We start from the raw sequence: 72089 nt of genomic DNA, 5'->3' as shown, positions 1-72089 counted from the left end.
AGAAACACAACCCCACCCATTAGCAGAGAGGCTGCCTAAAATCATACTAAGTTCACAGACAGCCCAAAACACACAACTGGACATGGTCCTGCCCACCAGAAAGACAAGATCCAGCCTCATCCACCATAACACAGGCAGCAGTCCCCTCCACCAGGAAGCCTACACAACCCACTGAAGCAAACTTACCGGCTGGGGGCAGACACCAAAAACAACAGGAACTATGAACATTCAGCCTGTGAAAAGGAGACACCAAACACAGTAAGTTAAGCAAAGTGAGAAGACAGAGAAATATGCAGCAGATGAATGAGCAAAGTAAAAACCCACCAACCAAACAAATGAAGAGGAAGTACGCAGCCTACCTGAAAAAAGTATTCAGAGTAATGATAGTAAAGATGATCCAAAATCCTGGAAACAGAATGGAGAAAATACAAGAAACATTTGACAAGGACCTAGAAGAAGTAAAGAGCAAACAAACAATGATAAACAACACAATAAATGAAATTTAAAATTCTCTAGAAGGAATCAAGAGTAGAATAAAAGAACGGATAAGTGACCTGGGAGACAAAATTGTGGAAATAACTACTGCAGAGCACAAAAAAGAAAAAAGAATGAAAAGAATTGAGGACAGGCTCAGAGACCTCTGGGACAACATTAAACACACCAACATTCGAATTATACGGGTCCCAGAAGAAAAAGAGAAAAAGAAAGGAAGTGAGAAAGCATTTGAAGGGATTATAATTGAAAAATTCCTTAATATGGGAAAGAAAATAGTCAATCAAGTCCAGGAAACACAGAGAGTCCCATAAAGGATAAATCCAAGGAGAAACATGCCAAGACACATATTAATCAAACTATCAAAAATTAAATACAAAAAAACTATTAAAAGCAGCAAGGAAAAAGCAACAAATATCATACAAGGGAATCCCCATAAGGTTAACAGCTAATCTTTCAGCAGAAACTCTGCAAGCCAGAACGGAGTGGCAGGACATATTGAGAGTGATGAAAGGGAAAAACCTACAACCAAAATTACTTTACTCAGCGGGGATCTCATTCATATTTGATGGAGAAATTAAAACCTTTACAGACAAGCAAAAGCTAAGAGAATTCAGCACCACCAAACCAGCTTAACAACAAATGCTAAAGGAACTTCTCTAGGCAGGACACACAAGAGAAGGAAAAGACCTACAATAACAAATCCAAAACAGTTAAGAAAATGGGAATAGGAACATATATATCGATAATTAACTTAAATGTAAATGGATTAAATACTCCAACCAAAAGACATAGACTGGCCGAATGGATACAAAAAGAAGACCCATATATATGTTGTCTAAAAGAGACCCACTTCAGACCTAGGGACACATACAGACTGAAAGTGAGGGGATGGAAAAAGATATTCCATGTAAATGGATATCAAAAGAAAGCTGGAGTAACAATACTCATATCACATAAAATAGACTTTAAAATAAAGAATGTTACAAGACACAAGGAAGGACACTACATAATGATCAAGGGATCAATCCAAGAAGATATAACAATTGTAAATATTTATGCACCCAATATAGGAGCACCTCAATATATAAGACAAATGCTAAGAGCCATAAAAGGGGAAATTGACAGTAACACAATCATAATAGGGGACTTTAACACCCCACTTTCACCAACGGACAGATCAACCCAAAAGAAAATAAATAAGGAAACACAAGCTTTAAATGATACATTAAACAAGATGGAGTTAATTGATATTTATAGGACATTCCATGCAAAAACAACAGAATACACTTTCTTCTCAGGTGCTCATGGACCATTCTCCAAGATAGATCGTAACTTGGGTCACACAAATCAAGCCTTAGTAAATTTAAGAAAATTGAAATCGTATCAAGTACCTTTGGGACCACAATGCTAGGAGACTAGATATCAATTACAGGAAAAAAAACTGTAAAAAATACAAACACATGGAGGTTAAACAATACACTACTAAACAACCAAGAGATCACTGAAGAAATCAAAGAGGAAATCAAAAAATACCTAGACGGCTTCCCTGGTGGCGCAGTGGTTGAGAGTCCACCTGCCGATGCAGGGGACACGGGTTCGTACGCCAGTCCAGGAAGATCCCGCGTGCCGTGGAGCGGCTGGGCCCGTGAGCCATGGCTGCTGAGCCTGCGTGTCCGGAGCCTGTGCTCCGCAACGGGAGAGGCCACAACAGTGAGAGGCCCACATACTGCAAAAAAAAAAAAAAAACATACCTAGAAACAAATGGCAATGAAAACACGATGACCCAAAACCTATGGGATGCAGCAAAAGCAGTTCTAAGAGGGAAGTTTATAGCAATACAAGCCTACCTCAAGAAACAAGAAACATCTCAAATAAACAACCTAACTTTACACCTCAAGAAATTAGAGAATGAAGAACAAAAAAACCACAACGTTAGCAGGAGGAAAGAAATCATAAAGATCAAATCAGAAATAAATGAAAAAGAAATGAAGGAAACAATAGCAAAGATCAAGAAAACTAAAAGCTGGTTCTTTGAGAAGATAAGCAAAGTTGATAAACCATTAGCCAAACTCATCAAGAAAAAAAGGGAGAAGGCTGAAATCAACAGAATTAGAAATGGAAAAGGAGAAGTAACAACTGACACTGCAGAAATACAAAGGATCATGAGACATTACTACAAGCAACTCTATGCCAATAAAATGGACAACCTGGAAGAAATGGACAAATTCTTAGGAAAGAACACAACCTTCCGAGGCTGAACCAGGAAGAAACAGAAAATATAAACAGACCAATCACAAGCACTGAAATTGAGACTGTGATTAAAAATCTTCCAACAAACAAAAGTTCAGGACCAGATGGCTTCACAGGCAAATTCTATCAAACATTTAGAGAAGAGCTAACACCTGTTCTTCTCAAACTCTTCCAAAATATAGCAGAGGGAGGAACACTCCTAAACTCATTCTACGAGTCCACCATCACCCTGCTACCAAAACCAGACAAAGATGTTATAAAAAAGGAAAACTACAGGCCAATATCACTGATGAACATAGATGCAAAAATCCTCTACAAAAACTAGCAAAGAGAATACAGCAGCACATTAAAAGGATCTTACACCTTGATTAACTGAGGTTTATCCCAGGAATGCAAGGATTCTTCAAAATATGCAAGTCAATCAATGTGATACACCATATTAACAAACTGAAGGATAAAGATCATGTGATAATCTCAAAAGAAACAGAAAAAGCTTTTGACAAAATTTGACACCCATTTATGACAAAAACTCTCCAGAAAGCAGGCATAGAGGAAACTTACCTCAATATAATAAAGGCCATATATGACAAACCCACAGCCAACAGCATTCTCAATGTTGAAAAACTGAAAGCATTTCCACTAAGATCAGAAACAAGACAAAGTTGCCCACTCTCACCACTATTATTCAACATAGCTTTGGAAGTTTTCAGCAAAGCAATCAGAGACAAAAAAGAAATAAAAGGAATCCAAATCGAAAAAGAAGAAGTAAAACTGTCAGTCTTTGCAGATGACATGATACTATACATAGAGAATCCTAAAGATGCTACCAGAAAACTACTAGAGCTAATCAATGAATTTGGTAAAGTAGCAGGATACAAAATTAATGCACAGAAATCTCTTGCATTCCTATACATTCATGATGAAAAATCTGAAAGAAAAATAAAGGAAACACTCTCATTTACCATTGCAACAAAAAGAATAAAATACCTAGGAATAAACCTACCTAAGGAGACAAAAGACCTGTAGGCAGAAAACTATAAGACACTGTTGAAAGAAATTAATGATGATACAAAGAGATGGAGAGATATACCATGATCTTGGATTGGAAGAATCAACCCTGTGAAAACGACTATACTACCCAAAGCAATCTACAGTTTCAGTGCAATTCTTATCAAACTACCAATGGCATTTTTCACAGAATTAGAACAAAAAATTGCACAATTTGTATGGAAACACAAAAGACCCTGAATAGCCAAAGCAATCTTGAGAAAGAAAACGGAGCTGGAGGAATCAGGCTTCCAGACTTCAGACTATACTACAAAGCTACAGTAATCAAGACAGTATGGTACTGGCACAAAAACAGAAACATAGATCAATGAAACAGGATAGAAAGACCAGAGATAAACCCACACACATATGGTCACCTTATCTTTGATAAAGGAGGCAAGAATATACAATGGAGAAAAGACAGTCTGTTCAATAAGTGGTGCTGGGAAAACTGGACAGCTACATGTAAAAGAATGAAATTAGAACACTCCATAACACTATACACAAAAATAAACTCAAAATGGATTAAAGACCTAAATGTAAGGCCAGACACTATAAAACTCTTAGAGGAAAACATAGGCAGAACACTCTATGACATAAATCACAGCAAGATCCTTTTTGACCCACCTCCTAGAGAAATGGAAATAAAAACAAAAATAAGCAAATAGGACCTCTGAAACTTAAAAGTTTTGCACAGCAAAGGAAACCACAGACAAGACAAAAAGACAACCCTCAGAATGGGAGAAAATATTTGCAAACAGAGCAACTGACAAAAGGATTAATCTCCAAAATTTACAAGCAGCTCATGCAGCTCAATATCAAAAAAACAAAAAACCCAATCCAAAGATGGGCAAAAGACCTAAATAGACATTTCTCCAAAGTAGATGTACAGATAGACAACAAACACATGAAAGGATGCTCAACATCAGTAATCATTAGAGAAATGCAGATCAAAACTACAATGAGGTATCACCTCATACCCATCAGAATGGTCATCATCAAAAAAATCTACAAACAATGAAAGCTGGAGAGGGTGTGGAACAAAGGGAACCCTCTTGCACTGCTGGTGGGAATGTAAATTGATACAGCCACTATGCAGAACAGTATGGAGGTTCCTTAAAAAACTAAAAATAGGGCTTCCCTGGTGGTGCAGTGGTTGAGAATCTGCCTGCTAATGCAGGGGACACAGGTTCGAGCCCTGGTCTGGGAGGATCCCACATGGCACGGAGCAACTGGGCCCGTGAGCCACAACTACTGAGCCTGCACATCTGGAGCCTGTGCTCCGCAACAAGAGAGGCCGCCATAGTGAGAGGCCCGTGCACCACGATGAAGAGTGGCCCCCTCTTGACACAACTAGAGAAAGCCCTCACACAGAAACAAAGACGCAACACAGCAAAAATATATTAATTAATAAACTCCTACCTGCAACATCTTCTTAAAACAAACAAACAAACAAACTGAAAATAGAACTACCATATGACCCAGCAATCCCACTACTGGGCATATACCCTGAGAAAACCATAATTCAAAAAGAGTCATGCACCTCAATGTTCACTGCAGCACTATTTACAATAGCCAGGACATGGAAGCAACCTAAGTGTCCATGGACAGATGAATGGATAAAGAAGATGTGGCACATACATACAGTAGAATATTACTCAGCCATAAAAAGAAACGAAATTGAGTTATTTGTAGTGAGGTGGATGGACCTAGAGTCTGTCATACAGAGTGAAGTAAGTCAGAAAGAGAAAAACAAATACCGTATGCTAACACATATATGTGGAACCAAAAAGAAGAAAGAAAAAAAGGTTCTGAAGAACCTAGGGACAGGACAGGAATAAAGATGCTGACGTAGAGAATGGACTTTAGGACACAGGAAGGGGGAAGGGTAAGCTGGGACGAAGTGACAGAGTGGCACGGACATATATACGGACATATATACACTACCAAACGTAAAATAGATAGCTAGTGGGAAGTAGTCACGTAGCACAGGGAGATCAGCTCGGTGCTCTGTGACCACCTAAAGGGGTGGAATAAGGAGGGTGGGAGGGAGATGCAAAAGGGAGGAGACATGGGGGTATATGTATATGTATAGCTAATTCACTTTGTTCTACAGCTGCAACTAACACAACAATGCAAAGCAGTTATACTCCAATAAAGATGTTAAAGAAAAGAAAAAAAAAAAGAAAAAAGAAAACTCTATGGTATAAAAAGAAATGAATGGCCAGGGACCTCACTGGTGGCACAGTAGTTAAGAATCTGCCTACCAGTACTGGGGACAGGGGTTCGATCCCTGATCCAGGAAGATCCCACACGTTGCAGAGCAGCTAGGCCAAGCACCACAAATACTGAGCCCACATGCCACAACTACTGAAGCTCGCGCACCTAGAGCCCATGCTCTACCATAAGAGAAGCCACCGCAATGAGAAGCCCGCGCACCACAACGAAGAGTAGCCCCTGCTCGCTGCAACTAGAGAAAGCCCGCGCACAACAACAAAGACCCAGTGCAGCCAAAAAACAAATAATTAAATAAACCTTTGCAAAGAAATTGGTAAACGTGTATCCAATGAAACACAAAAAATCTAAATAATAAGAAACAACAGTGGTAATGCCTAATTCGAGAGGTTTAAAAAATAGCGGATGAATCTCAAAGACTGGGCAGCAATAGCAGAGGGGATGTAAGGGGTTATAAGTCATAGTATTTTTCCAGAGGAGGAAGAAAATTACTGATATACTTTACATATTACATTTTCTTTACGTAACTTCAAAAGAAACCAAGAGAAATAAATAAGAGAAATAAAATTTAACTTCCACACAGTAGGAGATGAAATGAAATGGAGTAGGGGGTGGGGAATATAAGACAGCAAGAAGCAAGGGGGTGGGTGAAGCATAATAAAAGCAAGACAGGGGCTTCCCTGGTGGCACAGTGGTTGAGAATCTGCCTGCTACTGCAGGGGACATGGGTTCGAGCCCTGGTCTGGGAAGATCCCACATGCCGCGGAGCAACTAGGCCTGTGAGCCACAAGTACTGAGCCTGCGCGTCTGGAGCCTGTGCTCCGCAACAAGAGAGGCCACGACAGTGAGAGGCCCGCGCACCGCAATGAGGAGTGGCCCCCGCTTGCCACAACTAGAGAAAGACCTTGCACAGAAACGAAGACCCAATGCAGCCAAAAATTAAAAATAAATTAATTGAAAGAAGGCTCAACATTTAAAAAAAAAAAAAAAGCAAGACAAGCAAGTACCAATAAAACGGTAGAAAAAAAAAATCCAAAGATGAATAGATACAAATTCACTAGTTAAGAGACACGGGACAATCACAGTCTCTTTGGACAAATGTGATCTAGTCACAGGAAACAAAGAAAGCAAGGTCCAGAGAGCAGATGGCCTATTACTAAAAATTAGAATATGTATCACTAATATAGATGCTAAAAGCACACAGAGAAAATGGGGACGGGGGCAGAGCAGTGCAGTAGCAGCAGCCCTAACACGGTTGGACCTCTATCGTCTGCTCAATATCTGTATGATCCTGGGCAAATATTTAACCCTGCGTTTATTTTCTAAAGCAGTAGAGTTGAGATAGGAACAGTACCTACTTCATAGAGTTACTGTAGGAGTATATGAGATAAAATATGAAAACTGCTCACGACAATGCCTGGCACGTAGGATGGACACAGAGGAATTGTTAGCTTGGACTGGAGGGTGCTATGGAAGGTTTTATACTGTGAAAAACCCTTGAATTTGAGGAACGGGTGAATGGAATTAGGGAAGGTGAACAGTAAGAAGGACAGAAAACAGAAAAATTGAACAAAGCCAGAGACCAAACTAGGAAGATGAGATGCACCTGGCCTGGGTGGGACTCAGGCGGCCTAGCTGGGGAATCCAGGCCCCTCAGCATCCCACTTCCTCCTGCCTCTCCAGTCCCTCCAGGATGTCTTGCTGGAAGTCAATGGTTACCAGGAGAAAACATCTGTATCTGAAAGCAGCTCTATGTGCATTCGTCTCATTAAACATTTTTTTTCAGAGTTTGGTTCTTAATGTTGTGTGTCACCAGCAATGTCATGAGAAATCCAGAGAGAAAAATGTGGTCTGTGCAATTAGTAGCCCTCAGGCAATAAAGCTTCTGTTTCAGACAGTGTCGAAACACTGCAAGATCCAGGAAGGCAGAGCCAGCAGACAGAGCAGATGCCTAAACTCACATTGTTTCCGGCTGCACAAGGCACACGCACTCTTACACACACACACACACGCGCACACGTGCCTGCATGTGCACAATGCATTCACGCACTGACACAGTGCACGCACGCACACACAAACCACAAGGTCTCACGTGTGCACACGTGGCATGCATGCACACACACCACACGTTCCACACACACCTACAAACACGTGCACGTACGTGTTTGCACATCATATGACTGCCTGCATGTGTGCACATGCCATGCATGCACGCACATGTATGGTCACACGTGTGCGTGTCCGTCATGTGCCATACACGAGCACATATATACACGCATGTATGGTCACACAATACAAACACACGTACCACACACAGGTACACATACATACCAATACACATATGTGCGTGCACATGCATACCACACACACACCCCACACATGCACGAACATACCTACTAGCAAAATAATTATTTGAACATAGCAATTAACAACAACCAAATGTCCTTATATGTAGCTTTATTTTAATTCTATATTTATACTCCTTGCACTCTTCCCAATTTTTGAATCATGAAAACAAGCCCGACCTATGTTAAATTTATTTTCAGAATAATTAAGTGTATTCTTAAGGGCGTACGTTATTCAAATAGTATTCCACGCTTGAATCTGTCCTGAGTAATGAATTCATTTATGTACCTTGAGAATACAATGATTATAATTTTATAACTATAAGATTCTCTCTCTCTAAACAGACAGTGAAATGTTTTATTACATTATTATATTCTACTTATGGTCAAATTACAGCTATATAATAAGAAACATATTTCTGTGTAAGCCCTTGAATACTATTAAATTGGAATAGGAAATCTTTGGCACAAGGAATCCAACACTTGTAGAACAGACCACAACAGCTTTCTGAATTATCTGCTTGTCTTTATGCCAATATATAGCAATTCCCTGTCTTTTCTAGTATTTTCCCAACTCAGTCATGAGTCTAAAATAGTTGGCCTTTTCACCACTTCCCTTGGTAGCAGAGCAGAAAACAAAGCTGCATATAGATTTTGCTATAATTTAGCCTGGACTGGGGAAAACTTTCTCCAATGTATGCGTGTGTCTGTCTGTCTGCCTGTCTGTGTGTGCCTGTGTGTGTGTGTGTTCCAACAGATCAGCTACCTCAAGGAAGTGTACCATCTTGGCATTTTGTGTTTAGGCTTCTACACTAAATGACATAATTTATAAAGTGTATTTGGGATTGCATCTTTTGTCAAAAGCCTTTCTTTCAGTAAAAAGAGGTTTTATATTATCAAAATATTTAAAATGTTATTCAAAGAGGAATGACTCATTGACTCACCAAAAACAGAATGAAGTCCAAGAGTTTAGTGTAAATCATCCTATTTTGAGGTTAAAAACATCCTTCAAGAAGGCCAGGCTAACATGACAGGCAGGCCCCGTCCACGACAGTGCTCACCCCCTGATGGCGAGCATGGAGGCTTCTGGAAAGCAGGCAGGGTCCCGGACATGATAAGAGGGGAATGACGGGCAAGTGGCGAAGACCGGTCCAGGGCTCCAATTAGCTGAGGTGGACTGACTTATCAAAGGCGTTTTGTCCAGTTTTTGTCTCCGCATCTCAAGAGGGATGGGAAGACACAGGTGGGATCTAAAGGTGACTCAAGATTAACCAAAGTGTAGAAGGCAGGTCTGGGGGAACAGGAAGGTATGGTGGGGACAGCATGGGGAGACAGAGGGTTCCTCTCCGCAGACCTCTGTGCACTGTGTTCAAGGCGGTGGATGGATTTGCTCACTAAAGGTAGGAGGGAGGGGGGACACACCCTGACAGGAGCTCTAAGCCAGGTCAGGATCCCCTCGGAAAGATTTAACCGCGGATGTTAGTTTTCCGGTAATAACAGCCTTAGGGAGGCACTCGCGACAGAAGTCTACGCCACGTGGACCCCCGGCTGAAAGCACGAGGACCCCCGACGTAAGAACACAGGTTCTAGACCCCAGGTCACATCCCAACCCCGCCACTTTGTGACTGAGGAAACTTGGGCCAGTGACTTCTCCTTTCTGTGCCTCGGTTTCCTCATCTGTAACATGAGGATGATGATTGCAGGCACCTCCCTGGGTTGTTGCCAGAACAGACAAGTCCACGCGCAGAAAACACTCTCCCAGAACGTGGCGCATGGCTGTCCTCAGTCAGCAAAGATGGTTTCACTACACAGTCAGGGGGATGGGTGACTAAAAGGAAAATAGACGCAGGGGCTTTCCAGGAACCTCCTGCATGCTCATTTAATAAACTCTTTCAACTACGAATGACAACTCATCAGTAGTGGCATGAAAGGAGCCCCGCACTGGAGGTTCTGGCCCCATCACACCCCTCAGAGGCCATGGCCACGCAGCCCTCTCTCGGGGTCCAGGTTTCTTCATCTCTGCCCCATTTATCTCAGCCTCGTTGTGAGGATCAAATGAAAATGTACATTCACGGCCGACCTGGTACTATGACTGCTCCACGCCTGGGGTTGCTCTGAAAGGGGCCAGTCAAGGGGGAGGGGGATGGTTAGGGCACAGCTGTAGGGGTCCAGACTGCCAAGTGCCAAGCTGATGCTGGTGGCTGATGGGCATGGTACCATCCTGGAACGCGACTGTAAAGCTAGAGCTAAAGAAAAGACTTTGCAAAGGGATTTAAAGTTCACATTGGCATCAGTATAATGTAAGCAGGCCGAGTGTTTGCTCAGTGAGCTCAAAACGCAGTTGGGAAACCAAGGAGACTCCCTTAGGGCTACACAGACGTGAGATAATGGAAACGCTGAAGGGTCTGGTGAATTTAAGGCTTGGTGCTGTTGCTATAGACTTCTCCAACGTCCAAACTAATATGTTTCCTCTAAATTGGTTTTGGTGCGGCTTCAGCTATTCCTTCCAGTTTTGTCCTCACCCTTCTCGTAACTAGCCAGTCAGGTCACACGAGCATCCTCAGACCAAGCCTCGCGCTTGACCTGCGTGAAGACAGAGGCGGCCCAGACGGGTCCCAAACACACATAAGATATAGTTGTTGCCCTTGAGACACCAAAATGCTTCTCCTCAGAAGAGGATTAACACAGCGATGAGAAAGGGACTTTACTGTTTATTGGAAAAGGTATCAATTAAACAGTGAGGCTCACCCGTAAGAGCAGATCATTCCCTGGAGACTTTCAGAAGGAAAGGAAGGGCCACTGTCTAGAATCAGCCTTGTCACTATTACGATATTTATTTCAACCTGGTTCAAAAATTATCTAGGTCATTTACTGCAATTGATAAAATTGCCCATTAATATGACAATATTTGTAGTCAAAAGTCAAGGAGGTTTGACCTATCCCTTTGGGATATTAAGAAATTTCACAAAGGTCTACTCCTGGAAACTGATTTATTGGGACAGTACCTAAATACCCATCAATCTCTAGAAAGCGTCAACAAGGGAAGTCACCACTGCTGGGTCTCACCAGTGTCCACTGGAGACAGTGTATATGGGAGAGGAGTGGAAAGGGGAAAAATCCGAGCGCACCAGCTCAAGAGAAGGCCTCTCTGTTTCCAGTGACGGGCTGCCCTCCCAATTATTAATGAAGAAAGGCTCCTTTTTTCCATTTCCTAATGACATCCACAGTTGAAGTGCAGACTGACTATGGCAGAGTATTTAAGTGGAATATTTCAAGGACATTCATCATAAGTGGATACAGAGAGACCAGACTCCTGTTTCAGTGTCAAGGTTTAAATGTCAAACACCTGGAGACATAATTACTCAACCTTAGAATCATTCTATGAGTTCACTGCTCTGGTTCAGGGAAAGTCAAACTCGTAAGTTAAGTTCAAGACACTGTTTGGGCTGGGGAAGGGAGGGGCCCCTGACTACGTCCGTAACCCAAGAGCACGTTTTCCCCATCACACTAGGAGTTCACTTACTAGAAAACTACATTCATACAGAACTTAAATGGGAAGAATGAGCATTTCCTATGTGCTAGAGGAATCAGGTACAAACAACTGAAGATACTCTCACTGAGAGTAAACTCACCGAAAATTTTGCCATGAAGAACTTTCTAATAGGACGGGCATTCTAATATTACAACAGCAGCTTCTTTGACTCAAATTCAAGTCAGCTGCTATTTCTAACTTCTTAGAACTAAAGGACCACTAACCTGCTTCCATGAATTTCCAGAACAGAACAGATGTGGGTCCTTTATTTCAAATGCATCAAAGAGTAAAGATATCCTCCTCCTGATTTCTTCACCTTCAACACCTCATTTCCCTCTACCACTCATTCACTGTGTTCTTTTAGTCGAAGTCTGAACATAAGTGAAAAAACAAAATAGCATGCAGATTAAGGGTGGTCTGGTTAATCCACATACTTCCAGGAACTCCTGACTGAAAGATGTTTCAGTTCTGAAGGGCAGGACTCACACATCCCTGAATATACTGTTCTCCTCTGACTGAATGGCCATAGTGTCTTGTTACCCGTAACATGGACTTTTCCATTTCTACTGAGAATGTGGAAAGGATTCCTGCTGTCCTTGTGCAAAAATCCAAGCTAGAAAACAGTCCCCGCACTGTCCCAGAAGCTCAGAGCAGCCCGAAACAGTCCCTTACCCAAGACAGCTACTAACACTCCCTGTCTCGTGTCTTGGCACACAACAGGGAAATAACAAGAGAGGATAGTTAAGGAAGAAGGAAAAAAATCCATACCCCAAGCTAGGTCACACAGAAATGGTATCGTAAGTCACACTGGAAGCATTTCTCAACTTAGCATTTTACCTAAGACCCTGGAAAGGCTGAGTGCTGGTACATTATCACATGTATTCAAAATACTTATAATTCTTAGTGCTTATACCAAAACACTCTAAGCAAAAATTTATTTTCTTTTCCTGAACACCCAGTGGAAGCCCAACTGGAGATTATTCCCAAGGGAAAGAATGCTTTCTTGAGTCCCTCATCCTTACTGAACACTGAAAGTCAAATAATTGAAAGTAATGTTTTAGCCTAATAAAATGTGCGTATTGACTTGAAGAATTTAGTCAATGCCACATTCTCAGTTCATCAGGATTACAAACAAGATGGTGAGGAGACAGGAAATGCCAAATCCAGCTGTGTTAGGAAACCAGTAGTCACTTCCAGTCTGGAAGGTAAAGACCCCAGCTGGAAGCTGAAACCGGTTTTGTCGACAATATGAAGTAGATCTTGAGTGAATATTTCTTTCCACGTGTTAAATTTCTGGCTTATGCCACTTTCTCCCTTGTGGAGTACTCTTCCTCCTCCTGAGTGACGGCTGAAGAACAGAAAACTCATTGTGATCTATTTTCACCAAAAACGGTGACACTTCAACTTTTGATTGAAATTTCAACTTTTCAACCAAAAGTTGAAATGTGATCATTGCAACTCGATGAATGGGAATCCTGAGGATAAATGTGACATCCATGTAAGGCGTGGTCAAGATGAGACCTAACTGCAAAATCCCAAGGGTGCTTTCACATAAGAGAAAAGCCTAAAGGCCAGAAGATTAGCTGTAACTTATTCTGTATAAAGTTAGTGGTCAATTTACCAAAGCAGGACATTTCCACAAAATTTTTGCTTCACCTCCCAAACGTAAGAGCTCAAAAAACAGTTCCTATAAGGAGAGTCAAAGGAAAATAATTGTCCTTTTACCTCCACACTCAATCACTTGGGAATGATTGGCCCTAACCCTTTCTGCATGATCATTCATTCAAAACAACAAAAGAACAAAAAAAACCTGGTACACAGGCACTTTGCTGGAAATACAAGGATGACTGGATGTGGCCTCTTCCATCAAGGCTTTTCCTAACTGAGAAGAAAGATAAAAACAGAATTAATTTTAGGACAATGTGATATAAGTTGTAATATAGGTATGAACCATGCATTATATGAGCACCATTATATGAGAATCCCCTAGTCAATATTACTTACTGTAGGAACTCAGTGAATGCTCGAAGAATGAATGGATTTTGCAGGTGAGAAAACAAGGCTCAGAGAGGCAAAGCAGTTTTCTCAGAATCACACAGCCAGTCAGCAGCAGGGAAGGACTAGAACCTATAACCCCTACCTGTAGTCACTTTTCCACTTTCCAGTGGCGTGACCCGTGAAATCTTCCAGCCAATGAGAGAGCCTCTGTTCATTCCCTAACAAACCACCCCTGCCTTGATGGAAGCAGAGGACACACAACTTTGGATGAGTGTTCTTTCCCCTGCAGGAGTTAAAATCCCTGCTCAAGAGCTCCCAACATCTGGAAAAGCAAAAGACGAAGCAAGACCCAGAGGCCAAGACAGAACCCAAAAGAAGGGAAAGATTATCTTAAAGGACAATTTTTATGATAAAGTTAGCTTTGAAATCAAAGTAAAACATGATTAGAGATAATCATACTAAGTGAAGTAAGTCAGACAGAGAAAGACAAATGTATCACTTATACGTGGAATCTAAAAAAATGATACAAATGAACGTGTTACAAAACAGACTCACTCACAGACATAGAACACAAATTTGTGGTTACCAAAGGGGAAAGGTGGGGCGGGGAGGGATAAATTAGGAATTTCAGATTAATAGATACACACTACTATATATAAAATAGAAATGTAAACCACAAGGACCTACTGTATAGCACAGGGAACTATATTCAATATCTTCTAATAACATATAATGGAAAATTTTATATGTGTGTGTGTGTGTGTATATATATATATATATATATATATATATATGACTGAATCACTATGCTGTACACCTGAAACTAACACAATATTGTATATCAACTATACTTCAATAAAAATAAGTAAATAAAAAATTAAAAAAATTTTTAAACATGATTCATACAAAACTGAATTATCAACAACTTTAAAATATGACACACTCCTTGGCAAAGTTTGTCAAGTCCTAACTGAGTGATCAGACGAAGGTGGTGAAGAGAATAGATATTTTACTAGGGCTTCCCGAGGTCAGGGAAGTTTCTTCAAGGAAGGGAAAGTAGGCCGGGCTTTGGGGGATGGATAGATTTGGAAGAGAGAAGAAGGAAGGCAGGGCACAGCTAACCAGGAGGCTTCATGGAGTGAGAAGGTGCAGAACGTGTCTGAAAGCAGCATGTGACTGGAGCACATTTATACCCAGGAACCATTAGGATTAAACTGTGGCGAATTCTGAACATCAGGGAAGGAGTTCGAGTTTTGAACTTTAAGGGGGCCCACGTTTTTGAGCCAGGAAAAGGCATGATACAAAGTAGCTCATTAGGAAGTTAGTGTGAACAAAGGAAGCAACGGGGAATAGAATTCCCGAGATAGAAAAATCACTGAGAAGGCTTGTAGAATTGTCCCAAAGAGGGCATAAACAGGGCCATGGCAGATAGAATGAAGAAGAACAAAGAGACATTATCCAGAAGAGACTGGGTCTGGCTTAGAAACTGGCTGGAATTGAAGGAAACCAAGATGGTAGATTCGTGAACAGAAACGTTAAGGAGGAGAATCAAGTGTGCTGCAGGCAAACGTGTTGGTGTTGGGAGGAAAGCGATGCATCTGGATCCAAGAGGCCAACAAAGAGTTGGACATGGAGACCAAAATGGAAATCGAGTTATAACACAATGTGTTATAACTTTGTGCCCTAAAGGTGGTAGCCTGGGGCCTGGGAGTGGGGCAGCGCTGGCAGGTGTCTGGCAGGAGGGCAGAAGCCGCAAACGGCCGAAGGCGATGGGAGGGGAGCCCCGGGGAAACAGTCACAGGAATGGAAAGCAGACAGTTTCCAGAAGGAGAAGTCAGATCCAAGTGAGACTCACATGCCCTCCTCCCACCCAAAAGCGAGGTCAGAACTTCCCACATTCCGTTTCCTCTCTGTTCCTGTAATTGCTTTCTGAGCGCCCATGGGACGCAGTTCTGTTGGAGGGTCCTCTCTAAAGTGTGTCTCAGCTGCTGTGAGCATCCTAAGATTCACTAGAATGTTCATGGTCATTAAAATTATGTTCCCGAACCGCAAGCTTTAGAAGTTTAAAAAAAAACATGTTTCAACGTGCGGGAGGAAGAAGCCTACTGTGTGTATAAATTTTCCATGTTGTTTTAAATGGTTTAAAGGACTGTAAAATGCATCCTGCATCCCGCCTTTCACAGAGCCCTTCCCCACAGACAGGAGCAGGTTTCCGCCCGCAGACCCCACCCTCCAGATGGTAGAGATCATCTCAGGAAAACTTGAAGCTTTCTCCCCACTCTCATTTCTACTTCAATATTTTTGTATATTCCTTTTCCAGGGAAAGTTGAAAAAAAAAAACAAAAAAAAGTTCCCAGAGTTTAAAATGTCAACATTTGATTGATTAGAGTAGCTTTCCCGGCTTAACCAGTCAGTGGATGCGAACGGTTCATCCGTTAATGCAGTGAAACACATGTCAAAGATTACAAATTGTTTAACAAGTTTTGACAAACAAGTCCCCTGGTGGTCCCGAAATTTCTGAGAAGCTGATGGAAGAGGTACAATTTTATAGATTCCCCTTCCTATCTGCACAAAGCCACAGAGGTCTAAAGTAGGTATTGGTGCAAATAAGGGCCATTGTCAGACAATAAAGCGACACAATTGCCTGTTAGCACAACAATTAATTTTGTTTGCAGGATACCAGTCCGTCTATTTGTTACCAGGAATGTGCTAATTATTCTTGCTAATTACATGCAAAACATTCATTATCACCTATAAGTGGAGCCGGACCCCTCAGGTTTCAGTGACAAATTAATTACTGTGTTTTCCTTCTGAATGTATTTCTAGCTGGTTCCTGGTATTATTTGAAAAATAAATGGTCTAGCAGCCTGCTCGGCTCTCAGAGCCACTCATTAAAATGAAAAGTAGGCCTGCAGAGCTAGATCGGTTTTCCTTCCTCGTTCTTTTCGGGTGGTGGTTCCTGAAAGGCTCCAACTCCAATCACGGATTTATAAACCCCGACGCCTGGTATGATGCATGCATCTGGGTTTGATTAGGTACCAGAGTGTATTCGTTGCAGTAACCACTCGCTGAACCTCGGGGAGAGGACAAACTCCAGTTCCCGAGGAGAAGGAAAGGGCCCTACACCCCGTGCACACCACGCCGCACCCCTTGGCCTTGCCTTTCCAAAGGTAGGGGCGACTTTTGTAATCTGGTCCAAATTTGGAATCCACCCCCTTTTAAGAATCCAATTGACCACCAAGCTGATCTTGAACTGCCAGATTACTTTTGTGGTCCTTCCACTTTGGGAACAAACAATATAGCTGTGTACATTTTTTTTTTTTTTTTGCAGTACGCGGGCCTCTCACTGTTGTGGCCTCTCCCGTTACAGAGCACAGGCTCCGGAGGCGCAGGCTCAGCGGCCATGGCTCACGGGCCCAGCCGCTACGCGGCACGTGGGATCTTCCCGAACCGGGGCACAAACCCGTGTCCCCTGCATCGGCAGGCGGACTCTCAACCACTGCGCCACCAGGGAAGCCCGCTGCATACATTTTTATTCTAAATAGGGGGACATTGGAAAGACCAATATCCACACATATGTAATTCTGCCTTGGCCCTGTGTTGCCTCGAGTGACTGTCCAACGGTCTTGCCTGTTTCCAACAGGCAGGGAGCCATCCTTCCGCTTCCCGGCTCTCCTGACCTTACACTTGCCCCCTACAGCGGCAGCCGACTGAGGCTTGTGAAATGAAGATAAATTTCTAGGGTTTGGGGCTGTTCTGATGAACATCCTGAATCAGTGATTCAGCGTTAACCATACTCACTCCACCTCCCACCACTGAAGCTCAATTTCTGGAAAGTCTTTAAATAGCATTTCCGGTGAAAAGTTTGCACCTGAGAGGGGAATGGGAGGAGGCTGTGGACCACCACCTCCACACACACTCCCCCCACCCCCCACCGAAGCCCACCTAAGACTCTAGCCCTCTAGCTGGGCGAACAGCTCCCGGGACAGTGGGGTCTCCTTTAGCTCCTGATGGGTCCAGATTGGGCCAGAGACTGCATCATGCCCAGGAGAACCTTTATGCATTTACCAATCTCAGTCATGTTCATTAACTACTACGTGCTCAGCCCTGTAGGGGCACGTTTTGCAAAGATCCAGGTTCACAAGTCTGTATCTCTTGTTCTTCCTAAAGCTTCCTCTTATCGGTTTCTTCATATTTGCTCTGGGTCTCTTCCGGGGCATAAGCCTGAAGTCCGCCAATGTTTGGTCTATTGCTCTAGTCGCTCCGTGACACAGATGCAAACAGTACTTCTTGATCATAAATAAAAGAGGAAGGAAGTGTTATCACATAATTTATTCTTTCCACTGTTTTTCAATTTAAAAAAAGTACTTGGAAACGGGAAGTACAGGAAGCTAAATAATCCTCTGCGTGAGGTGCCCATAAATTTCACACTGTCTGAATAAGCCATTGTAGTTGATTTCACCAGAACTGGGGTTTGTAGGCTTATGGCTTCCATATTTCACAGCGGAAGAAGTTCAGAATTTTTATTCTTTGCTTTTAGTATCTCATCTATTTCTTTCTTTAGTTTCCTTAAGCTTGTGATCATTGTGTCCGAAATGTGTAAGTTTAAACAAGGAAAGTAAAACTGTGTTCCAAGATCATGGAAGAATGCCTGTAAGCATCAGCTCATGAGCATATTTCTGCCTGATTTCTGATGTGATAACAGAGAGGGCACCAGTTGAATTTGGCCCCTGTGACTGATTGAATCTGTCCCACTCTCCCCTTTTCCTTCCCCACCCCTTTCTAACGTCCTGTTCCCAGCAGGGTCACCACCCCATCTACACCTTGCTTCTGCTTCCCCACCTTACCAAAATTCCATCCCTTGTTTTCACTCATTTAACAGTGTTTGGCTGTTTTTTCCTAGATACTAGACACTGTTAAATACTTTTAAATTAAATACATTATCATGTACCTGTCTTTTTCCTATTATTTCAAAGTTTTGCTAATACCATCAAATCATTCAGGCTAAAGCTTGAATGTGTCATTTCAGGCAGTCTGCTACCACCTGTAGATTATCAAGGGAGTTCTGGAGACAATTTTTAACCCAAAGAGATGAATGTCTAGTGGTGGGAATGGCTAATCATGTGGCAGCATGGGGATGGAATTATTCTGGAAGTGGCAGGAGGTCCCTGGCAACCCAACAAATCATACACAGAATGTGACCACCTGTCAACCAAAGCAGTAAGTCCCACCCTATGTGCTTTCTATTCTTAGAGGATTCAGGGAAGATACCTCCTTCCAGAATAGGCATAAGAAATTCTCTACACGGGGCTTCCCTGGTGGCGCAGTGGTTGGGAGTCCGCCTGCCGATGCAGGGGACACGGGTTCGTGCCCTGGTCCAGGAGGATCCCGTGTGCTGCGAAGCGGCTAGGCCCGTGGGCCATGGCCACTGGGCCTGTGCGTCCAGAGCCTGTGCTCCGCGACAGGAGAGGCCGCAGCGGTGAGAGGCCCGCGCACCGCAAAAAAACAAAAAAACAAACAAAAAAAGAAATTCTCTACACCACGTGCTCTGCAATCATTCAACCAAGTATTTAACAAAATTTCAATTTCTTAAAATTATAGTTCTTCTAAACTAGGAAGGGACTGTGCTATCCTGAGGGTGATCATCCAGTATAGAATCCTGGAAGGTCAACCTGGAGGATCTTTGAGTTCATGGACCAGACTTCTTTGCAGGGAAGGTTAAGCCCACACTGTGCCCTGGAGTCAAGGAGACCTTGAGCTTGGACCCAGCTCTTACTAATTCCGCAACAAGTCCTGGTTTCTACACAAGTAAACTGCAAGAATATCACAAGGTGTTGTGAGAGTTAAAGGCCAAAAAAGATAAATAAATAGAAATATGATATTTAATTGCCCTATTGGCCTAGTAAATCCTGGTATAATTAAATAACATTTTCACCCTTTTGCAGGTTACATGGGCAATGCATTATAGTTCGCCCAACTCTTCGGAGTTAAAGAAATAAGCAAACCAATTCGACTAATCAAAAAACTGAAGATCTTTTTCTCCTTTAGCTTTCAAAAATAAAAAACTCCTTGCACAAGAACCAGAAAAAAACGTTTTATGAATTTCTGGTATCAATCAGTACCATTGTGGTTTGGGTGGGAGACCCACAAAGGATTTTAAAACAAGCAGGAAGAGTGGAGGAGAGGCATGGCGGGGAAGGAGAGGGGAGGGCTGCACTCCAGGTCGACTGTGAGGATGGTGGGGACCAACTGTAGCAAACTCCTCCTAACACCAAAGTGTCAGAGCCAGCCCTTGCCCTCCCCACACGGTACACGGATACGTAACCCTCCACCACCGACATTCCAACCTCAGATGCACACGTGCTACTGGCCGCTCGACAGAGGAAATGTCAGGGGAAAGCTGAGGTATATTGGCCCTAGGACCAAATTTCACCTGGCAGGACCGTGCTTCCAAAACCCCTCAGTTCCCCACTTTTCCTGGAGCTAAATTCACCCTGAAATTCTATTCCTCGTGGCCCTTTCCAGAGCTCCAGATTTCACATGTTTGCTTCCCACACAAATTAAAACCACACAGTGTATCCTTCAGCAGGACTCCCCTTTTTTATTAAATCTTGCAGATAACATTGGGCTCCACCCCAATGTGAGGGGGCATCAGGCATATCACTGCTATGAACCACCAGCCCTGAAGGAGGCTCTAATCTGAAACTCTGTCCCTCTACAGACGCCTCTGGTGTAACTTAACCCACCCTCCTTGGCGATCTGGCAACGTCCCGACTATTACATTGGTCACAACGGTATCTTCTCTGAGACACATAATCCATTTCCACTTGGTGACTTTCAAATCAGTTCACTGAGAACATTATAGAAAGAGTAAACCTAATAAACAACCTTCCTGAGAAATAGTGTCAGAGGTGGATTTCTGCCTCCTCTCCCCACCCAAAATCTCACAGCAGAAAGATCTTAATATAATCAGCCTTCCTTTCAGTTTTATTACCAGAAATAGGTAGTCATGAATGACATCTCATGCACTATTTTCTCTAGGACTTGCAAAATGGAAGATTTTGATCCTTGCACCTATATCCAAATAACAGACTGCTGAAAGGAAAAATGCTACTGAAATTCATTTTAAAAGAGTGTTAAGGCAGCAAGATCCTTTTTGACCCACCTCCTAGAGAAATGGAAATAAAAACAAAAGTAAACAAATGGGACCTAATGAAATTTAAAAGCTTTTGCACAGCAAAGGAAACCATAAACAAGACCAAAAGACAACCCTCAGAATGGGAGAAAATATTTGCAAATGAAGCAACTGACAAAAGGATTAATCTGCAAAACATACAAGCAGCTCATGCAGCTCAATATCAAAACAACCCAATCCAAAATTGGGCAGAAGACCTAAATAGACGTTTCTCCAAAGAAGACATACAGATTGCCAACAAACCCATGAAAGGATGCTCAACATCACTAATCATTAGAGAAATGCAAATCAAAACTACAATGAGGTGTCACCTAACACCAGTCAGAATGGCCATCATCAAAAATTCTACAAACAATAGATGCTGGAGAGGGTGTGGAGAAAAGGGAACCCTCTTGCACTGTTGGTGGGAATGGAAATTGATACAGCCACTATGGAGAACAGTATGGAGGTTCCTTAAAAAACTAAAAAAAGAACTATCATATGACCCAGCAAGCCCACTGCTGGGCATACACCCTGAGAAAACCATAATTCAAAAAGAGTCATGTACCACAATGCTCAATGCAGCTCTATTTACAATAGCCAGGACATGGAAGCAACCTAAGTGTCCATGGACAGATGAATGGATAAAGAAGATGTGGCACATATATACAGTAGAATATTACTCAGCCATAGAAAGAAACGAAATTGAGTTATTTGTAGTGAGGTGGATGGACCTAGAGTCTGTCATACAGAGTGAAGTAAGTCAGAAAGAGAAAAACAAATACCTATGTATGCTAACACATATATATGGAATCTAAAAAAAAAAAAAAAAAAGGTTCTGAAAAACCTAGGGGCAGGACAGGAACAAAGACGCAGATGTAGAGAATAGATGTGAGGACACGGGGACGGGGAAGGGTAAGCTGGGACGAAGTGAGAGAGTAGCATTGACATACACACTACCAAATGTAAAATAGACAGCTAGTGGGAAGCAGCTGCATCACACAGGGAGATAAGCTCGGTGCTGTGTGACCACCTAGAGGGGTGGGATAGGGAGGGTGGGAGGGAAATGCAAGAGGGAGGGGATATAGAGATACATGTATACATATAGTTGATTCACTTTGTTATACAGCAGAAACTAATGCAAGCATGTAAAGCAATTATACTCCAATAAAGATGTTTAAAAAAAAAGATAATAACTACTATGTAGAAAACAGAGAAGCAACAAGGGTATGTTGTATAGCACAGGGAAATATAACCATTGTTTTGTAATAACTTTAAATGGAGTACAATCTATAAAAATGTTGAATCACTATGTTGTACACCTGAAACTAATGCAATATTGTAAATCAACTATACTTCCAATAAAAAAGATTTGTTAAAATAAATAAATATAAATTAAAAAAATAGAAGAGTGTTAAGGGAAAATTTCACAGACACTTAATTTTCAGACCTAGTTGACTTTTATTCAGAGATTCCATTTATCAGGAAGCATCTGGTCTCCCTAGAGAAAGGAGCTCCCTAGCCCAGGGTAAGCAGGAACAAGGAAGTTAAACTAGGCAAACAAGGATTGGTTCATACAGGGTTTCCTTCTTTATTCGGAATAACAAAGAACATTTAGGCTCCATAACCAGAGCTGAGCAAGCACAATCTGAGTGGCTGGCTTGGGTTTGGTTTTGCTTGCATAGGTGCTAAGGTATTAGAACCACCTCCGTCTGATGGCCTCTTTAATTAATTAAACAAGAGACACTGTCTTAGTTCAGGCTACTATAACAAAGTACCAGAGACTGGGTGGCTTATAAACAAATTTGTTGCTTAAGTTCTGGAGGCTGGAAGTCCCAGATCAGGGTGCCAGCACAGTCAGGTCTGGTGCAGGCCCTCTTCCAGGGTGCAGACTGCTGACTTCTCCTTGTATCTTTGTAGTGGAAAGAGAGCAGAGAGAGCTCTCTGGGATGCCTTTATAAGGGCACTAATCCCATTCATGAGGGCTCCACCCTTATGACCTAATTACCTTCCGAAGGCCCCACTCCTAACACCATCACACTGGGGGCTAGGATTTCAACATATGATTTTGGGGAGGCCACATTTAATCATTGCAGACACCTCTGAAGTTGAATAACTCTCACTCACACTTGGATAGTGCTCAGCATGTAACAGGCTTTTAATAAGTTCTGGGAGAATTGAGTTGCTAGACACCAGTTGGGAGGTCTCTCTAAAATCCAACCAGTTGTCATCTGCCCTGGTATTTACCATGAAGTCAAATGTCCACCATAGGATATTCACAGTAAAGTTGAAGTCCCACTGAAATATAGGAGAAAGCACATTCCCTCCAGAGTGGAGTATTCAAACTTCTTCACAAGAATTCAGTCAAATGGGTTTAGTTAATCAATGAAACAGATATAAATGTATCTTGAGCATCTGAATCTCGAAGGACAGGAGATAACTAAATAAGTCAGCTTCCCCATCTACTCCTTAATGGAAGGAGACAGTCCCAGTCCCTGTGAACGTCTGGTGCCAAGGGGACCAGCTGGCAGCCCGGGGACTGATCTGGACATAGATGTAATTGATTTGGCCAAGACAGTGTGTAGACTTTTATGAACTAGTATTTAAATATTGGGAGAGTTCACATAAGATCTGCATTTTCAACTTCTTTTTATTTATATATTTCTGTTCGCTTTTTGGTTTTGTTTTGTTTTTTAATCTTTTACTTTATATTGGAGTATAGCGATTAACAGTGTTGTAACAGTTTCAGGTGGACAGCAAAGTAACTCAGCCATACATATTCATGTATCCATTCTCCCCCAAACTCACGTCCCATCCAGGCTGCCACATCTTCTTTTTACATATAAGAACCTCTGACAATACCAGGCCTCTTCCCCGTATATGGTAACAATTGGTTGGAATGAGTGCAGGCCGCCCTCGTTAGCAGAGACTGGATTCTTGAGGGCTCCATTGCCTCCACCACCTTTGGAATTTTCTGTCTGACTCACTGGACTCTTACCTGATTTGCCCGGCCCATGTTGGCATAAGAGTTTCTGTACTTGAGCTATAAATAAGTAATAAATATAGTTATCATTGACTGATTTTTCTCATGTTCTTTAAAGATCCTAAAGAAAATCTTGGCAGAAAAAAAAAGAGGGGGGAAAGATTGTTTTGCCCAGCACCATCTAATGAGAAGAAAGGATCCCTAAGAATTTGAAAGTTTGTTAAAGACTTGGAGGAGGGGAGTGATCCCGGTAAGACCTGGAAACAAAAAGACAGAGTTGACCACAGGGCTGAGCAAGACCAGGAATCGCAGCCAAGAGGGGGTGGGCCGCCCTGTATGTGAACAACTCTGTCCCTGAAAGGAGTAAGGGGTTGACGTGATACCAAACCCTCCCGGATGAGAAGCAACACATTGACAGTTGTGCGATGTGTCCCACAAGCAGATTGCTTTACAAAGCGGTGTGCAGCCAACAACGCTGACCAGTCTAGTGAGGGTCTTGGCTCCACTTGTCGCTGGTTTATGATGCACTGGATTCAAAACCAGCCCAGTAGAGACCACACACAGATGCAGGCAGGCAGACAACAGGTTGTGCAAAAGGCCAAGGCAATTCAAACATTCTCCAGGAGATGAAGGAATCTTATTCATTAGGAAACAAGGTAGATGGTTGGCAATTAGGCAAATCAGGACAGTGAGGAAAAAGTGAGCAGAGAGAAAAGCCCTTTCTTAACCATTGCCAACCTTGAAGGATGCCATAGCCCACTCCAGCAGCAGCAAACCCAAAGCCTGCTTCCCAGGGCTTGTAGGTCCTGTTTAAATTCTAAGACACAACAGGGAACTATATTCAATATCCTGTAATAGCCTATAATGGAAAAGAATCTGAAAAAGAATATATATATATATATATATATATGTATACGTGTATGTATACATGTATGTATGTATACTTGTATGTATAACTGAATCACTTTACTGTACACCTGAAAGTAACACAGTATTGTAAATCAACTATACTTCAATTTAAAAATAAGTAAGTAGGTGACTTCCCTGGCGGTCCAGTGGTTAAGACTTCGCCTTCCAACACAGGGGGTGCAGGTTCGATCCCTGGTCGGGGAGCTAAGATCCCGCATGCTTCTCGACCAAAAAAACCAAAACATAAAACAGAAGCAATATTGTAACAAATTCAATAAAGACTTTAAAAATGGTCCACATCAAGAAAAAAAATTCTTTAAATAAATAAGTAAAGGGGAAATAATTTCCAAGACATGAGGAACACTTGAAATAGTTTCACTGTTTGTCCAAAAAAGTCCACAAGAGCACAGTTAAAAGAACCTTGGAGATCACCTAGATGAAAAATCCTCATTTTACAGATGAGGAAACTGAGGCTCAGAGGGTGGCTCTCCAGGCTGTACACAAAGAGTTAATTCAGATCTGAGACTAACACCACCTTTCCTGCCTCCTGTCCTCCCAAGCTTCCAGTTTCTGAAACAATACATAGCATGTCACTCAAGGAAAGAGGGAACTTTGCGATGTTTTGATTAAAAATACTATTTCTTTAGAGAAGAAAATCTAAATAAGAGAAAAAGGAGGTAGAATAGGCTTACTCCTTATTAATTAATAAGAAGGATTCTTCTGAAAAATGCATGTCGTTGGTAACTCTCATCCTCCACAACGCTCTTCTTTACCTCAGAGTAAAGAGGTTTTCAAATATTTAACAAATGAAGCTAATTATTCAAAAACAGCTGAATCTCCAACATAATGCCTAAGAGAATCATATTTTGAACATTTCTTTGTTTCCACTGTGAATCCCTAGAAGATAAAACAGCAGACATGTTTGGAGAAAGGAAAAAACCCCTCCCTTTCTTTTCAGGCCTGCACTTGACTCAGGAAAGAAGTTAATTATTAAGCGAGTTTCATTTTTAAAAAGCAAATGTAATCATTCCTTCTTTATTCCAAATGTATGCTTTACTGGGGCTTAAGGATGTCATTCTATTTGAAGAACTGTTTGCTGGAGCTCAGAACTACCCCAGGGTCATGGGTTATTGATAAATCCATTTTCTTAATAATCATCACTTCACATTTATAGCAGTTCACAGGATTCCATCGGTAATTTTCACAGAGCTAGGGGACCATGTCCTCTGTGTTGTCCAGAAAAAGCAACCTTATTCTGATGGGTTAACTCTGGCATCTGAAGCCCCTAAGTAATTTGACGAGACTTTCTCACAGAAAACACACAACTGAGGTTACTTGTATTGCTTTAATAGCTATAAGGCCTGCAACATGTTAAGACTCATGCTCATCTGCATACATTTACATGTACTTAAGACACCTCCATTCAGAGCATAAAGGTCCACTTCATAGAGTTGAATATGGAGGCTATGACTGGGTGACAACACAAGGGCTTGTTTAAACGGTATTGGTCTCTGCATTCCTTTACTTTCTGATGACAGAAGGATCAGCTAAGGACCTTTATCTCTGATACGCTTCACTAAAGCAGTACTGTGCTTTTTTTTTTCCCTTCCTTTTTTATTATTGAGGGTTGGTTGGTTGGTTTGTTTTTGGCTTGTTTTTGCTTTTTTGTTTTGTGTGTATTGGGGGTTTATTTGCATAGTGGGAGCAAAAAAAAAAAGCCTCTGCCAGCTAACAGGAGGTGAGAAAAATGCACGGTGTAGTATGGCAGGATACTCAGGAATCTCTCAAGTGTTTGAATAAACACATACCACACCAATTTAAAAAAATAGAGCTGGTTTAGCAAAAAGACAAACATCGTCTTCTGAGCCTGTCCAATGGGCAGGCATGTTCACGTCCATTCCTGGAGCCTGGGAGAGCACTAATACTGCCTTTCACCCTAATGGGCCCTGAGCCCCATCCTTTGTCTGCTGATTAACTGCTCTGTTCATTGACCAGCCCACTAATTGCGTGTTCCTTATACTTAACCCTTCATTACTGTAAGAATTAATGAGACACAATTACAGCTTCCAGAAATCTCAGGCCTAGCCAACTGCACAGCACTCCAAGTGAATTAGAACTCTCCAGGGGAAAAGAGGAAAACCAGTCAATTGTTCACAGGAAGCAGAATGCTTTTTGTTTAAAAATTTTTGTATTTATTTGAAGTTGTTTCATAATTAGGCCCGGGGGTGAAGGTGAGAGGAAGGAAAGGATGGATGAAGGACTTGAGAACTCAGCTTTCACTGAGAAATCAGGGTGGATGCAAAAAAAAGTCTGTAATTCAGATGTAAGAAAAACTCAGGAAGCAGGATGAACACAAAATGAATGCTATGAACAGCACATAAAACCAACAGAAAATATCAGCTGTTTAAATAGAGCGTGTATTACAGGGAACCACTGTAAGAACATCCTTGTCATCTCCCCATGTAAATGGTCATTTGCCCAATTTAAGCAAAATCCTAAGTTGTATTAATCTTCAACTCATGGAATTTGATGTGCATTAGAATCCATGGCTTATTTGCCAAGACTTGTGGCAAATGGCCAAAGAAGGGATAGCTCTTTAACTACAGAGCAGGGAGAAAGGAGTAATTTTCCCTCTACCGAATCTTTCCAAAGCAAAAAAAAAATTTTATTTTGAGTGTGGAAATAATTCCAAGACGCTTTAAACTGCAATTATTCCAAAACTCTTTGCAGATTGTGCTGATCTCGGTTTTCTCTGTATATAGTGGTTTGTTCTCACATATTTCTATAAGGTTACTTTATCACCAGTCTGATAAAAAGCACCATTTTTATCCAATTTTCCCTAAAAATAAAGATATAGTTTTTATATACTTACATACGTATATGCATGGATAGAGGATCAATGGATAGATGGGATAAGGATAGAGGCAGAGAAAGATGGAAGACAGAAAGAGAGATGACAGCCAACTAGACAGATAGAAATGAGGGTCAAGTTCTCAGGATCAGACAGACTGAACTTCTTCAAACCTCAGCTAACTCTAAGAACTGTACTTTGTATATCAATCTGGTATGGAGGGAGAAATGAAAATAAAACACCTCATCTTTTCGGGTATAAGTCTGAAGACATCGCATAAGTATCAATGAAACATCTCCAAGTATGTGGGAGAGTAACTCAAGCTGGGACCATGAAAGACCTAAAGGATCCTTTTCAAGGGAGACAAGCCTCCCTGGGAGGTGACACAACATTTGTGGAGACTTAACTTTGCAGAGCAATAGAACTTTGCAGAGCAACAGAAAATCGCAGGTATATAAACATGTTAAATTTCTTAACATTTATCAAGAGGCAGAAGGAAATATTGCTGTCTCTGTGTTTCTATTAAAAATCGTGCTGTAGAAAGTAAAAGAAGGGCTAGAGTGACTGACGCCCAGGTGCTCCTCAAACAAATGACCGTCGGGCTGGGGGGATGGGGTGCTGTATCTCTGCACACCCTGTCCATTCCATCAGGGCTGCAGCTCCTTCCTCCCAGTGGTTCTCTTACCCTCCCCGCCTCTCAAATCTTATCCACACTTCAAGGCCACCTCCTTTACACACCTGCCTCCCAACCCCATCCTCCCATCAAAGGAAACTGTTCTCTCTTCTGACGTCCCAAGGCATATACTGCTTGTACCAACTTGTACCAAACATTTGTCACTTAATCATATGCAGTCTCAACTTTTCTGCAAATAAATGCCTGGGTCTCTGTCTAGACTGCAAATTCCTTGCAGAAAGGCGAGATAACTTCTCCCCCTCCCTCTACTACTGGCACTTAACAAGGCTTTGTGTACCTTGCTGGAGCTTAACAGATCTCTTAGGAATAAACGAATCCATGAACAAATGAGTCGATACAGAAAAAGGCAATTGTAGTGAAAAAACAGATAGTAAGAAACAGGGATGATTTAACATGCTAAGTGGTTTGTGAACAGATATAGAGAGGCTTGGTTCAGGGTTAGAGTGTAGATCTAGGGCAGGACCCAAGGTCTTCCTTGGATGCCCTTTATGAATATGCTTCAATGAGGGGGGGGCGCTTTTGAATGAAGTTGAAGGAGGAGAAATGGCCACCGCTGAAGCTCTACAAGCACAAGGACGTGTTACACGGAGGAAGTGACCAAGGGAATGGGTTAGCTGGGCAATCAGCATGGAAGTAAGATGAGATGTTAAGAACTGAAGTAGAGATTTAGAGCCAAGAGTTTGGATATTGATATGGAAACGGAGGGAGTGGCCAGTGCAAACATCCAAGGAGAATGCTTATCTTAGTACCTAAGTTAGGAACGAATGAGGTGGACGCAGGAGAGGTAGAACTAGCTGCCCCAGCTCGTTGGGGGCAAGGGGGAACAGACCCCTATGTACACTGGGACTTTTACCAGTTCCAATAAACTTTCAAACAATTACAGCTAATGGTTATCAGCACTGGGACCATATTAAGAAACTAAGTACAGGCTAAAGGATGATGAGCGTCCATCTCAGTTTTCTCTCGAAAGACTGATATGTCAACAGTTACTCAATCCGGACAGGAAAAATCATCTTAAACCTGAAACTTAAAGAAATTTCAGTAAGGAGGAGGAAAAACAAAATATAAATATTATTTCCTGTCAAACACATTGAACATTGCAGTAATTAGGGACAAGTAGATGCAGAAAGAGAATAAAGAATTTTGAAGAAAGAAGTGACACGACCACATACAACCAAAATCCAGGGTTTTTTTTTTGCTAGTATATAGATTGTCAAACTGAATTTTCACTTTACATCCAGATGTTTAGCAAATTGTCAACACCATTAGAATGAAGACTTCATAACTTTGGGGATGTTATGTTGGTATCGCATAAATTATCAGATAAATTAAGCTTTATCCAGCTACGGTTCTCAACTAGACTCACCAGCTACAGGTATCTACAAAATAGTGCCAACCAAAACCAGAATAAGACCAATTCCATCACTTTGTCTGTTTAATTTAAGAATCAACTAAATTTACTTCTTTAAAGTTTTGTTTCAGAAAAAAAGTTAACTATAAAATTGTATTTAAATTAACAAGTCAGTAAAGTAATCAACTAACTAGAAATTGCATTCATTACAATATTATTTTAATTACAAACAAGTATATCAAAAAATACTCCACCTCACTGATAGTAATTTTATATATTATTTATATATATATATATATACTTCAACAACAATAAGAAATTTTTTCCCATCAAACTGATTTTAGAAGACAGACAATAACCGGGATTGACTAACAAAACTGGTAAACAGAACTTTAAATTGCTACAAGCCTTTCAGAGGGTACTTTCTTAAAATTGAAAAGATGCCCACCCTTTAACTCAGCAATTCTACTAACAGAATTTTTCCTAAGAACGTGCTCTCAGGAGTGCACAAAGATATTCTTTTCAGCATTGTTTCTAAGAGTGAAAAAATCAGAAGCAGCACAATTACTCAATAATGGGCAATTGCTAAAATAAGCAAGATAATATGCAGTGTATTTTTAATGAGTTTATTTATAATGTATACAGACCAACCAAAAATGTACAAAATGTCATTGGTGAAAGAATCGGTGCCAGAATGTATTTATGATGTATCGATGTGTATCAATAATAATTATAACTGTAGTATCCACTGCAACGTACATGAGAAAGTCTGGCAGGATATACATAGTCAGCTGGCAGAGAAGAGACCACCAGGGCCTGTTAATCTCCGTGCTACACACTTCTGTGCTCTTTTGAATTTTTTCATAACAAGCATATATTATTTGTGGATTCAGGAAGAAAGCTAAAATATAAAGAGTAAGTGCTTGAACTCTTTTGAAGTTGCTTCACAGTCAAGGTCAGCAAGTCTACTACTAGGAAATGTGAATTTTTCCTTCCTGAACAGCATACTAAACAGCCCTACAAGCAATGCACACAAACTACACAGGCACCTTCTCCAACTCTCCAGGTTTTAATCAGCTCATTTCCACATCTACCATTAATCAATTCCATCATACTTTACATTCAAAAAAAGCTCCAGGAGAGATTTGTAGCTCTACTGAAAGAAAATGGAAGTGATTTTAGAACTTTTAAATTAACATTACTCTTGAAGTAACTTGGACTCTTTTTAAGTAACATACTCACTGGATGTTAAAGCATTTCTGTGACACGCGTCTGTTTATATTTTTGAGAATCTGTAGTAAGCCCATTTCATTTGTGAAATTAATTTAAGTATACATGTAAATGTCAATGCACAAACACAATGTAAGCAGCCAAAGCTCTTTCAACCCCTAAATATGTCATATGAACTGAGAATGCTTTGTGTCATGTATAAGTAAATCTACACCAAGCTGAACTCTCCATGATGGAATCAAGCGTCAGCTTTAATACATGCTGTTACATATTCCCAAAGCAGTCACTTGGCCTCCTCCCCACCACAGAGCATTGTGAAGTTTCATGCAGGTATAAATTTTGTACATTTGTTCTTCTATACAGATATGTTGACAATGTAAGTCAGCTGCTTTTTAAAATAAACCCTCCAAGAATGAAATCATAGAAGGGACTTCCAGTTACTGGCCCAGCACATAAAGAGCTTAGAAGTTGCTGCTCCATCCCAACAACAAGTTAAAAACTCAACAAACTGAAAAATGAACAACTCTTCTTAGAGTTGCCTGAGAGGCAAGGTCACAGGACAAACTGCTGTCCCCCAGATTGGAAGACAAACAAGTGGATACAGAGAAATCACCATTTACTAGAGCAGAAGACGCCCCAGAACCAGCATCAGTGTAGGAAGATCTGAACTGTAATTCACAGATTTCTGGAGACTCAGCGTAAACAAGTGTGAGAGTTACAAATTCCAGAGGAGCACAGTCTTTGAGAACCCCCATGCTTTTGTGCTTTTTACATCCACGAGCACTACCAGGTCCTCACAGTGAATATTGGAGAAAAGTCCCCTTGGACTTCCAGCAGGGAGAGGAAGCATATTTTGAAATATGCCAGAGCATATTCTCAACAAGGCCTGTTATCAGGAAAAACTAGCTAACCAGAGCCTAATCTGCTGCAATTTTTATCGGAGCCTCACCTACCAGGGGGAAGAGACGTACCCAACTCCAACCCACCTGAGCCATCCTGTTCCACTTAAAGGGGGTAAAAAAAACTAGAAGCAGGAGTGAAGTTCACAGTCTAGGGTCATGGGCCCACTGAAAGACTGAGATCTAATTATTGGACTGTAAATTGTTTCCCCTCCTCTCACACCTCACCACTCTATTACTAAAGGACTACCAACCACAGTTCCTTGACCCAGTACATCGTGTCTGCCTTTCAACAAAAAAGTACAAGGCACACTAAAAGGCAAAAAACACAGTATGAAAAGAGAGAACAAGCATCAGAACCAGAGCCAGATATGGAAGAAATGTTGGAATTATCAAACTGGTAATTTTTAAAACTGCTATGCCAAGGGCTTTCATGGAAAAAGTAGACAACATATAAGGACAGATAATATAAGCAGAGAGATGGAAATTCTAATAAAGAAGTAAAAAATAAATGCTAGAAACCATAAACACTGTAATATAAATGAAGAATGCCCCTGATGGGCTCACTAATAGTCTAGACACAGATGAGGAAAGAATCTCTGAGCGTGAGCATATGACAGTAGAAACTTCCAAAACTGAAAAGGAAAAAAAAAAAAAAAAACTGGAAAAAAACAGAACAGAATATCCCTGGAAGAGTGGGACAACTACAAAAGGTGTAACACATGCAAAATGGGGATACCAAAAGGAAAAGAGAAAAGAGAAGGAAATGGGATAAATATCTGAAGTAATAACGACAGAGAATTTTCCTAAATTAATGCCAGATTCCAAACCACAGACCCAGGAAACTCAGGGATAAGAACACCAAGCAGGATAAGTACTCGGAAAACTACACCAAGGCATATATCATATTCAAATTTCAGAAGGTCAAAGATAAAGAAAAAAAATCTTGAAAGACGTCATAGGAAAAAATATTTATAGAGGAGCAAAGATAAGAATTACATCTGACTTCTCCTCAGAAACCATCTGAGAAGAAGAGGAATGAAATATTTAAAGTGTTGGGGGAAAAGCCATCAATGTAGAATTCTGTAACATAAGAAATTATCCTTCAAAAGTGAAGGAGAAATAAAGACTTTCTCAGAAAAACAAATATTGAGGGAATTTATTGCAAGTAGATCTACCTTGCAAGAAATTTGAAGATCTTAAGAGAGAAGGAAAATGGCATAGGTCAGCACTTTGAATCTACACAAAGAAAGGAAGAATATGGAAGAACAAATGAGTGAATGTAAAATTAAAACATTCATTTTTCTTATTTTTGATTGATCTAACAGATAACTTTTTTCAAAATAATAATAGCAACAATGTATTTAATATGCTTATGTATACATGAGAAGAAAATCCCAACCTAAATCCCAGCAAGGTAATTTGTGAATATTGAACGACTGATTCTAAATTTATATGGAGAGGCAAAAGATGCAGAACAGCCAGCTCAATATTGGAAGAGAAGAACAAAGTTGGAGTGCTGACATTACTTGACTTCAAGACTTACTATAAACTATTCTAATCAAGGCAGGGTGGTATTGGCCAAAGAATACACAAATAGGTCAGTGGAACAGGATAGAGAGCCCAGAAGTAGACTCACATAAATACAGTCAACTGATCTTTCGCAAAGGAGCAAAGGTAATACAATGGAGCAAAGATAGTCATTTCAACAAATGGTGCAGGATAAACTGGACATGCACCTGCCAAAAAATGAATCTGGACACAGACTTAACACCTTCATAAAAATTAACCTAAATGGATTATAGACCTAAATGTAAAACTTAAAACCGCTAGAAGAAAACAGAGGAGAAAATATAAGTGACCTAGTATATGGGTTTAAATATAGTACCTTTGGTACTTTCCATTCCAATCAAATGAATGGAAAACTTATGTCCACTAAAAACCTGTACATAAACCACAACCTACTATATAGATGTTTATAGTAGCTTTACGCATAACTACCAAAACTTGGAAGCAACCAAGATGTCCTTCAGCAGATGAATGGATACATAAACTGTGGTACATCCAGACAGTGGAATATTAATCAGCACTAAAAATAAATGAACTATCAGTCCATGAGAAGACATGGAGGAATCGTTAATGTATATTACTAAATGAAAGAAGTCAATCTAAAAAGGTTACATACTATGTTATTTCAACTATATGACATTTGGAAAAGGCAAAACTGTGGAGACAGCAAAAAGCTTAGTGGTTGCCAGATATCGGGCAGGGGAGGGATGAACTGGTGGAGCACAGAGGATTTTTAGGGCAGTGAAAATACTCTGTGATGCTATAATGATGGATACACTCGTCCAAACCCATAGAATGGATATGGATACACTCGTCCAAACCCATAGGGTTCACCAAGAGTGAACCCTACTGCAAACTATGGATCCTGGGTGATCATGATGTGTCAATATAGGTTCATCAGTTGTAAAAGATGTACCATCTGATGGGGAGTGTTGATAATGGTGGAGGCTGTGCATATGTGGAGTATATGGGAAACCTCTGTACCTTCCATTCAATTTTGCTGTGAACCTAAAACTAATGTAAAACATAAAATATTAAACAACAAAGTTCATTAATTTTTTTAAAATGAAATCATAAGTATTCTACAATCTGGAAAATGCCAAAGTTCACTGTGTCATGCTCAAAGCAAGTCCTCAATCCAAGTAATCGTTGTAATATGATTGGAATTTGTCTACATGCATGGTATTGTTGTCAATTCAAATTATTTTGAGTTTAAGATACTAAAAATACTGACTCCTATTCATGTGTCATGAGTAAGAATGTGAAGCCAGCCTTGTTCACAAGACCTTAAGTTTGTGGGTCTGGGAACCCCCAAGATGCAGGAAATCCAATCCCCCAACAACGATGTGTTTAGACAGCACGCTGTCACCTATTTCAAAGCTAAAATAGAACCACTTGTTTACAAATGTGGATACCTGTCAGCTGTATTGTTCACACCAGGGATCTGCTTTTAAAAGCACAGCTGTTGTTGCTGCCACTGCTGCTGGTGAAGAGATAGAACTTTAAAATCACCACGTAATCTACAAGCATACCTTGGTTTGTTGCAGGGCTGGGTCCCACTGATGCCATGTGGACACGCGTAAGTGCCACTCACAGCTTCCATCCCTCTCACTCTGTCTACACGTGAAAGGGAAGGGAAGAGCTGCTAACTTAGTAACAAAGTTGAAACCTACCTTCTTTTTTTAATGTGTTATTTCAGGCAAACGTGGTTTGGGTGCAACTTACTGTACTAATTGCCTAATTCTTCACCTCATAAACTGATGCTTGTGCAAAGACTTAGCAAACAGAGTCCAGCAAATAGCGTTATTTTTCCAGTGGCAGTATCTACAAAGTTCCAAGTAAAGCATTTATTTCACACTGTAGATCAAGGCTGAAGCAAAAACATTTAAATCTCGTCCATAATATGGAGCTATGATCTTCAAGCAGTGGCTTATGCCAAAAACTGACGATCTATTCATGAGAGAAAAATTTAATCCCAGAAAAAATTCATCTATTCTATTTTCAGCCAGTGTGGAAAATGACCATCATTATTTAACTTTATTGGTGAAATACATCAATTCCGTTTAGGGAAAAGTGATACGCCATGCGGCTTAGACTAAGGACAATTTATGTACATTTTCTTTCTAAGCTAATGGTAATGTGTATATAATTCTAATGCTTGAAAGTTTAGGTCTACTTTAAACATCAATATTGTAAACACTTGTATCAGGATGAAGGCGGGAAATTGCATTCCGTGTATATTATATGTATTTGTTCAGCACCCACAACATGCCAGGTGCTATGCTAAGCAGTGGGAAGAATAAAAGCCACTATCTAAATAGGGTCCCTGATTTGAATGTCTTACTTCCTAAACCTGAGATCTTTGGAAAATGGTGATCGACACAAACATTTTTTTCATTCTTTTTCAACAAAACTCTCTTACCTAAGAGAAGTCACATGAATTAAAGGAGGTAAAGCATACTGCATTTCCCAGTAGGTGATTCTGATAAAAATTTAAGCATCACTGAATTCTACAATACTTAGGAAACTCCTCCAACACATGAGATGACTTTGTTGACACATTACTAGTAACACCTTGCCTTTGAGCTTCTTTCATGTTAGCAATGAGGTCCTACACTTGCTCTAGCAGTTCCCCTTTGAATAAAGCTTCTACTTACAAAATGGCTTTAGGAAAGTCTGGGGCAGCAATTTTCTCCCCACAAGGTTATTTATCAAAGAGGGGTTAGGACCATGACCTAGGAATCATTACCCCTGTACGTGAAGCCAAGTAAGACTGTTAAAGACAATGATTCTCTCATTTCCCGGTAACTGGTTTTTTCCTCAGAGTCCAAGGAGGAGATGAAAACATGAGTTTGAAATGAATCTTTGCTCTTTCTACTTCTTCCAGGGGAGTTTTCAGCTCTCTCCATGGGACTTGTACTCTGGTAAAGTCTGTTTATGTTTCTGCCCATTGAAAAAGAAAGCACATAGAGTAAAGGGACTGTAATTGTAAATTTTTTGAGGTTTAGCTAATGTACGAATTATGTAAGTTTCAGGTGTACAGTACAGTGATTCACAATTTTTAAGGCGTATGTTCCATTTACAGCTATTATAAAATATTGGCCATATTCCCTGTGTTGTATAATACATCCTTGTAGCTTATTTATTTTATACATAGTAGTTTGTACCTCTCAATCCCCTGCCTCTATCTTGCCCCTCCCCTCTTCCCTCTCCTCACTGGTAACCACTAGTTTGTTCTCTATACCTGAGAACACTATCTCTTTGTGTATACAAAGCCAAGATGAAATTTAAGAGAACTGAATAATGCCAGGAAAAAAAAATTGTTTTTGTATTGTTACTATATGCCAGGCATACGTCTATAATCATTACATTATTTAATGCCCTTTATAAATCTATATGATTTGTAGTCCCATTTTACAATTTTTTTAATGGAGGTAGAAAGAAGATACTGAATAAGCTTTAAGCCACACAACTAGGAAATACTGGAGGCGAGATTCAAACCCATGTCTTTTGAGTCAAAATCTATTCATCAGTCTATTCCATCAATTATCCATCTATTTCTAATTAAAATATAAAATCTTTCTACCTGAGATACCTAGATTTTTGCTTTACATCTCAACTTACATTTTAAAAGCGATGGGAAACCTTCAATTACTAACAGAGTGACCAACTATAGAAATCTTTCCATGAAAGAATAAGACACCATTTTAAAATAAAGCACATTGTGAAGTAAGACTAGTGCCTTTGTACACCTAGCCCGAGCACAATACTCAATAAATGCTGTTGATAGCCTTTAAATGGAAAGGAAAACAGAAAATAATTTAGTTCTCTATTGGATATTTTCTCCAAGCAAATCTTGGCCTCACCATCTCCACCCTCCATACCTCTGAGCCTCTAGGGAGAGATGCCTGCAGGCAGCGAACAACAAGAATAGTCAGGGTCTTAATGACCTGTGACGAGAGAATGCTCTTCAACAGTCACTAGCAGAGGTTCTCCATGCTGGAGAAAAAAAAGCCTGCCATCTGCCAGCCTCAAAACACCTCTAACAATGCTGGAAACTGACTCTGCACTTCATGAGCCGTGACTCCGGGCACACCCCTTGTCTCCAGCCTTGCCCACTTACCAAAATGCAAGCAATTCGTCAACCATATTCTCACATATTATCATCCCCAAACTGTGTTTCTTCCCACCTACCCCTACCCTCCAACTTCTGCTGATTCTCCTTCCATTGTTTGCACAGTGTTCTCTGGACCTTTTATTTAATTGTAAATAAACTATCTTTTACCCTCACTGTTGTGTCTTATTCCCTTTCTCCTCTGAGTTGATGGATTCTGGCTACATCACACCATTCCTTTTCTTTACAGTCATCTACTGATCCATCAAAAGCATCACAGTCTCCCCTCACACACACCCCCATACACTCAGACATTTATTAAGGACTCTGGCATTGGTTCAATTTCTTGTTCCATCGCAACATCTACTGTCATGGTTGCATGGCATCAGCGTCCAAACAGAGGAGTTCCACTTTCAGTTAAGATGTAGAAATGTCATGAAAGACCTTCATTCCTGTTATAAAAAGAAGACATTTGATAAACTAGAAGCATGTCATTAATGATCAGTGACTCCAAAGCAAACTAAATGAACTAAATTTCAGAGAGAAGCAAGCTCTTCACAGATAAGCAAAGCTCAGCGGGGGCCCCATACTTGGGATTGGGTCTTGCCTTGTCCGGTATGAGTAGACAAGGATGAGGACCTGCCAGAAGTAGAAAGGGAAGCAAACCAAACTTTTAAGAACGACTGGAGCTGGAATGACAGAATGAATTCCAGAAGAGACCAAATATAAAATAAGTCTATTGGCCTAATTATTCTACTACCCAGCAGGAATACTGCTGAATAAGTGGTCATAGGAGTGGAACTGGAAAGTAGAAAAAGATTTTATAGTCATGTTCATTGCTTAAGTTCCAGGTCCCTAACTTGTATTGAATTTAGAGGTAAACTGAACCTAACGAAAGCGAACCCAACTTCCTGCCAGCCCAAATCCTGATGATATCAGCAAGGTAAGTCAGTCTCCCTATGGTGGCAGGGGAAGTTGTACGTTAATCTGAAGGGCAAAGAGAAATCTCTATAATCTCATTTGAAGCTACAGATAACTGAAACTGAGTAAAGCTGTACCTAATCCCCAGCTCATCAGCTCCAGGGTGGGATCTGAATGGTCATAACTTATCCTAACTGTCTCACAGAGGAACTGAAGAAGTACCTTGTCTGGGAAAAAATAAAGCAAAACAAAAAATATCTAGTTCAGCCTCCACTGTCCTTTGATTTTTAAAAAATTTCCAGCATTTAAAAATTAAAGTCATGGGAAGAGTCAGGAAATTGACCAATAATCAAGAGGAAAATGTCAATAGAGGCAGACCCACAACTGTCCCTCCTGGTGGAATTGGCCACCAATGATTTTAGAAAATAATTATGATAAATGTTCAAGAATTTAGAGAAAAATACAGATAAAATGAGTGAACAGATAGGAAATTTTATTGCAGAATTAGAAGTTTTAAAACAATCAAATAAAAATTCTGTACTGAAGATGTAATATCTGAGATGAAGAATTCAGTGGATGAGCTTACAGCAGACTGACATGGCATAAGAAAGGATCTGTGAACTCAAAGACAGATCCATTGAACATACTCAAAACAGATTAAAGAGTGAAAAAGCTGAACAGAGCGTAAGAGACCTCTGGGGTAATTCTGTAACACATGTCATTGGAGTCCCAGAAAAAGTGAGAAAATGGCACAGAATAAATATTTTCCAAATTTTTTTCAAAATTCATGATCCAAGATTAGCAAACCTCAAGCAGTATTTAAACAAAAGAAGAAGAAAACAAAAAGCACATAGGCACTTCATAATCAAATTGCTGAAACTCAGAGAAAAAGAATATATAAGACAATGAAATGACGTCTTTAATATACTTAAAGAAAATATTGTCAACGTATAATTACACATCCAGTGAAAATGTCCTTCGATATCCATGTGGAAAACCCAGCCAACACCCTTCAAATTTCCTAAATCTCTATCAGCAACCTCCTCCTATGCTCACACTCTGATCTCAGTCTCCCATAACTGAATCATTTCTAAAATCTTAAATTCCAACAAATCACTCTCTACCCACAGCAGTCTTTTTCTTTAAACATGCTTATTTCCTTATTCTTACTATGCTTGTCTCTCTACTGATTCCTTCAATTGTAAATATTCTGAAGATATTTCCATCTTAAAATAAATAAATTTTTAAAAGCACAGCTGATTCAGCATCTCCTTCTTGCTATAACCCTTTCTTACCATTTCTTAGAGCCAAGTTCTTCAAAGGGATAGCTGCATGTATGCATTGATCTCCTGCAACTTATCTGTCCGACCCACAGCAACGTGATATTTCTCACACACCGTTAACCTACTCTGGCTATGATCACTGATGGCATGCTGTCAAACTGAATTGATATTTTCCAGAATCATCCTAACCTTTCAACAGCATTTAACCCTGTTGACCACTCTTTTCTAGGCATTTTCTCCTCCTTTGGCTGTCTCTTCTGGCTCTCTTCCTGTATCTCTGATCAATCTTTTTCAGTTTCCTTTTTAATATTTACTTTCCCTTATATCTTCTTTTTCCCACCCTAAGTATTGTGGGTCTGGAAGTGTGATGCCTGCTCTAAGATTCTAAGATTTTAACAGGGTTGATAATAAAAGATCTGCATCATTTAGTTACATATGAGTGTCTGAAAATAGTAATGACTTTACTGTTAGAAAATTAAAACAACTGTTTCTGCTACAGTGAATACCAGTGATTAAGGAAATCACAGGGGATAAAGAGTTAACTCACTTTGAAAATGATCATTCTGTAAATTTTGAGAAGGAAGAGAAATAAAACAATATTTTTACATTTTTGCTCTTACAGTAGCTATAATAATAACAAAAATTCTAGTTTCTATTTAAATTAAAACATTTTTTTCCTACTGCCAGTTAGATACTATTACTCAATTGCTATGTCTTAGGGCATCCATGAGAATGACAGTGGAATTCTTTCAAATTTATTTTTTGTTGGCTGTTGTACTAACATATTAAAATATTAGTCTCTACATTCTGTGGCTGTGTATAAAGAAATTCAAAACATCCATTTTATTCTATGTAACTTTTAAATTTTATATAATATTTTGAGTCTCACTTGATATCTCTAGCTCAAAAAACTACATAAACTAGCTCGGAACTTTTATTCTGAATTTTAAGATATCTCGCTATGACCACATGTTTTATTGAATCATTTTTTTTTTACATAATTCAATACTGCAAGATATTTGAGCCTACATTCTTCTGTTATTTTGAAGAGGTTTTTTTCTGTATTTTACATAAGTGTTCGTTAATTTTTTCTTTCTTTCTCCTTACTTTTCTCCCGTTCATGCCCGAGTATCATGGCTTTTTTTTTTTTTTTTTTTTCTCATTTTCCATGTGGCAAATTCTGCCCAGGGCTTTTAATTCTCTCTTAATCCATTACCATTTTATCTGTATCTAGGTTGTCGTTCCTTTTTAAGCAAAATTTGAGAACTATTTTCTATCCTCTTTTATGTTGTTTAATTGGAAGAAAGAAAAGCATTTATTTTGTGCTCACTGGAAATCTTGCTGGGAACCTAGGTTTATCTTTATTTATTTATTTTTTCAAGGAAATCTCACAAACATTCAGTACTTCAGCCCAGAATGAATTTGTATCCAACTCTGATAAGCCTTGTTCTCTTGCTCAGTACAATGCTCTAAAAGATAGCAACCCAATGAAATATTGTGGTATCTCTCATGAAGTCTAAGTGAGGTACATATGGAATTTTCCATAGGTCATTTCTTAGATTTTTATTGAAACTATCTATCTGCTGTCAAATGCAATCTTTTCTTCTTTGGGGAGGGGCTGAAATTATACAACTTTTACCACCCATTTTATATTGTGTCGGGGCAGGGTAGTGTTTTGTGCCCTGTCATCCTCATCCGTAACTTGTTTCTTCCCTTCTGCCTTCCCTGAAGTTTAATGGCATAAGGTTAAATGCATTTCCTTATTTAATTGCTCTAAGCAACATTCTGACAGTTCCCTACCTGCCCACCATCTTTTAATCACATCACTTGGCACTGATGAAAATTTAGCATGTAATTAGACTTTACTGTACCATCTTTCCCTAGAAGTCCCTCATCCTTATATGTGGAAATCAATAATTTATTCCTAGAAGGAGAAAGACAAATACCGTATGCTAACACATATATATGGAATTTAAGGGAAAAAAATGTCATGAAGAACCTAGGGGTAAGACAGGAATAAAGACACAGACCTACTGGAGAACGGACTTGAGGATATGGGGAGGGGTAAGGGTGAGCTGTGACAGAGCGAGAGAGAGGCATGGACATAGATACACTACAAAACGTAAGGTAGATAGCTAGTGGGAAGCAGCCGCATAGCACAGGGAGATCAGCTCGGTGCTTTGTGACCGCCTGGAGGGGTGGGATAGGGTGGGAGGGAGGGAGGGAGACGCAAGAGGGAAGAGATATGGGAACATATGTATATGTATAGCTGATTCACTTTCTTACAAAGCAGAAACTAACACACCATTGTAAAGCAATTATACTCCAATAAAGATGTTAAAAACATAATAATAATTTACTCCTAATTTTGAGATAAACTACTAAAAAGGTATTACATCTATGCATCCTGACGTAAGTTACAGATTATAAAGTGTTGGATGAATAGTGAATATTATAGCTTGAGAGAAAACAAAATTTTAAAAAATTAAGGTTGAGATTCTTTTAAAACAAGGATATATTCATTATTGATTAACATCTGGATTTACAGCAATAAACTCAACACACCGTTAATTTTACTTTTACTCAAATAGATTAATTAAAAGAAAATAAATTATGTGTACCATTTGAAAACACGCTTCAGAATGATTATTAATATCTGCTTATTAGCAAATGGATGTGGGTGATTTCAGATACTTAATGCATAGACTTTGTCAGCCAAATGAAGGTGGCTACACTACACAACAAATTTTCAATGTGGATGAAACAGTCTTTTATTAGGAGAAGATTTCATCTAGGACTTTGATAGTTAAGAGAGGAGAAGTCAATGCCTGGCTTCAAAGTTTCACAGGACAGACTGACTCTCTTGTTGAGCACTAATGCAGCAAGTGATTTGAAATTGAAGCCAATGCTCATTTACCATTCCAAAATTCCTAGGGCCCTTAAGAATTATGCTAAATCTACTCTGCTGTGCTGTGTAAATGGAACAACAAAGCTTGAATGACAGCATGTCAGTTTACAACATGGTTTCCTGAATATTTTTAGCCCACTGTTGAGACCTACTGCTCATAAAAAAAGATTCCTTTCAAAATATTATTGTTCATTGACAATGTACCTGGTCACCCAAGAGCTCTGATGGAGATGTACAATGAGATCAATGTTGTTTTCATAGCTGCTAACACAACATTCATTCTGTAGCCCATGGATCAAGGAGTAATTTCTACTTTCAAGTCTTTTATTTAAAAAATACATTTCATAAGACTATAGCTTCCAGAGATACTGATTCTTCTGATGGATCTGGGCAAAGTAAATTGAAAACCTTCTGGAAAGGATTTACCATTCTAGATGCCATTAAGAACATTCATGATTCACGGGAAAGGGTCAAAATAGCAACATTCACAGGAGTTTGGAAGAAGTTTCCAACCTTCATGGATGACTGTGAGGGGTTCAAAACTTCCGTGGAAAAAGTAACCGCAGATGTGACAGAAACAGCAAGAGAACTAGAATTAGAAGAGGAGCCTGAAGATGTGACTGATTGTTGCAATCTCATGATAAAAGTTTAACGAATGAGGAGTTGCTTCTTATGTATGAGCAAAGAAAGTGGTTTCTTGAGATGGAATCTACTCCTGGTGAAGAGGCTGTGAAGATGGCTGAAATGACAGCAAAGGATTTAGAATATGACATAAACTTAGGTGATAAAGCAGTGGCAGGTTTTGAGAGGATTTTGAAAGAAGTTCTACTGTGGGTAAAATACTATCAAGCAGCATTGCATGCTCCAGAGAAACCATTCATGAGAGGAAGAATCAATCAATGCAGCAATCTTCAATGATGTCTTATTTTAAGAAATGGTCACGGCCACCCCAGCCTTCACCATCCACCACCCTGATCAGTCAGCACCCGTCAACCAGGCAAGACCCTCCACCAACAAAAAGATTAGGACTCACTGAAGCCACAGGTGAGGGATAGCATTTTTTAGCAATAAAGTATTTTCAATTAAGGCAAGTACATTGTTGTTTTAGATATAATTCTCTTGCACACTTAACAGACCACGGTATAGTGTAAACATAACTTTTATATACACTAGGAAACCAAAAATTCTGTGTGACTCTCTTTATTGAGATGTTCGCCTTACTGCAGTGGACAGGATGTGACCCCCAAATATCTCTGAGGTCTGCCTACAAAATCATGGTCCACCATCTCTCTGACATTGTGCCTGGTCATCAAGGCAGCTCCATTTCTGGGCTTTGTTTACAACGTTGCTCATCCTGATTGCCCTCCACTGCCTACCATCCTTGGAAATATCGATTGCTCTTTAAGAAGAGACCCAGATGAGTGGGTAGGGGAAGAATAAATTAGGAGTTTGGGATTAGCAGATACAAACTTTGTATATAAGATAGATAAACAGCAAGGTCCTACTCTGTAGCACAGGGAACTATATTCAATATCCTGTAATAAACTATAATGGAAAAGAATATGAAAAGAATACATATATACATATATATGTATAACTGAATCACTTTGCTGTACACCAGAAACTAACACAACCTTATAAATCAACTATACTTCAATTTTAAAAATTATTAAAAAAAAAGAAGAGACCCAAATGTTACCTTTTCTAGGATGCTTTCATAAGTTACTCCCCCTCCCACTCTCGACTCCCCAGTGAAATCAGCCACTCCCCCAGGTGCATCATGCCCCATTCTGCACAATACCTGCTGGACTTCACACACTTGCTTATTACAAGGAGGTCTCTCTGCAACCTGGCAGCACCCAAGAGCGGATGCCATGTCTTACTTCTATTGTAACCTAAGTACCTGGTACAGTGCCTGCCATATAAGAATTTACTATGGTGATTGGACAGATGAATTCTTAGGACTGTAGCTGTATCCAGATGCCTAACCATTTTGGAAATTTTGAATAAACTCATCAATATTCCCTCTTGAATCAAAAGATTTCAACTAGAATCCACCCATACAGTCAACATAAGACTTTCCTAAAGTAAACAACCAAAAAACCCCAAAAAACAAAATAATGTCACTTGCCACAAGTATACACGATTATTTAATAAGTCCACGTAAAGACATCAACAACAGAATCCCTGTTGGCCACCAACTCTATAAAGCATTTAAGTGTTTTCTCAGAGGCTAGCAAAATAATTCTTATTTTCTTTAGGCATTAGTAAAAATCCATGAATGCCAAGTCTTCAAAAAGGGAGAAATAACGCTACAACCAAATTCCTTTCCATATTGTTTCCATTCCTATTGAAAATTGTAGTTTTCCAGCGTATGAGTGTGAGCTCTCCCTATAGTTCAAACCTGAAACTGTGGCAGCCCCCATCAGCCTGGTCCCTGAGAGCAGTGCCTGAGACAAAGACTGGTGGGCAGGTAGTCTAATTGGAAGGTGATCTCAGGGCACAGAAGGGAAGGATTAGGGAGGATGAAATTGGGCCAAAAGGACGGCAGCTGGAGGGATGTGTAATTGAATTGGCCACTGCTGCAAGCAACTGTGCTGGATTCTGCCAGAACCTTCTGAGGAGCCTTATTGAGATGCGTGTCAGAACTGTCTGCCTGGGGGAGGTAAAGGGAAACATTTATTCAGTGGCTTTTGCCCCTGTTGGTCAAGGGTGGCCCCTCAGGTGATACTCCCCATTAATTCCTCCCCCCTCCACACACACACACACACACACACTCCCTGGTTGCTTATGCCTGAGTGTGAGACAGGTCCCACGGTTGGGTACCCACTCAGGAAGCTCCAAGACTACAGACAGGAGTAAGTCATGGGCTGAGGTGATTCCACCATCAGATTACACCTGCACAAAACTGACTGCGCCTCGCCTCTTCCTACGGACACACCAAAACTATAGCTGCATAGAGAGTAACCATCTCTGAGAATGACCAGAAGATTAGCCGAAAGGATTTTCCACAGCTAAGGATAAAAAGAAAAAGCCACATTGAGAAGGGTACGAAGGGTGGAGATGTGGTCTGGTCAGAAGCATTCTCCAGCGCAGTGACTCACGGGTGGGAGGGATACCACAGCCTCATGCATCCTCCCTAAGGAGCAATGGGTCCAAACACCGCATCCGGCTCCTCAGCCCAGGAGACCTGCACCGGGAAGATGAGCCCCCCTAATGCCTGGCTTTGAAAACCAGCAGGGGGCTTACATCCCGAAGGGCCAGAGGGGAGAGCTGGAGGAAACGGAAATTTTGCTTTTAAACGGTGTGTGCAAAAAACTCCCTCACTCTGAGCCCCAGCACAAAGGCAGCAGTTTGAAAAATGCCTGGATCGTACAGAAAGGAGATTCATTGACTAATTTTAGGGTGTGTGACCAAGAGGCAGGGACTTGTTGAGGGTACAGAGGTGCTGATGGGTGCCAGGTTTTTTTTGGGGGGGGGGTTGCTCACCTTCTACTTACCTTGCCTGTCACTGAGGGGCGCCATTTCTGACTCTCCCATCTACCCTACTAGCACTGTTCACTCCACCCCACATTTACCTATGAACCCACCCCAGCCTGTACTCCTCCAAAGTGGCCTCCTGCCCCAACACCTGGTGGGTGCCTTCAGCTGGCACCTAAGTCTCACCAAAGTGGTCCCCTGCCCCACTAGACCCAGTGGGTGCCCTTGGCTGGTGCTGGAGCCCCTCTAAAGTGGCCCCCTGCCCAACAACCTGTGGGTGTCCTCAGACAAGGCCAGCATCCCCCCAAAGCAGCTCCCACCACAGGGGCCAGCCCCATACATAAGGATACCCACAACAGTCACTGCCAAACTTTGCAGGCACTTGAGCCAGGGCTAGCCCCACACATTAGGATGCCTACAGTAATCACAGCCCAACCACAACAGGAGGGTACATACAGCCCACCCAGGGTACACGCCTGTAGCACCAGGCTCTGGTGACCAAGGAGAACTGCACAACTGAGCCCCACGGGACACCTTGGACATAAGCCACTTCTTCAAGACAGGAGATGTAGCTGACCTACCTAATACATAGGAACAAACACAGAAAATTTGACAAAATGAGACAAAGGAATATGTTCCAAACAAAAGAACAACAACAGAAAAACCTCATAAAAAGAACTAAACAAAATGGAGATAAGCAATCTTCCAGATAAAGAGTCCAAAATAATGGTCATAAAGATGCTCACCAAACTCAGGAGAAGAATGGAGGAACACAGTAAAAACTTCGGGAGAGGGCTTCCGGCAAGATGGCGGAAGAGTAAAACGCGGAGATCACCTTCCTCCCCACAGATACACCAGAAATACATCTACACGTGGAACAACTGCTACAGAACACCTACTGAACGCTGGCAGAAGACCTCAGACCTCCCAAAAGGCAAGAAAGTCCCCACGTACCTGGGTAGGGCAAAAGAAAAAAGAAAAAACAGAGACAAAAGAATAGGGACGGTACCTGCACCAGCGGGAGGGAGCCGTGAAGGTAGAACGGTTTCCACACACTAGGAAGCCCCTTCGCGGGCGGAGACTGCGGGTGGCGGACGGGGGAAGCTTCGGAGCCGTGGAGGAGAGTGCAGCAACAGGGGTGCGGAGGGCAAGCGGAGAGAATCCCGCACAGAGGATCAGGGCCGACCGGCACTCACCAGCCGAGAGGCTTGTCTGCTCACCCGCCGGGGCGGGCGGGGCTGCGAGCTGAGGCTCGGCTTCGGTCGGAGCGCAGGGAGAGGACGGGGGTTGGCTGCGTGAACACAGCCAGAAGGGGCTAGTGCGCCACGGCTGGCCGGGAGGGAGTCCGGGGGAAAGTCTGGACCTGCCGAAGAGGCAAGAGACTTTTTCTTCCCTCTTTGTTTCCCGGTGCGCGAGGAGAGGGGATTAAGAGCGCTGCTTAAAGGAGCTCCAGAGACGGGCGCGAGCCGCGGCTAAAAGCACGGACCCCAGAGACGGGCATGAGATGCTAAGGCTGCTGCTGCCGCCACCAAGAAGCCTGTGTGCGAGCACAGGTCACTGTCCACACCCCCCTTCCGGGGAGCCTGTGCAGCCCGCCACTGCCAGGGTCCCGGGATCCAGGGACAACTCACCCGGAAGAACGACGGCGCGCCTCAAGCTGGTGCAACGTCACGCCGGCCTCTGCCGCCGCAGGCCCGCCCCGCCTCCGTGCTCCTCCCTCCCCCCTCCCCCCTCCCCCCCCCACCCCCCGGCCTGAGTGAGCCAGAGTCCCCGAAGCAGCTGCTCCTGTAACCCTGTACTGTCTGAGCGAAGAACAGACGCCCTCAGGCGACTTACACGCAAGGGCGGGTCCAAATCCAAAGCTGAGCCCCGGGAGATGTGAGAACAAAGAAGAGAAAGGGAAATCTCTCCAAGCAGCCTCAGAAGCAGAGGGTTAAAGCTTCACAAACAACTTGATGTACCTGCATCTGTGGAATACATGAATAGAAAACGAATCATCCCAAATTGAGGAGGTGGACTTTAAGAGCAAGATTTATGATTTTTTCCCCTTTTCCTCTTTTTGTGAGTGTGTATGTGTATGCTTCTGTGTGAGATTTTGTCTGTATAGCTTTGCTTCCACCATTTGTCTGAGGGTTCTATCCGTCCGTTTTTTTTGTTTGTTTGGTTTTTAAAAAAATTTTTTTTCTTAATAATTACTTTTTATTTTAATAACTTTATTTTATTTTATCTTACTTTATTTTATTTTACTTTATCTTCTTTCCTTCTTTTTTTCTTCCTTCCTACCCTCCTTCCTTCCTCCCTCCCTCCCTCCCTCCTTTCTTTCTTCTACTAATTCCTTCTTTCTACTTTTTCTTCCTTTTATTCTGAGCCGTGTGGATGAAAGGCTCTTGGTGCTGCAGCCAGGAGTCAGTGCTGTGCCTCTGAGGTGGCAGATCCAACTTCAGGACACTGGTCCACAAGAGACCTCCCAGCTCCACATAATATCAAACGGCGAAAATCTCCCAGAGGTCTCCATCTCAACACCAGCAGCCAACTTCACTCAACGACCAGCAAGCTACAGTGCTGGACAACCTACGCCACACAACTAGCAAGACAGGAACACAATCCCACCTATAGGCAGAGAGGCTGCCTAAAATCATAATAAGTCCACAGACACCCCAAAACACACCAACAGGCGTGGACTCGTCCACCAGAAAGACAAGATCCAGCCTCATCCACCAGAACACAGGCACTAGTCCCCTCCACCAGGAAGCCTACACAACCCACTGAACCAACCTTAGACACTGGGGACAGACACCAAAAACAACGGGAACTACGAACCTGCAGCCTGCAAAAAGGAGACCCCAAACACAGTAAGATAAGCAAAATGAGAAGACAGAAAAACACACAGCAGTTGAAGCAGCAAGATAAAAACCCACCAGACTTAAATGAAGAGGAAATAGGCAGTCTACCTGAAAAAGAATTCAGAATAATGATAGTAAAGATGATCCAAAATCTTGGAAATAGAATAGACAAAATGCAAGAAACATTTAACAAGGACTTGGAAGAACTAAAGATTAAACAGCAACGATGAACAACACAATAAATGAAATTAAAAATACTCTAGATGGGATCAATAGCAGAATAATTGAGGCAGAAGAATGGATAAGTGACCTGGAAGATAAAATAGTGGAAATAACTACTGCAGAGCAGAATAAAGAAAAAAGAATGAAAAGAACTGAGGACAGTCTCAGAGACCTCTGGGACAACATTAAACGCACCAACATTCGAATTATAGGGGTTCCAGAAGAAGAAGAAAAAAAGAAAGGGACTGAGAAAATATTTGGAGAGATTATAGTTGAAAACTTCCCTAATATGGGAAACGAAATAGTTAATCAAGTCCAGGAAGCACAGAGAGTCCCATACAGGATAAATCCAAGGAAAAATACCCCAAGACACATATTAATCAAACTGTCAAAAATTAAATACAAAGAAAACATATTAAAAGCAGCAAGGTAAAAACAACAAACAACACACAAGGGAATCCCCATAAGGTTAACCGCTGAGCTTTCAGCAGAAACTCTGCAAGCCAGAAGGGACTGGCAGGACATATTTAAAGTGATGAAGGAGAAAAACCTGCAACCAAGATTACTCTACCCAGCAAGGATCTCATTCAGATTTGATGGAGAAATTAAAACCTTTACAGACAAGCAAAAGCTGAGAGAGTTCAGCACCACCAAACCAGCTTAACAACAAATACTAAAGGAACTTCTCTAGGCAAGAAACACAAGAGAAGGAAAAGACCTACAATAACGAACCCAAAACAATTAAGAAAATGGGAATAGGAACATACATATCGATAATTACCTTAAATGTAAATGGACTAAATGCTCCCACCAAAAGACACAGATTGGCTGAATGGATACAAAAACAAGATCCATATATATGCTGTCTACAAGAGACCCACTTCAGACCTAGAGACACATACAGACTGAAAGTAAGGGAATGGAAAAAGATATTCCATGCAAATGGAAACTAAAAGAAAGCTGGAGTAGCAATTCTCATATCAGACAAAATAGACTTTAAAAAAAAGACTATTAGAAGACACAAAGAAGGACACTACATAATGATCAAGGGATTGATCCAAGAAGAAGACATAACAATTATAAATATTTATGCACCCAATATAGGAGCACCTCAATACATAAGGCAAATACTAACAGCCATAAAAGGGGAGATCCACAGTAACACATTCATAGTAGGGGACTTTAACACCCCACTTTCACCAATGGACAGATCATCCAAAATGAAAATAAATAAGGAAACACAAGCTTTAATGATACATTAAAAAAGATGGACTTAATTGATATTTATAGGACATTCCATCCAAAAACAACAGAATACACATTTTTCTCAAATGCTAATGGAACATTCTCCAGGATAGATCATATCTTGGGTCACAAATCAAGCCTTGGTAAATTTAAGAAAATTGAAATCGTATCAAGTATCTTTTCTGACCACAACGCTATGAGACTAGATATCAATTACAGGGAAAGATCTGTAAAAAATACAGACACATGGAGGCTAAACAATACATTACTTAATAACGAAGTGATCACTGAAGAAATCAAAGAGGAAATCAAAAAATACCTAGAAACAAATGACAATGGAGACACGACGACCCAAAACCTATGGAATGAGCAAAAGCAGTTCTAACAGGGAAGTTTAAAGCAATAAAATCCTACCTTAAGAAACAGGAAACATCTCGAATAAACAACCTAACCTTGCACCTAAAGCAATTAGAGAAAAAAGAACAAAAAAACCCCAAAGTTAGCAGAAGGAAAGAAATCATAAAAATCAGATCAGAAATAAATGAAAAAGAAATGAAGGAAACAATAGCAAAGATCAATAAAACTAAAAGCTGGTTCTTTGAGAAGATAAACAAAATTGATAAACCATTAGCCAGACTCATCAAGAAAAAAAGGGAGAAGACTCAAATCAATAGAATTAGAAATGAAAAAGGAGAAGTAACAACTGACACTGCAGAAATACAAAAGATCATGAGAGATTACTACAAGCAACTCTATGCCAATAAAATGGACAACCTAGAAGAAATGGACAAATTCTTAGAAATGCACAACCTGCCAAGACTGAATCAGGAAGAAATAGAAAATATGAACAGACCAATCAGAAGCACTGAAATTGAAACTGTGATTAAAAATCTTCCAACAAACAAAAGCCCAGGACCAGATGGCTTCACAGGCGAATTCTATCAAACATTTAGAGAAGAGCTAACACCTATCCTTCTCAAACTCTTCCAAAATATAGCAGAGGGAGGACCACTCCCAAACTCATTCTATGAGGACACCATCACCTTGATACCAAAACCAGACAACGATGTAACAAAGAAAGAAAACTACAGACCAATATCACTGATGAAAATAGATGCAAAAATCCTCAACAAAATACTAGCAAACAGAATCCAACAGCACATTAAAAAGATCATACACCATGATCAAGTGGGGTTTATTCCAGGAATGCAAGGATTCTTCAATATACGCAAATCAATCAACGTGATACACCATATTAACAAATTGAAGGAGAAAAACCATACGATCATCTCAATAGATGCAGAGAAAGCTTTTGACAAAATTCAACACCCATTTATGATAAAAACCTCCAGAAAGTAGGCATAGAGGGAACTTTCCTCAACATAATAAAGGCCATATATGACAAACCCACAGCCAACATCATGCTCAATGATGAAAAACTGAAAGCATTTCCACTAAGATCAGGAACAAGACAAGGTTGCCCACTCTCACCACTCTTATTCAACATAGTTTTGGAAGTTTTAGCCACAGCAATCAGAGAAGAAAAGGAAATAAAAGGAATCCAAATCAGAAAAGAAGAAGTAAAACTGTCACTGTTTGCAGATGACATGATACTATACATAGAGAATCCTAAAGATGCTAACAGAAAACTACTAGAGCTAATCAATGATTTTGGTAAAGTAGCAGGATACAAAATTAATGCACAGAAATCTCTGGCATTCCTATACACTAACGATGAAAAATCTGAAAGTGAAATCAAGAAAACACTCCCATTTCATTGCAACAAAAAGAATAAAATATCTAGGAATAAACCTACCTAAGGAGACAAAAGACCTGTATGCAGAAAACTATAAGATACTGATGAAAGAAATTAAAGATGATACAAGTAGATGGAGAGATATACCATGTTCTTGGATTGGAAGAATCAACATTGTGAAAATGACACTACTACCCAAAGCAATCTACAGATTCAATGCAATCCCTTTCAAACTACCACTGGCATTTTTCACAGAACTAGAACAAAAAATTTCACAGTTTGTATGGAAACACCAAAGACCCCAAATAGCCAAAGCAATCTTGAGAACGAAAAACGGAGCTGGAGGAATCATGCTCTCTGACTTCAGACTATACTACAAAGCTACAGTAATCAAGACAGTATGGTACTGGCACAAAAACAGAAAGATAGATCAATGGAACAGGATAGAAAGCCCAGAGATAAACCCACACAATATGGTCACCTTATCTTTGATAAAGGAGGCAGAAATGTACAGTGGAGAAAGGACAGCCTCTTCAATAAGTGGTGCTGGGAAAACTGGACAGGTACATGTAAAAGTATGAGATTAGATCACTCCCTAACACCATACACAAAAATAAGCTCAAAATGGATTAAAGGCCTAAATGTAAGGCCAGAAACTATCAAACTCTTAGAGGAAAACATAGGCAGAACACTCTATGACATAAATCACAGCAAGATCCGTTTTGACCCACTTCCTAGAGAAATGGAAATAAAAACAAAAATAAATGGGACCTAATGAAACTTAAAAGCTTTTGCACAGCAAAGGAAACCATAAACAAGACCAAAAGACAACCCTCAGAATGGGAGAAAATATTTGCAAATGAAGCAACTGACAAAGGATTAATCTCCAAATTTTATAAGCAGCTCATGCAGCTTAATAACAAAAAAACCAACAACCCAATCCAAAAATGGGCAGAAGACCTAAATAGACATTTCTCCAAAGAAGATATACAGACTGCCAACAAACACATGAAAGAATGCTCAACATCATTAATCATTAGAGAAATGCAAATCAAAACTACAATGAGATATCATCTCACACCAGTCAAAATGGCCATCATCAAAAAATCTAGAAACAATAAATGCTGGAGAGGGTGTGGAGAAAAGGGAACACTCTTGCACTGATGGTGGGAATGTGAATTGGTACAGCCACTATGGAGAACAGTATGGAGGTTCCTTAAAAAACTAAAAATAGAACTACCATATGACCCAGCAATCCCACTACTGGGCATATACCCTGGGAAAACCATAATTCAAAAAGAGTCATGTACCAAAATGTTCATTGCAGCTCTATTTACAATAGCCCAGAGATCGATACAACCTAAGTGTCCATCATCGGATGAATGGATAAAGAAGATGTGGCACATATATACAATGGAATATTACTCAGCCATAAAAAGAAATGAAATTGAGCTATTTGTAATGAGGTGGATAGACCTAGAGTCTGTCATACAGAGTGAAGTAAGTCAGAAAGAGAAAGACAAATACTGTATGCTAACACATATATATGGAATTTAAGAGAAAAAAAATGTCATGAAGAACCTAGGGGTAAGACAGGAATAAAGACACAGACCTACTAGAGAATGGACTTGAGGATGTGGGGAGTGGGAAGGGTAAGCTGTGACAAAGCGAGAGAGAGGCATGGACATATATACACTACCAAATGTAAGGTAGATAGCTAGTGGGAAGCAGCCGCATAGCACAGGGAGATCAACTCGGTGCTTTGTGACCACCTGGAGGGATGGGATAGGGAGGGTGGGAGGGAGGGAGACGCAAGAGGGAAGAGATATGGGAACACATGTATATGTATAACTGATTTGCTTTGTTGTGAAGCAGAAGCTAACACACCATTGTAAAGCAATTATACTCCAATAAAGATGTAAAAACAAAAAAACTTCAGTAGAGACACAGAAAATATAAGAAAGAACAGGTCAGAGTGGAAGAATACAAAAACTGAAATGAAAAATACACTAGAGGGAACAAAGATCAGACTAGATGATGCATAAGAACAAATCAGTGATCTGGAAGACAGATTAGTGGAAATCTCCTGGTCAGAACAGCAAATGGAAAAATATGATAGTTTAAAGGACATCTGAAACAACATCAGACATATTGACATTTTCATTATACGGGTCCCAGAGGAGAGAGAGAAAACGGTAGAAATGTACACAAGGAAATATTGGCTGAAAACTTCCCCAATGCAATGAATGAGATACACAGGTCCAGGAAGCACAGAGAGTCCCAAACAAGATGAGTCCTAAAGACCCACACCAAGACACATTATAATTAAACTGTCAAAAGTCAAAGATAAAGAGAGAGACTTCAAAGTAACGTGGAGACTTCAAGAATATTCTATCTGCCCAGATCACCATTCAGGATTGAAGGAGAGACGAAGAGTTCCGAGACAAGCAAAAGGTAAAGGAGTTCAACACCAGTAAACTGACCCTACAAGAAATGTTAAAGGGACTTCTTTAAACAGAAAAAGCCATAAATATAAATATAAAACTTATGCAAGAAAAATCTCACTGCTAAAGGCAAACATACAGTAAAGGTAGTAGATCAAACATCTCTCTAGTCAGTATGAAGGTTAAAAGACAAAAGTAATAAAATCATCTATATATACAATAATTAGTTAAGGGATGCACAAAATAAAGAGTTGTAAAATATGACATCAAAAACATAAAATGTAGGGGGAGGAAGTAAAAATATACTGCTTTCAGAACATGCTCAAACGTAGTAATTACATAGCACTTGGATACAGAAGCTTATAAAAAATAGGTTATAAAAAATCTAATATTTGTTAATTCATGCATAGGATGAACGGCTAAGAGGCTGGAATATAGCCAAAATGGAATAGAGGTTATATCTGAGTGGTTGGATTATGGATGGTAGTGGTGCATGCGTGTGTGTGTGTGTGTGTGTGTGTGTGTGTGTGTGTCTGTGTTTGTGTAAATATATATTTGTGTTTATCCAAATTTCATAAATGTTATATGTGAATGTTTGTAAATACTCTATATTTATACTCTATATATGAGTGTATATTTCTTTTACAAGAATAAATTAAAATAAAAGCCCTTTTTAAATACAGGTATCCCTTGCATTTCGGAAGTTCACTTTATGCCACTTTGCTTTTATAAAAAAAAAAACCTCACTAGCACCGGTTTTTGATAACTGAAAGAAATTCTAGGAGGATTTTTACTTTTAGGAAAAAAAGCAAAAAGTAAAAATACTGTTCAGCACGTGTTTTGCAGCGGGCTGTTACAGAGGCGCTAAGGGCAGCACCGCCAAGCTCCTTCCAGGGAATCACATTCAGCATTAAGCCGCCAGAGCTCTGAACTGGGTCTGTGAGCATCTGTGCCTGATCTCCATTTGTTTTGTGCATTTGTTAGCAAGATGTGTCCTGAGGTAATTGCTTCTCAATTTATGCCATTTCAGCTTACGAAAGCTTTCATGGGAACACTCTTCTTTCTGATAGCGAGGAAACTTGCTATTAACTTCTTTTACCCCAGGTTACATACAAAGAAACTGGGCTATTGAGAGGCTCCGTAATGCCTACAAAGTTACACGATGAGCAAAGAAGTCAGGATTGAAATCCTTGGTCTCTAAATCCGTGGCCAAGCCTTTAGCCACAATTCAATATGCTCTACTCTTTAATTATCTGGAAAATTAAAAATTGATCAAGTCTGTCTAAACAGTGTTGAACTCTAGTTAAGGCTCTTTCCCTCATTTGTATATATTAAAAACAACTTCAATTCAAATGAAACAGAAAAAATGTTAAAAGCTTTTCTGACTGTCAGAGTAATATAAATGTAAACAATGTGAGAGTGCCCTTCAGTTGGTTTAATCTAAACAAACAAAAAAATGTTTTTAAGATTTCAGCCTTGTTTCCCTTTTTCCCCAGAAGATAGACTCATAATTAAACTTTTCACCTTTCCAAATTACTAATTCTGTATCCTGCATAGTGGGTGGTTTCTTTCCAGACATTCTGACTTGGAACAATGTATAAAGCAGGAGACCCTGAATGGAATTTATAGCTAAATTTAACCAGGCATATTTTAATAAGATTAGCATATCTTTGTCTTTCAACACTAAGTACCTTACAATTAACTGAATTTAGGCAGCATATTGTTTCATCAGAAGTGAGATCTGCAGCCTTCATTTCCATATTTATTGATGTTGTATGTGGAAGGAAATCTGAGTAAAATTCCTGGGACTGCCCTAAAGAGATTTCAAGAGCCAGCGTGTGTTAACCTTCCCAGGAAGCTCATGTAGACACAGAATCTCATCTAGTCAGTGCTGACTTAGCGAAAATTCATCACAGCTTTTGCCGGGGCGGGGTGGGAGGGGAGAATTAAATAGGAACCCCTAGATGTTACAACCATGAGAACCCTGTCTAGACAGAAAGGAACCCAAACACTGTGAGTGAGAACATGGTGGCAGGACTGTTCTCTCTGGAAACGCCTAGAAAGAATGTTTTCAGAACCTAATGTCTTCCTCCTTACAGTCAGGTGACCAGATAAAAACACTCAAGTGTAAACAAGTCAATATATCTGCCTTTCAGTGAATTCAAAACTGGCCAAAGGTCTCAGAAAACATTCCCACAATGTAACCCCAAGAACTCAATTTTCAATAAACTATAAAAAGCAGTCATGAAGGGGCAGGAAAGATGGCCCTTTTTCATCGTTAACTTTTCCATCTTGTAAAGCATACTTTTAAGAAGTCATCCAGTTAAGAGGGTACATACATAGGCATTACCCACCAAGAACTACCTTGAAGGGGAGAAAATTAATTTGGCAAATTGCTCAGCTCTTCACTAGAAGATGTGAAAGCAGCAGTTGGTCACTAGAAGGACAGGCTGTGTTTACTGAAGGTAATGAGTGAAAGCTGAAGCTCTTCCAGGTATGAGGACCATCTCTTCATGGGGCCACACCAAGAGGATGTATAGAAATCTCCCTCCTCCCTCCCAAAGCTAATTAGCAGCAATGCCCACACGTAAATAAACCCAGGAGGAGGCAAACAGAAGTGAGGGGGAATTCCAGAGCTGGAAGTTATCACACACAGATAGCTGTGTGTCAGTAATACAGTATATAAGATAATGAACGGAGTTCGGAGAAGAACCTCAGAACCAGTATTTCCTACATGCACGACTCTATACTCTTTTAACGTCATATTATTGGATGAAATACACTTTAAACATGAAACCAGTGTCACCCAAACTCTACCAGATGGATCACCTTTGCTGAATGAAAATTTGGACCTTCAGAATAAACACCCTCCCAGAAACTAACATGTCAGTATTAACTGAAACTTTTAGTGGTGGAGTTGACATAAACATTAAACTGCATTCATTTATTTGGACTAAAAATGTGGCTATAAACTAATCTCATTCACTTTTAGGCAAATTGAGTAGACTTCAGAGTTAAATATTTACAGAACTCTCACTATAACATCCAAATATTTAACAATAAATGAATTTATTAATAAGGAAAGTTTTATGTATATATTAGTATTTCATTGACATACAAGAAACATTTTGACCAATTACACTTTCCTGACTTTGCTTGTCCAGAATGTTCTTTGTCAGACCAGTTGCTTTGCTTTCTGTTGCTGCCAATAAATAATAGGCATCTTATAATTTGTGAAATGTTTTAATAGTTTTCTGATTTTTAACCAATTATTTTATCTAGTGTGGAAGAAATTTTAAAATATTGACAGCAAAATACCAACGGCATTGGCTGCAATATTATTTCACCAAATAAGAACTCCAGTACTTACAAATGACACATGATGCTCTAAGAGTTATCATCGAAATAGGAACCCCACACACACCCCTTACTCTAGAAGATTTATGGAAATCACCTACATGCTACGTCTCATAATTCATAGGTGTGTCCGCACCCAATTAGTATCATTGGTTCTGTGATGTCAAACCAAAAAATCGAAGAGGTTAACATTTCCTCAGAGATTAGACAGTCCCTCCAAATGTAGAATAATGACATGAGTCATAATTGTCAATGAGGAGGGCACACCTGCTTTATCCTTATGGGAAACAGCTCTTCTCCAGAGCTCTAGTAAATAATGGAGTGTGTGTGTGTGTGTGTGTGTGTGTGTGTGTGTGTGTGTGTGTGAGTTCTACAGTAAAACGGTACATACCTAGACACTAAAGAGTAGGACAGGAAAGGAGCACAGAAGTTTAAAACCTGAAAGTTGACATGGATTTTCTTAAAAACTTTGTTTTGTCACGGTAGTTTTAAATTTTCTTTTCAAGATAATAAGTCAATAACATAAATATATCATTAGGCACAGATACAAAGAATCAATTTAAAAAATACTACATAATTATCGTCACCAACATGCAGTGGTTTCTGAAACTAATAGTTATAACTGTTATGAGTTTTTACTCTTATTTTCTATTTGTTTCTATTCTAACTGGTCAGTAAGATGGAGCACCCCTCGCCCCGCGTTGTGTAAGTTATATGGGCATGCCAAAGAGATAACTTTGGTATTTTGTCTGGCATTACTCGTTTCCCACAGAACCCCAAAGGGGTGGTGTAGACAGAGAATAATAAATAGTCAGTCCCTGCGGACAGTGGACTAACTATACACTACACTGTGGAAACATCAGAAATTCTAGAAGATAAAGGTTTTGACTGGAATGAACAGGATATGTCAACAATTAAATCTCTGCTTGTGTCAGCCTTAAAATTATAATTCACTAGACACTAATGTTTCACAAAAAATTAGTGATCAACTTATTTCAGATGATGTTGAAATCATTTAGGAAAAAATGATACTATAACATTTTGCCTGGCATTTGAAGCCAGGACCCCAAAACTACACAATAGGAGTTATGCTGGCTGTCACTTTGGGCACCATGATGACTAGGCTGAATGGTGTATTTTGAAGAGGGTAAGTTCCAGAATCTTGCCCTGACTTGTATCTGGTTTACTAAGTTTGAAACACTCCCACCAAGCAGCAAGTATGACTGAGAGAAGGAGGAAAGGAGAAGAGAGTCTCAGGGCCCAGGAGCACCGCCATGTCCACGGTTGCTTGAATGATGAGACTGAAGCCCAGCTGGTGAGAATCATACTGTTATTCCTTTCTTTAGGTTCAAATTCAAATTTTATTCATTGTTCAATAAGCAGCATGTGAAGGCATTCATTTGGTAAAAAATTCAAGGGATACCCCTCCAAAATAAATAAAATTCCCCCTGACCGCCACTCAAGCTCACTCCCTCCATAGCAGTAACTGCTATTCTCCATCTAGAGGGTGTACTTCTTGACATTTTGTCACACGCATGCATGACGTGACATAAGGTATCTGCAGGAATTTAGTTTTTGCGTATGGTGGGAGGTGTGAGGTCTGTATGGTTCAGCCACTGGCTTTTTTCATTTAAAGATATGTCTTTTTAGGACCGTACTCCCGAATCTATCACATGCTCTTCAACTGCGTTATGGTATTCAATAGCACAGATGCTTTTGTTATCACTCCCCAGCCAATGTGCATTTCAGTAGTTCCCAGTGTTTTTCTATCATACAAAGAGACAGTGAGATAAACACCCTTGTAGATGGCTAACATACAGACACCAAAAAGAGTGTGTTTATTTTATAGAATGGCAGTTTACAACAATGGCCTAAAGGTTATCTCCATCCCTACACGTACGCTCTTTTGCAATGTGACTTTCATCTCCTCAAAGCAAATCATACGATTTGCTTTGGGCCACGGGACTTTAACCAACATAATGCCAGCAGGGCCTTGACAAGGGCTTGCGCAGTGAGCTTCCCTTTTTTTCTGTTGCTATTTGGAAGGCGGACATCACTGTCGGAAGAAGCCTGGGCAAGCCTCATGGAGGATGAGAGCTCACGTGGAGCATGTGTGTTGTTTCTAAAGCACTAAGTTTTGCAACTGTTTGTTACACACCAAAAGCTAACTGACTGAAAGAGACGGTATCCAGTTGGCTACACCATTTCATACTCCTCCAGTGGGCTAGGACAGTTTTCATTTCCTTGATATCACATCATAGAAAAATAAGGAGGTCATTTCCTTTTACATGAAAGAAAAAGAAAGTCAACTAGCTAATAAGCATACAAAAACATTTTTTTTCTGCCTAATAATTAACTGCTCTGTCCTTTAGACCACTTTTTTTCTAATCTAGCCTCTCAGAAGCTACAAATCATAGCCTGGAGAAGTGCATTGGCTGCTCTGGGAGTGACAACTCAGAGCCTGCATGGGGAGCAAATTTCTGATACCTCAGGTGTGTGTCTGCCGTAGGCTGGTAAACCTTAAGGGGTGACGTCCTGCCTGAAGTCTGTTTTCTCCACTCCAGGTCTGGGATCTCATGCCCAAACAGTCACTTAACCATGGATTTCAAAATCATACAATACGGCAGTCATTAAAAGACCATATTTTGTAGAAAGCCAAGGTTCCATGGAACCAGAAGTTGAACTGAACACTTGAATTTCCTTTTAATATAATCTTAACTATTTTTAATATTTTAAAAATACATTGTATAAAGAAAAATGCAGTATTCTCATAGGGTCCATGGAAAGTCAGATAGGGCCAATGTAAAACATTCCTGCCACGGTACACCTAGAAATGCAAGATAAAAATGTAATGCAGACCTGAACTCAGAAGATAGAAAGAGAAATTCCTAACAGCAAACAATAAAGAGGGGCCTGAAAGCTGGAGGGGTGAGCAGGCTGGAAGGGCAGGAAGTGGGTTGACTCCACGTGTCTAGTGGGACTGACATGTGGAATTAAGCCAGAGCCATGGAAAGGCTTCCATCTCAGTGAAAGGGACTGAGAAAGCCCTGCCTGCTGACCTGAACAGGAGACAGCAATAATGAGCTTGTTTTGCAAAATGAGGGCGTGGGAGGGACTAGAACCACATTTACACTACACACCTGGTGCTAGAAATCACATATCCCTCTCCCCCAAAATTCTACATTCATTTAAGCTATCATTTAAGAGCGAAGGCAGAATACAGACATTTTCAAACTAAAAGATGTATCTCAGGAAGAAGGAAACTGTATTCACAAGGAAGAAGCAATACATTTTGAAGAAGCAGATATAAAGAGCAAAGGTACTCTTCAAGGTGTAAATCTGAGTGAGTATTGATCATAAAAATCACAACACTAGTAATGAATACCACCAACTTGGCCAGTTCAAAACAAGTTGGAACTATAATACTAGAGAACTATAACACATTAAATGAGGAGGAAGTAGACACAAAGCAATCAATTTAGTGAATTATTAAAGAGCTGAATAGAGATATTGATTAACTTTACCAAGGCAAATATCAATGCTAAAAATGTAAAGTTTACTTAAAAGAAAAAAAAAAAAAGACATGGATGGAACTAGAGACTGTCACACAGAGTAAAGCAAATCAGAAAAACAAATAGCGTATATTAACACATATATGTGGAATCTAGAAAAATGGTACAGATGAACCTATCTGCAAAGCAGATATAGAGACGTAGATGTAGAGATCAAATGTATGGACACCAAGGGGGAAAAGGTGGGGTGGGATGAATTGGGAGATTGGAACTGACATATACACACTATTATGTATAAAATAGATAACTAATGAGAACCTACTGTATAGCATAAGGAACTCTACTCAATGCTCTGTGGTGACCTAAATGGGAAGGAAACCTAAAAACGAGGGGATATATGTATACGTATAGCTGATTCACTTTGCTGTACAGCAGAAGCTAACACAACATTGTAAAGCAACTATACTCCAATAAAAAAATTTTTTTAATTAAAAAAAGAAGAAAACTAAAGAAAACTTGATCCAATAGAAGACAGGAAAGGAGCTAAAAATACTCCAGAAAAAAAAGGTATGTCAAAGAGAAAGCAGAATAAAGCATAAAAATAACTCTTATATCTTTATGTAAATAAACTATAAAATGTTTCATCATTTCTAAGGTGCACATGTGTTCACATTTTAACATCTTTGAAATCAGAATGCATATTTCAACTGATGGTGTTTTAAAATCCCCGTTGGCCATGCAGGACCTGTGACGTGGACGCCAATGACTACACACATGAACATCAAAAGAGCCAGCAGCAAAACTTGCAGAATGGATGTCAGCATCTCAGAACAAAATCCTAAAAACAATGGTGGAGCAGTACTTTAACTCTTAAGATCCAAACAGTCGTGAGGAAGGAGTGAGAAGGTGACGAATAAAACAGGTTTAACAACATTCCCAAAGCTAGACTCCAAAAGAGGTTTGTTCTACATAATTGCAAAGCCAGCTTAACAGCCAATTCTAATGGCTTTTAGTTCTTTTGAGAATTGCTGCTTTTGATAGCATGGAGGGTGATAGGGTCTGGAAAAGCACAAACATTGGTGACTCTGAGTCAAAAACTAATTGAGAAGAGTTAGACACTGAATGTGACAATTTTTAGAAATAACAATTGATTTATTTCATTTATATTTATGCATAAGATTAATACATGATTTTTAAGTATTTATAATTAATTCTAAAATACCTCTTTAATAAGTTCCAAATAAGCATTGTCACTGTTTAATTGCAATATTTTTTCTGTTTCTTAATGATAACTAAAATGGTGTTGCACCTTATAATAAATGGCAACTTAGATTTGATGAAATACAGTATAATGGTAATCATAAAAAATGTAAAGAAACTCGACTTCCCAAATAAAATACAGAGACTTACAGATTGTATATTGAATTTCTAGTTATATGTTGTTAATGAGAGGCTCACCTAAAGCATAGTGACACAGACAAATTGAAAGTAAAAGAATTGAGGGGGAGGAAATATCTGAAAAATACTAACACTAACAGCAGCAAAGCCTCATATAAACATATCATCATCAGTAAAATCAACTTTAAGAGGGAGGGAGAGAGAATTAGGGACACAGAGGCTTATTGTCTAATAATGAAAGGAACAATCCTTTCCAGAAAAATAATAACAATTTTGAACCTTTATGCCCCTAGGAACATAGTTTCAAAACAAACAAACAAACAAACAAAATGGATTTACTGGAAAGAACCTAGAAATTCACAATTTTAGTAGGGGATTTTAGATTTCTCAGTAACTGATTAAATGGTCATTTATAGAACCCTGAAGACAACAAAGAAACCATATTCTTTCCAAGCACGCATGGCACATTTACAAAAATTGACAGTAGAATGAGCCACTAAACAAGTGTCAAAAAAAAAAAAAATCTACATCTTACAGAACATGTTTTCTGACCAAAATGTGATAAAAATGAGAATTAAAAAACCAATTCTGAATACTTCCTGGTTCAAAAAAGAAATTATAACACAAATTAGAAAGATTCAACAAAACCAAAAACAAATTTTTGAAAAGACTAAAAAAAGGACAAACTTCTGGCAAAATTATTTAAGAAAACTATTCAAATGGTACGAATTAGGAATGGTGAAGAAACAAAACCATAGATGCAACAGAGTTTTCACAGAACTTTCAACAAAGTGGTCCTGAACTTCTTGGAGGGAAATGGATATGAAAGACAATTTTGAAAACGCATATCAAGGTGTCTTCACCTACAAGAAGTTAAGGCTTGTAAAACCATAGCAATTAAATATTAAAATATGCGTTATTAATGCAGAGATAGAAAGTAGATCAGTGTAGCTGGATAGAACTAGTAACAAACCTATGAACATTAAAAAGAAGAGAAAGAATGGACTATTAATCACTCTACCATCTTAACTGGCAGTGCATATGTGAAGAAATAAAATTAGAAACCTACTTCACACAAATCACAAAAATAAATACTATATGGATTAAAACTTAAATACGACAAGAAAAGCCTCAGAAAATATAGCATAACTGGATAACATGTTAAAGGAGGAATTCTGAAACAAGATGTAAACAAACATTAAAAAATATTGACAAATTTGAACAGATTAAAAGTTTTAAGACTCTATTATATCTATTATATATAGCTATACATTATGACCACACAATCTATTACCAAAGATACAGTAGACAAAACAAAAAGATAAACCACACACTCAGCAGAGAAAACCTCTTGAAAGCACAGAAAATGAATATCCAAGATATTTTTAGGACTTCCCCAATTCAAAACAAAAAGACAAATCAGTGCAGGAGAAAATAAAACAAGGACAAAGAATAAGAAGAGGTAACTTGCAGAAATGGTAGCCCAAATGGTAAAAAAAAAACATGTAAAAATGCATTTAATCCCATTAGTAATCAGAAATGCAGATTAAAACAATGAGCTCACTTTGTAAACTCATGTGACTGGTAGAGACTCATCTCCCAGGGGTTGGTGAGGCTGTGAGAGTCAGAAACTCCTGTACGCTTTCTGTGGCGTGTGACTTGGCTCACCCACCATGAAGAGCATTGGCAATTCCTCGTCAATCTGAAATTAAGCAGAATCTACCCTTCAGCCGTTCCATTTATACTTTACAAATTTAGGTATCTTCTTTAGAGAAACTCCTGGACACATGCACAAGGGGACATACACAAAGATGTTCACTACAGCATTAAGTACGCTAGTGAAAATCACCAAACCCTGGTCTCTAGTGCAGTAAATAATAAAGTGCCTCGTTCATACGATGGATACATGATCAGCTCAAAAACTAAGCAGATCATAGTTAGCAATATGATGTTAAGTTTATAAAGCTACTTATAAAAGGACAGATACAATACCATTTGTAAAATATTTAAAAATCATTCAAAGCAATACTACTATATATACTATTGGTGCAAAACCATCCAAGGGTTCAAGTCATAGCTTCTTTAGGACAGTGTTTACTTCTAGGAAGAAAGAGGGATGAGATGTGGAATTTTAGCCATATTTGTAAAGTTTTATTTATTTAAAGAAAAGAGATCTGAAACAATCACGTCAAAATATAACACATTAAATATGGCTTGTATATTTGCTGCATTTTCTGTATTTTCTATACGTTTGAAATATTGCATAACACAATGTTTTTGTTTTATAAAAGAAAGCATATCAAAGTACAGGGGAAAGAGGGGAGGGATAAATTAGGAGTTCAGAGTTTTATTAAATGTAAAATAGATAAGCAACTAGGCCCTACTGTAGGGCACAGGGAACTATATGCAATCTCTTGTAATAACCTATATGGAAAAGAGTATATATATGTATAAGTGAATCTGTATACCAAAAACTAACATAACATTGTAAATCACCTATACTTCAATTTAAAAAATAAATAAAATTTAAAAATCTAAAAAGTAAAAACATTAAAAAAAAGAAAGCAAATCAAAGTACTATGACAAGGGTTGTAGGTGGGGGGATAAACAGAAACTATATTACTCCCTGGATTACAAAAAAATTGAAAACTAAGGTATGGGGCAGCCAATGGAGGATAAAATACATCCTTATAACCAATAAAGGTGATATTAGAAAATGCTTTTATTTATGGGCTGTTTCCTAATACTGAATGCTGGCACTGAGCAGACTCATCCCGGGGGTCACTGGCTGTCCCAGGGAGAAGCAGGGCTCTCTCTGCAGGCACAGAGCTCTGGCCAGAGGGGTAACAGAGCGGAGGAGAGAGGGATGGCTGGGCAGTGCACACCCACGGCCTCCGAAATCACAGCTAAGTAAGTAGGAGGAAGCGCGCAGGTGGGGAACAGCCAGGGGCACTGTGCCGATGGAGACGCTTCACAAAGAAGCAAATATCAGAAAAGACAGTCCCCCAAATTATGATGTTATACAATTGTAATGCAATGAAAGCCCTCAACACAGCAATTGTGCTGTGAGATCAGCGTTGACGGGCAGCGTGCTGAAGGAAGCTGCTTTTCTCATCTCTGTGTGTGCATCTAACCTTCTTCTGAGACATTGGTTAGGAAAGGTGTAGGTCAGCACTGGTCTTTTTCTGAACTTAGGTGCGCACACGATGCCACAAATGTCATCCATAACTGATACTTTCAAACGTTTGTGTTCAAAAGCTTTATTGGAGTTTTAAAATTGAGTTTCTTGTCCATTTCATCATTTGAACATATATATATATATACTTTTTTTTTTATCTGTTTATATGTTGTAGTTTGGTGCAAGATTCACTTGGAAGAAAGAATACCACTGTTTAAAAACTCTGTAATAGAATACACGATACTGAAATGAGCCCCGTCTGGAAAACATGACTTTTAGTATTAATGTCTATCCTGCAGATTTTCCATGAGGCTTAGACGTGAGAAAGATAGAGATGGATACAGTCATGTAGCAGAGTTTTGGTTGCCGTGCCAACATCCATCTCCACTTTCCTTCTTTCTTTCCTATAAACCCTAATTGTATTCAGCTTTCACCCTCCTCCACCCAGCCAGTTACCTTCTGAGCTCCAGGAGATAGGGTATCCTGATTTCTTTAAGCCAAGTGTGGTAATCCCATTCCTTTTCTCAATGGTTTAAGAGTGGAGATTCAGCCCAATACAACCAGTGAAGTCTTCCAGGAGACTTCTGGAAGTGTGTCCTTCTCCTAACAAAGAGAAAAGGAATGAAATAGCCCCGCTGTTTGTTTGTTTGTTGTACCTCATTGGGATGTCGTCTCTGGATATGAAGCCATCTTCTCACTCTGAGGTCACCACTGCCAACACCCTCAGGGACGCAGGACCAAGAAACAGCACCTGAACCCTTGATAATATTTTTGACAATCTGTACCAACCAACCTGGGAATCTACCCTACTTCTGTACTTCTTGCTGCGGGAGATAACAAATTTCCATCTTGCACAAGCCAGTCTTTGTAAGGTTAACTGCTGCTGGTTGCCAAAACGTCCCAAATGATGAAAAAGGTCAAGCCCAGAGCCTCACACATCAAAGGCATGCTAAAAATAGTAGTTAACATTATTATTCTACTCTGACCCTGCCCATCCAGGCTCCTCTCACTACCCTCCGATACATCACCAATGTACCATAGATCAAACTACTTTCCATCCTTATTCTGGTCACTTCTATTCTTAAGCAAAGGGACTATTCCCTGTAGTAACTATTAGCATAGAATTCAAACTCTGTTTTCTAAGCACAGTTTCTATGGCTCACTTGGGGGATCTAGGAACAAGGCTCACATTCATCATTCTACAATTATGAATTATAGGTTGGGATTCACTCTGCTTAGTGATACCTACATTTTTTTACTCTAATCAAAAAAATTAAGATGTGTAATCTCAATGAATTACCTTCCAGCAGAAACCTTGGTCTTTTATTAGCAAAGGCAACCGAACTCCAATAGAATCCTAATTGAAAATGAATCCTTTCAGATTTTTGACAGATACAACATAAAGTGAATCTTTCTGTTCTACTTATTTTGAGACTGGAGGACGAGACATCACAAAATGAAGTGCTACAGTGGAGACAGACATTTTTTGAAATAGGAATTCAGAGACCACGTGGATCCCACTGGAAACATAATGATTTAATAATCAACAGCATAATAGACTAACAGGTAAAAATAGAAATCTTTCCTTTTTAGCCCCCAAAGGAGCAGAACACGACAAAGCCAACATATCTGAAGAAAAGACTCTTTCCCCAGAGTGACAGTTGCCGAGGCAGAGACTTGTGAATCGGGGTGAGGGCTAAAGTGTGATGTAAAAAGTCACCTCGGTGAATCTGGGCCACTTCTTCCCATAGAGAAGCCTGTCACAGCAGGTCAGGAACCACTTCCCACACAAAGGCTTGTAGCTAGGATTTGGTGAGTAAGGAACCTCTTGAACCAGCATCTACAGCAGAAAGGCAACTATCAAGATCCTTACCAGAAGTGTGCTCCATCATTATGCCACAAGGGTCTTCCTGACAACTGGGGGTGATGTCAAGAGAAGACTAATGTACTGCAAGTGAGTAAAGACACACAATGCTATAGAAAAGGCAAAGAACAAGTAAACTCGTACTTTGATGGGGGTGTAATCCTCTAGAAGCTGGTTTCTTTGGAGCCCTAGAGGCAGGGAGTCAGCACAACCACAGCCCGGAACACCATCTGGCCCCCTGGATTCTGTGCTCTCCACAGGTTACTGGAAGCCACTCATGCCTCAGTCCCACGAGGCTCTGGAAACCACACAGGTGAGAAATAAATTTTCATCTCTGGCAGCTCCTTAATAGTCATGCTTCCCAGCTGTTTAGTAAGGTGTTCCTCCACCTTAGTAATTACCCTGGAGGGAGTTTGTGGTGAGACCAGGACATGAGCAAAACAGTACAAACCACCCAGCTCGCCCTGCCAGACTGAGTGGTTCCCCAGCCTGGCCGACAGGCCCTGAAGGCAACTGGATTTCTGAATACAGAACACACTATATGCTCACGCAAAATACACTGTTCGTGAAATCAACAACCGGAACCTTATTGACGGATCCCACCTGCCTGAGGCTTTGGGAGAAGGAGGAGAGAGGGCTCCAGCTTGGCTGATAATTAACACACAAAGGGCATAAGCGTCTTCTCCGGAGATGACCAGGCTATCAGTATCTGACCTTGGGCAGCAGGCCTTAGTCTTAAAGAGACGCTGGTCTCTTATGTCAGCTACGACAGGCCTCAGGTTCCAGCAGACACCCCCGGTCACCTACCCAGGCCTACTCCCCTACCCCTTCTCTCGCTGGCAAAGCCCCAGTTCTGCTCAAACGTCCCTCCTTGGCCAGGCCAGGGCGCAGATGACATGGCCTGTCACCCAGTTCTGACCCTTGAGGAGTACGAGAAAGTCCCTTCCTGGAAAGCCTTCTTGGCTTTTGCAGAGACACAGGGAGAGGAATGTCCCTCCTTCTGCCTCTCGATATTGGTATATGAAAACATGAGCTTTGATCTATGACTACTCTGGAACCAGGAGGGGGACTAACCACCACGGAGGCTGACAGAGCAAGGGAGGCGGAAAGGACCCGGGTTTTGATGGCTTCACGGAGTCAGGGCATCAATCAGTTCGGCAGCCGCCCCCTTTCCAGATCCTGGCGATGTGAGACAGCGTGTCTTCCGGGCCACTTAGGCAAGCATCCTGTTACTAGAAGCTGAAAAATCAGTAAAACACACTGAACTCTAGGCCTAGATGTAAACTCACCACAGGTGTACGTTATATCAGTCATAACTGACTGAATACAAAATATGTTTCTGTTCAAGGATGGTTCTTGCTGTTCCACGAACAAATGTAAGCAATGCAAAGGCGATTATCATCGCTGAGATCTGTAAGCGCTTTGTCACCTGCTTCGAACTTTCTGCGTCCCCTCAAATTAGCAATATTATTTCTGTGTATTTTGTAAGTACTTTCACCTTAAGGCATTGTGGTTGTGTATCTGTAGCTGACCCGTGTGTGTTGCCTGTGAAGAATGGCTGTGATGGATAAGTTTATGTGCGAACTTGACAAGATCATGGGGTGCTCAGATCTTTGCCTCAACATTATTTATGGCTGTGTCTGCGAGGGTGTCTCTGGATGAGATTAGCATTTGAATCAGTGCAGTCAGGAGAGCAGAGTGCCCTCCCCGATGTGAGTGGGTCTCATCCAATCCATTGAGGGCACGAATAGAATAAAAGTCAGAGGAAGGGAGAATTCGCCCCTTCTCTGCCTGACTGTTTGAGCTGAGACATTGCTCTTCTGCTCTCAGACTGGGACTCACACCATCGGCTCCCCTGGTTCTCAGGCCTTCAGACTTGGACTGAACTAGAACGCTGGCCTCCTGGGTCCCCAGCTTGCAGATGACGAATCGTGGAACTTCTCAGCCTCCATAATCACAGGAGTCAATTCCTCATAATAAGCCATATATATCCCACTGGTTCTGTTTCTCTGGAGAACTCCCACCAATACAATGCCGTATCCATCCTTAAGAAAATATGGGTGGATTCTTCTGTAACCTGGGTGTAAGGAAAGGTTTTCTGTGACTCAAAATCCAGGTGCAACAAAAGGAAAGATTGGTAAAGTTGACTTTATAAAAATTTAAAGTAAGACTTTTACATGGCAGAAACCCCACTAATAACAAAGCCAAAAAGATACAAAACTGGGAGAAAATACTTGCATTATATGTCACAGATAAAGGGCTAATATCCCTCATGTAAAGGCAAAATAGAAAGAGACCCTAATAGAAAATAGGTAAAAAGACATGGACAGATAGTTCTCACAAAAAGCCCTTAAAAAGCCCTTACAGCCCTGACACTTCATATAGGACCTGACTCTTAGTCGCTGTGACAGTTTTCAAATACGGCCCCTAAAATGTTTGCCATTCCTTCCATTTTGAGGAAGGCCTGGAAGCTGAGCTGGCTTTACAGATCCAACCTTCAGAGTACAGCAGACGTGCTGCAGCTAAGTCACAAAAAAAGTTGTGCAGTTTCCACCTGGTTCTCTTAAGATGCTCACGCTGGGAAATGGCCCATCACGTATGGAGTCCATCTACTGGGAAGCTGCCACCAGGTGGCGCGCCGGTTGCCAGCTTCAACTGGCAGCCACGTGAGTCGTTGGCCAGTGTGGTCCTAACCCTGCCGAGCCTTCTGTCCTGTGGATATTTGCCTGCAACCACAGGAGAGATCCCGAGCATCTGCCTAGACAAGCTAAATTCCTGACCCTCCAAACTGTGAGCAAAATAAAATGGTTGTTTTAAGCCACCAAGTTTTGGGGTCACTGTTATGCATCAATAGTAAACAGAACAGGGATTAAATTAGGAGGTTGGGATTAACATACACACACTACTATGTATAAAATAGATAAACAACAAGGACCTACTGTAGAGCACAGGGAACTTTACTCAATAATCTGTGATAACCTATATGGGAAAAGAATCTAAAAAAGAGTGGATATATGTATAACTGCATCACTTTACTGTATACCTGAAACACAACACCATAAATCAACTATACTTCAACAAAAAAATTAAATTAAATTAAAAATAAAGAAAAAAGTAGCAACCAGAACAACTGGTACTAAATAAATATTTATCGAATTTATGAATGAAAAACAATTTCTGGAAAAAGATGAGGATAATTTCATTCTGTGGTCATTTCTGTGGTCATAGATACATTTCCTATCACTCTGCACATTCAAAGTAAACTCTTTCGAAGCTCAATTCATGCATCAAAGTCCAGACATTGTGCTGCACCAAGCTTTTAGCTTTTAGCTCATCTAACCCTCACGACCTGTGAGGACTCTTGTATTTGTCATTCCATACTTTATGCACAAGGAAGTGAGGCTCAAAGAGGCTGTAGGCTACCTGTCCACACAGGTAGGAAATAACTGAGCTGTAATTCCCCAGGGCTGCCTGATCCAAAGTTCATCTTCTCCACTGCTGCACACGCTCTTCTACAGTAACTTACTTTACCCATAACCAGTAAAAAGAAATGCTCAGATAGTTTGGTATCTCAATAAGTAAATACCACGGAGATGACCTCATGTCATGGACGACAGGCTGGATCAGCCTGGGGCAAAAATGGACATTGTTCCAAAGATAGGCAAAGCTGGCATCATCTAGAATTCTACAGTTAATGCCAATTTTGTGGCCCTCCAATGACAAACTCCCTTCCTCTTTCCTCCCCCTCATCCCATTCAAAACCACAATTCTCAATCAGAAGGACAGCTCTGGGGCACTGAGATTAGAGCATCCAACCAAAAGTAAGGACAATAAGTCAATCTTTGAATCAGCTACAACATATTTTGACAGCATATGCTCCTAATGGTACAGCATCTGTGTGAGAAAAAAGAGATAACGAAGATCTGGTCCTTGCTCTTTGGTCATTTTGATCCGTATAAGGAGGAAACACAAAATACAGAAAATAAAGAACAGCAGAAAAGA

General features: G+C 40.2%; 1 long non-coding RNA gene across 1 annotated transcript; it reads right to left on the bottom strand.

Annotated features, from left to right (window-relative positions):
- Window positions 1–13714: 13714 nt before the first annotated feature.
- Window positions 13715–67341, bottom strand: LOC141277896 (uncharacterized). The gene is made up of 3 exons (XR_012329769.1): window positions 66680–67341; window positions 64610–64747; window positions 13715–13786 (listed from the first exon to the last, which is right to left on the bottom strand). It is a non-coding gene; the product is annotated as an uncharacterized lncRNA (long non-coding RNA).
- Window positions 67342–72089: the final 4748 nt, after the last annotated feature.

The sequence above is a fragment of the Tursiops truncatus genome, chromosome 2, assembly GCF_011762595.2.
Source record: "Tursiops truncatus isolate mTurTru1 chromosome 2, mTurTru1.mat.Y, whole genome shotgun sequence".
Classification (NCBI taxonomy): Eukaryota; Metazoa; Chordata; class Mammalia; order Artiodactyla; family Delphinidae; genus Tursiops; species Tursiops truncatus.
The sequence above is the reverse complement of the archived record's forward strand: the minus strand, read 5'-3'. Positions and strand labels throughout refer to the sequence as shown.